Source organism: Lemur catta, unplaced genomic scaffold (genome assembly GCF_020740605.2).
Source record: "Lemur catta isolate mLemCat1 unplaced genomic scaffold, mLemCat1.pri scaffold_70_ctg1, whole genome shotgun sequence".
NCBI lineage: Eukaryota > Metazoa > Chordata > Mammalia > Primates > Lemuridae > Lemur > Lemur catta.
In genome coordinates, this window is record NW_025423869.1 from 154,434 (window position 1) to 226,522 (window position 72,089).

Consider the following 72,089-nt stretch of genomic DNA (forward strand, 5'->3'; position numbering starts at 1 on the left):
ACTGAATATTTATGAATTTCATAATTTAAAAGTAAATTCAGATATAAGTAAATAAATATCTTCCAAACACTTTAATGTGTTATGCTACCCAATACTCACAAAACATCTGTAAGTCAGCTATAATTTGTTCCATTTTTATATTTGAAAAAAAAAAACCCTGATGTTCAGAGAGGTTTTGTCCCACAGCAAATAATTGTCAGAGTCTAGAATTAAATACAAGTCTGTCTGGCTAAATAATGCATGCTCTGTCTAATATGGCATGTTGCCCAAATCTCTCAGGACTCACTGAAAATACATAACTAAAAATATAAATATGCACAATGCCATTGGTTTTACTATGGGCATATCTTTTTTGAGAAGACAGGGTATATTGATATTTGCAAATTGTGATGTTCAAAACACAGGTATTTTCTGGAACTTTCATAAGAATATCCTTCACAGGGTCTGCAGAACTTTTTGACAGATTCATGTCTGTCATTATTTGGCTGGATGTATTAATGACAAGTCACTTTAACGTCATTAGGACTCAGTTTCTTCCTAATGGCAATTTTACACCTACAACATAGACTACAATTGCTTGGGTCAAGATCACAGAGACGTTTTGTGAAGAGGCGCAATCGCTTTTCAGTCTGGTTGTCTTCATGTGTCTTCCACAGTTTGCCCCGGTCATCAGTGTTGTCTTCCCTTGGCTCCATCAACCCTGCTCCTTCCTCTGTGGTCTTCACCTTTTTCTTTTGCAGGGTCCTCTTCCTCTACCCATGCCTAAAACATCAGTGTTCTGCCACATTCCATCCTAAGTCTTCTCTTCCCGCCTGCCCTCCTCCTCTCCCTGGCTCTGCAAAACCCCTGCCTGCTGATGACTGCTGTGTATCCCTGCGGCTTGGACCTTCTCTCCTGGGAACTCCGCTTCTGGCTGTCCGCACGGAGCTGCACTCCGATGTCACATAGGCACCCCTTCCACAAGTCTGAAGTAGAACTCGTTCGTTCCTCCTGAAACCGCTCCCTCCGTGTGCTGTCTGTCTTGGCTAACGGGCACCACCAGCTGCCCTGTCGCCCCAGCCAGAACACTGGGAGTGAGTCTCGACTGCGCCTCCTCGCCATTAGCCTCTCTATCCAGTCCATCACTGAGGCCTGTCTATTCTGTTTGCTAGATCTCTCTCGAGCCGTCCCGACCTCCCACATGGCGTTTCTGCTGTCCTGGTTCAGACCTAATATTTTCCTCTGGAAATAACCTTCTCCCTGTGCTCTCTCTCCTGTTCGTCTGGCACCATGATGCCGGAGGAAACGTTCTAAAACACATTATGTGATGACACGTAAGAACCTTAAGATCTGTCCTTGCTTAAGACCTTCAGTAGTTGTCCAGCCACTCACCACCTTCAGGAAAGTTCTGGCTCTTCAGGCCAGCAGAACCCGGCGGACCCTGGCCCTGCTCACGTCACCCGCCACCCAGCCACACCTGACTTCTTCCTTCCTGGGACACACTGAGCACTCTGACACTTTCCTAATCCCTTCTCTTGCTTCTCTCTGGTTCTGGAATGCCCGTCCCCTCCGCCATCCCCGTTTGCTGCCCCGTCATCAGAAGCTGCCCGAGGATCCCTGCCGAGAACAGCTGGGAAGGACCAGGCACGAACATTTATATAGTGCTGATCACATTTTCATCTGTGCCTCTGTCCCCTCACCAGGCTGTGAGTTCCTCAAAGGTGGCACCGTGTCTTACCCCTAAACCTCCGCAGCTCGGACACCCCCGGCCCACTGGGAACTTAGTGTGTGTTCCCGAAGGCCCGAAGCCCGGGCGGACGTCGCCAGGGCAAGCAGCGCCTTCTCCAGAGAGGAGACTTGTCTCCTGAGCTGAGATGCAGGGGTCCCTTTTCCCACCTCACTGTCGTCTCCTCTGCAGAAGTCAAGCTTGCCCAGTGACCTGGAATGTTCCTTGTAAAGGTTAAGCATCCTGTGGCGTCCACGAAACGATTTCCTGCCATGTAAGCGGTTTATAAATCTCACCCGGGAGCCGCACCGGGCGGCCCGTTACAGGGTCGTTCCTAGCGTCCTCTCGGCAAGGCCGGTTTTCATCTTCTTTGTCCTCATTGCACCGTGGCGTGAGAAGGGGCCAGCGCTTTCAATGCCGACGCCGTATTTCAAATGTCACGTATGCTTAGAACTTCCAGCTCTACACACTAGAGTCTGGAAACCAGGTTTGCGGGAAACTAGGTTCGCGGTTGGGAGAATGAGATCACTGACCCGCTGGGCACCCCGCGCCCATCCTCCTGCCCAGGCCAGGTTGCTAATCAGGTAACTTCTTATCTTCTTATCCTAATTGCCTACTCAGCCCCAATGGCCGCGCGCACTCCGCTGGGTCTCAATTGCTCAAAGGGCTGCCGAGTTTGCGGCGGGGAGGCTGGGCCGGCGGGCGGCGCGGAAAGCGCTCCCACCCCGACCTCCGGCCGCCTGGATGGGACGCGGCTCGCCACTCCGCCCCCAGACCACCCCGGTCGCCCTGACACTGCCATGGCCCTGCGCTGTCTCCCGGGCTTTGCAGCTTCGCTGCCGCGGCGCCTCCCTCATCCTCCCCGCGTGGCGGCAGGGAGCAGGGACGGCGTGTGTCCCCGCCAAGCTGCCCGCGGGGGTCGCGTGTGGGGAGCGCTGGTCGCTGGGCGGGGTGTGGGACTGTGTGTGTGTGAGAGAGAGAGAGGTGTGTGTGTGAGGTGTGTGTCACAGAAGTGTATGTGTGAGAGGTGTGTATGTGACAGAGGTATGTGTGAGAGAAATGTGTGAGAGGTGTGTGTGTGTGAGAATGTGTGTGAGAGACTGTGTGTGAGGTTGTGTGTGAGAAGTGTGTGTGCGGTGTGTGTGAGGTGTGTGTGAGTTGTGTGCCTGAGAGATGTGTGTCACAGAGAAGTTGCATGTGTGAGAGAGAGGAGTGTGTGAGAGGAATGTGTGTGTGAGAGGAGTATGTGCGCGTGTGTGTGTGAGAGGAGTGTGTGTGAGAGAGGAGTGTGAGAGAGAGGAGTGTGTGAGAGGAGTATGTGCGCGTGTGTGTGTGTGAGAGAGGACTGTGAGAGAGAGGAGTGTGTGTGTGAGAAGAGTATGTGCGCTGTGTGTGTGAGAGGAGTGTGTGTGAGGAGTGTGTGTGAGAGAGGAGTGTGCGCGCGCATGTGTGTGTGGAGTGTGAGACAGAGAGGAATGTGCGAGCGCGCTGGCGCGCAGCGGGAGAGGGAAGGAGGGATGGGGGGAGGCGGCGGGCAGCGGAGGGAGGGGCGGGCGGTGGCGGCGGGGCGGGAGCGGCTGTGGCTGGGAGGGGACAGCTCCGGGCTCAGCGGTGACACTCGGAGCGAACACACACTCCCCGCTCGGAGCCGCCAGACAGCGGAGCGAACCGAGCCGCGCGCCAGCATCGTCCCGCCGCCCGGCGCCCGCACGCCCCCCGCCTTTTCAAAGGCCCTCCCGCCGCTCCCAGCTCCGCCCGGGACTCCCCGGCCCGCGCGGCTCCCGGCTTCGCTTCGCGGCCACTTCGGCGGCCGCCCGCCGCGCGCCCTCGCCCGCCTTTGAAGTTTGCTGTGCCGGTGGCAAAGTTGGGACGCTTCCGCCGACGGAATTTTTCGCTTCTCCCCGCTCCGCCCCCTCCCTCTGGTCACCCGGTTCCCGGACGCCGGCGCCGGGCTGCTCGCGCCGCACCTCGGGGCGGCCGCTCTCCGCCTCCCCCGGGAGGCCGGACGGATCTCTGAGGTGAGCGGCGAGAGCAGGCAGAGCCCGACGCCCGAGCGGCAGCGCCGGCGCAGGGGCGCTCGCTCGCGGGCTCCCGCGGGCCCGATTCGGAAGCGCCGGCGGGGCTCCCGGGAGCTGCGGGCAGCGGGGTGCGGGGCGGGTTTCCCTCGGGTTCCAGGCTGCCCCCGTGGCGGGGCGGCCCCGAGAAACGCTAGGCGGCGGACGGACGTCGCGCTGGCGGGGAAGGCGCGGGGACCGGGACCCGGGGTGCGGCGGGGTCCGGGAAGCCGCGGAGCCTTCACCCCGCGCAGGCCCGCCCGCCGGGAGCGCCGTGCCCCTCTCCAGGCCCGCGCCCTCCGGCCCGCGGGAAGGTCTGCGGGGCCGGGGTGTGCGGGGCGGCTGCGGGGGGCGAAGGGCGCGAGGTCGGGGCGGCGTCGTCAAAGAAACTTCCCCGGGCGGAGCGGGGGGCCTGGGGCCGGCTCGTACTTCGCTCCGAGGGCAAAGCCGCCCCCGGTGGGACCCTCCCGCCGCAGCCGGGCGCCTCGGCGTCGCGGCCTCGGCCGTCCGTGCGCGGGTCGGGGCGCGCCGCCGCGCCACCTTCCCTCCCGGATGCGACACGCGGGGCCGCGCCCGCGACTCCGGGTCCCAGCTGTTTCCTTGGGGCCAGTCGCGAGCTGCCCGAGGTGGGGGGCGATGTCGTCTGCTCGTGCGCCCTTCCTGCCCGCACCCGGCCCCAGCAGGGGCGAGCGTCCCGCAGCGTCCCGCACCGCCCCGCACCGGCCCGCCCGCTGGCGCCGAGCTGCCCCTGCGGGGTGCTGCCCACCCTGGCTGCGGGCACGAGTGCCTCCCGGAAGCCGAGACCTGGAGCGGGAAATGAACCCGAGCAAACGTCTGTCTGTGTGTGTCTTTTGCAGAGTTTTTAGCAACTTCGTGGGGTTGATGGATTTGTTCGCTGCTTGTCTGACGGTCCCGCTGGATGGCAGGGACAATCTGCGTTTGCATTTAGTTGATCTCGGCAGACACGCGGCTCTCTCCTCCCCCCCCCCCCCCGCACCCTCCTCCTCCTCCTCCTCCCCCTCCTCCTCCCCTCCCCCTCCTCCTCCCCTCCCCCTCCTCCCTCTCCCCTCCCCTCCCCCTCCTCCCTCTCCCCCTCCTCCCTCTCCCCCCTCCTCCACCTCCTCCCTCTCCCCCCTCCTCCCCCTTTCCCTCCCCCCCCCCCCGCCCCGTCCCGTCCCCTGAGCGCCCAGGACGGGGGAGCCGTCAGTGCAAATAAATGGGGCCTGCTCCGCTCTCCACCCCTGCAGACAAGCAGAGCCCTCCCTGGGGTCCCAGAAGGGGAGAGAAAACCTCCTTCCCAAGGGGGCGGTTGCTGAGGGTTTGGTGGGATCCAACTGCTCTGTTATCCCGGAAGAAGTGATGGATGGACGCTATGTGTATGGAGCAGAGGGTAGCGAGGGCGATCGGCATTTATTATCATTCATTACTGTTTATTGAAAGTGATAATAAGGCCCTAACCCTCGCTGAGGACTCGTGTTTATACTTGATTGCATGTCAGTCTCTTATTACAGTGGTTTCAGAAAGTGAAAACGCCAAAACGGCATTAATTCCTCACAGTCCTTCTGCATATGGGATTAATCAAATGTCAGAAAGATACTGTCATTTTATCAGACTTTTAATCCGTGAACTTTTAGAAGGTTGTACTCTTTATGAAATGTCATTTGCCTCAGTCTGTCTGCTTAAAGTTTAAAAATCTTGGCAACATAATTAATTATGGTCCCAATACCCATTTTCAATCTAAACCTGTATTCAGGATTATATTAAAATACCCCTTATTCTTCAAAAGTGACTCTTACGAGTTTAAATTCCTGGAGGGGGTAAGGGGACAACTGGGAACAAGGGGCCAAGAAGTTAGAGAAATTAGGACTATTTCAGATTTCTCTTAAAAATCCTTTACTTCTTCCTTTAAGGAAAGAAATTTCGAGTCCCTTCTCTGCACAGTTCTTAACTTCGGTGAATGTCCTTAATCTTTACCACACGCTTGAAACATAACAGCTTGCAGCCTTGCCTGCATCATTGTTTTCATTTGTGTGTCAGGACATTTTATTCATTAAACCTGTATGTCAAAGACTCAGGCTCAGCATGGCAGTAACACTCTGTTTTAATTAGTAAGTATCATAAAAAAGAAGCTAGAACTCTGTAATAGGACTAAATTGCTATGAATTATGTGTGGTTTAAATTACGCATTCATTTTAGCAGAAATCAAGCCACGAATATAAAACATCTTTTAATCACTTGCAGATACAGCTTTTATCTCTTAAGATGTTAACAAAATATATAATTGGAAAGTACTCTTCTAAGAGTAAGGGAAGCCCCTACCCTCAGTTTATTTGTCCTGGGTCTGTTTGACGTTCATGTGATAAAGTATGAATGTTAAAGACTCAAAACTGATGTCACAGCCTTTGCACTGTCGTGCAGAGGCTATGGTGCGTTGGAAGCAGCCACAGTGGGTTGGTACTCAGATAACTTAATGCAAAGACTTTTTAACAGCTCAGAGTGCTAACCACTATACGATCCCGGCAAGAGGCTTTTTCAATTGGCTTTATGAACCTTGGCGATTCAGATTTCAGTTTTCTCACTTGGACTCACCAAAGAGACTCTCTGGTAGGGGGAAAAATATGTTCTAAAACTCTAACAAACTATTTGAAATGAACGGGGGTGTAGAAATAAAGTGTATCTGTTGTTATCTTCGTGTATTTATTTCTATAGCAGTTCTATTCAGACTGTCCAGAGGTCAGAATTTTTATTTTAAAACTGAGTGTTTTTCTTGCTGTTGTTAGAACATATTACTTTGATATGATGGATGAGCAGATACTGGAAATGGAATGATTGCACCTGAATTATCAGAAAGCCTGGGAGCAGTGTGTGAATTGCACATAATACGTGCTGATTAAAACGATTTTAATCTCCCTTCCTGAGTTTCTTTGTGATGAGGAGGTTGATACCTGTGACCAACCAGTGCTCGCTCCCACTTTTTCTGCTCGGTCTTCTTGTCAGCCCTAGCCTGGGGGAGCCAGGGGCCCACAGCAGCAGCTCACAGATTGAACCCTGCCAGAGTCAGTCGCCACGAGCTACTGATTAGGAAGAAAGTATATCCCATAGTCATCTGTGGGTCAAAGGCAAGCATAACCAACAAAAATAATCCAGCTAATTCATTTGACCTTGAAATAATAGCTAGACCTTATAAATGTTTATTTGGAAGGATTATTCTGAAGAACATAATTTATTCTTCCCCTGTTGGTTCACAGCCATTTAGTAGAAGCCACAGCATAACTGAATAATAAATAGTAAACCACACCAAATGTTTGCTTTGAAAGCTGATTTTATTTTAAATTTTTATTTTTTTAAAATTAGTTTGTGTTTTATTTTTAATTTGTGTACAGTAAAATTCATTCTTCATGGTGTAGGTTCTGTGAATTTTGACAAATGGGAAGAATGACGTGTCCACCATCATAGTTATGCTATGGAATAATTCTGTCACTCCAAAAATTCTCTCACACTATGCCTCTTTGATGTCATCCTCTTCCCTTAACCTAATTCCTGGTAACTACTGATCTATGTTCCTTTCTAATAGTTTTGCCTTGAAAACTGGTTTTAAAATCAAAGTCCTTCGGTATCTACTAAATACTCCTTTTAAAAATACTTTGCATTTCGTGCCTTGAAGTTAGGATAAATTCTGCTTTATTTTTCCGTTATATTACAAGAGCAAAATTAAATGACATCTAGGATGCATGCCGTCACGCTTCCATGTTTATTTCCACCTAGGAAGAACAGTACATACTTCATTGTCATTAAAAACAATAACAGAGTATGACATGGAAAAATAAAAATGCTAATATTTTATTGTATCATATAGTGGTATGTTGACTATAAATTCAGTTATATATTTGGGAAAAACCACAGCATTTCAGTTTGAGTCTGCGTTTGCTTGGATGCATGTATTCCCTGTATTTCTTGAAACTTCTGAGATGACACCCGGCATTTGCTGTTCCATAGCCTATGAGTGCCCCAGCCAGTGCTAAAAGCAGGATTCTTGGCTGCCTACTTCCTAAACACATAACCCAAAGATTTAATATCCACACCTTTTTTTCCTTTTGGTATTTTACTAAAAACTGCACACCAACAAATACATGAATTTTAGTCCTTTAAAATATTTGGAAAACATGAAGTATATCTTATTAATCCCCTCCCAAAAAAAAAATGAGTTGCTTGTTTTACATTTTAAAAATTAAGGATAGAGAATTTGATCAATGTGGAGTAAAAAGCCAGCTAGCAATATGTTTCTGTAGATTTTTCCTCTTGGAATGAAGAGACAGATTTGACCACAGAACAGCTGGGTATTGGGTCCTATTACAATGTCAATTTTTTTCGAGGAACTTATTGAGTTAAATTTGATTTAAATTTCACTTTGAAGTCCAGAGACCTCATGTTTATAAGAAAAGTATAGAAACTTCCAAGATTACATGTCATTATTCCTTCAATAATTTCCGGATGCTTTGGAAGCTGATTTATTTTAGTAAATTAGTGAATGAGTCTTGGTTTTCATTTGTTAATTTTTTCCTGTAGCAAATTTGAACATGACACATACTTAATGTTTCCTATAGTTCTCTGAAGTATTTTTAGTTTCACTTATGAAAACTGAAATGAATCTAAAAAAATATGGATGGAGGTAGTAGTATAAATATATAGTTAATTTACCAAATGTCTCTTTTAATTCTTCTTTTGAAATAACTTGTTCCCTTTTCATAGTTGTGAGAAAATAACATTTTTAGAAATAATGGGGTTATATAAAGTTTGGAAGGAACTTGATAAAAACATGATTATGGATGATTAGAAGTCAGCTCATTTGAGCAGAACTCTTAGACACTCTCTTGGCAGGATGGAGACGTTTAAACGTAACAACCAAATTACAAAAATGGAGTTAACAACATCCATGCATTTCTAATGGGAATGATTTCAGCCGATACCACAAATAGTGGTGACCAGCTGAAATAAATGGAGACTGTACAAGTTTCTGTCGATGTTTCTTCCCTCTAAGAGAATATCAAGGTAAACACCCTCTTCTTCCAGCTGTGTGCTCAGAGAACATATATTCCAAATTGGACTATACTCAAATGTGTGTTTTATCAACAACTAAAAATCACCATAACTATATTTTCTTTTCTGAAACAATGTCCTTATATATACAGATGTACATAAAATATGAGATTGAAATTTAATGTTTTTGAAAATAAGCAGTAAAATCTGAACTCAGAAATACCTGTAAGGTGTGATATCTTGTTTTTGAAATCACCATGACTATTTTTACAAATTATAATATAGGAACTATGAACAAGTTAGTATATGCAACACAGACAATACTGTATCCAGACAGTTGGTAAACAAAATGAGGGGGTGGCATTGTGGTACTTTCTTGAAAATATTGATATTGTGTTTAAGAGAGAAAAGCTAGTGTAAAAGGGCCTGAGTTGTTTTGGATTGCTTTCTTCAATTTAGATGCTATGGTGTTAGGTGCCTACTGGAATGTAGATGGTTACAATTTACAGCACATTGTAGTGAAAAGTAAACCATAGTAATCCATATACAACTTGGAGACGGCTTTGATGACTGAGTTTAATTCATATATATGCTAAGCTTGTAGGCATTGCCAAGTGAAACATTATGCATTTTATCCAGTGATGAAATACATTTCTTGTTAAATTATCTGTCATATAAAAAAAACCCACACAAACATAAACATACTTGATCCATTTGAGTAATTTTGTTAAAAATACATTAGAAAACATATAAGTACCTTTTTATGCATAACACTAGCATATATATATCATGATGTAGATCTAAATATCATGTGTATGTTGATAGTCCTCAAGGTTATAATTTCATATTAAATTACAGCATTCACTAAAATTCATTGATACGGTCAAAAGCTTCAAATTTGGACTGATTCACAAGTAATTGGATCCTGTAATTGAAGAGGCATTTGTTGCCAACAGGGTAACAGAGTTTGCTAGCTAGAACACCTGGCAAACTGGAAAAGGACAGCAATTGTTTATCTCTTTGCTTCCCTGAGTCTCTGATATTGTTAGTTCTATTGGGTGATCTGTCGAAGTTTGTGAAAATGTGCTATGAAAATACATTACTTTTTTATGGAAAAATAAATCTACCTCCAAATGGAGACAAAACTGTGCCCCTCTAATTAATGATCGCAGTAGCAAGATTCACCATACTAGCAGATGAAGTAACAGGTGGGTCACAGGAGAGATGGCCTGGGAGATACCAGGGAAGCCACCCTGCCCCCAGATGTTACCTGGGCCTCTCAGGGTACTAAAAGACTACCTGAAAAATAATTTTTCCTTTACTTTTAAAGTAATTTTTTTATTGTCCCCTATAAATATGAAAATAGCCCTGCCATGGGAAATGGATAAACTGATATCAGCTAATGTATTACCAAGATATGTTAATAGCTAGATAAAGCCAGATAGGAATGAGGCCAGCTTAGACAAAATTTTAGAGAGGGGTGATATATCTATATATGTGTGTATGTATGTCTGTGTATACATATATTTATATCCTCTAGGCTCTACTGTTTTGGACAGTCTACCTTTAGTATATACCTGCTCTTTATTCTCTTCCCCTGATAATTCTCAGTTTGTTATAAAAGTATTAAGTTACGTCCTGGGTCAGCTTCATGGGCCACTCTTAGAGGGACCTGGGGCTTGGCTGAATGCTCCAGTGTCACCATCTTGAAATTCCTAATTTTTGAACAAGAGGTCTTGCCCTGGGCCCCACAAATTATGTAACCCATGCTCATTATGCCGTGGTGTGAATCAAAGATTTAAAATTCTGATGTCCGGGAAATAGAAAGTGCATTTGAGATTAACTTTGCAAGGTTAGGCCCAGTGAATATTTGCATTTAAAAACTTGTCTTTTAAGGACGATACAATGAAAGATACGAGATACTCTTTTAATTTTGTGGTGGAAGTTTCCCATTGCCTCTGAAGTCACACGGAGTAGGTATCCAGCTTCTGAGAGCACCGGCCTGGTAAAGCAAAGGCCTCTGAAAGGGAGTGTCCTCTTTGTTTCATTGCGGTGGACAAGATGCCCCATTATAGTGTAAGAAGGAAATAGCAGATCTATTAATATTTATATTCACTTTTATGTATAAATAATGAAATTAAGTTTTATGACTATTAATAATAAACAAATTAACAAAGGCACAGTCTTACTCAGCATATCAGATGGTCGTGGAACAACAAAAAATGGAAATGGTGACAGCTTCTCTGAAGTAAAAATGATGACATTCTGCTGGGCGTGATGGCACGTGCCTATAGACCCCATCACTTGGGAGGCTGGAGCAGGAGAATTGCTTGAGCCCAGCAGTTCGAGGCTGTGTTGCTTTATGATCGCAACTGTGAATAGCCACTGTACTGCAGCCTGGGGAACATGGCAAGGTCCCATCTCGAAAAAATAAAGTAGTAATAATAATAATAATAGTGACATTCTTATTAGCCCTGTTCACAAAACACCACTGATATTAACTTGAAAAAAATTTGAAATGTACAATGTCATCCACTATAGTTATGATACTCATCCCAGTATAGATTGCCTTTAAGTATTTTATACATTACACATTAATATATATATATATTTAAATCACAGTTCTAAGAGGTTTGAAGACCACGGTGTAGACAATACATTATAGAATGAGAGGTCTTGAAAGGAGTTGAGCAGGAAGCTGAAAAATTTCCCACATAAACTAGTCACTGTTGTCGGGAGTATTCTTAGTTATTTGTATAAGCATTTCATAATTCCTCTGTTATCAATAGATATTATATGCCGTTATGTTCTGAAAATTTCAGTATTCTGATAGTTTAAAAAATACTTCCCAACACTTTTCATGAATATCATCGTATTAGTCCATTTTGCGTTGACATAAAGGAATACCTGAGGCTGGGTAATTTATAAAGAGAAGAGATTTATTGGGCTCATGCTTCTGTGGGCTGTACAAGAAGCATTGCATCAGCAGCTGCTTCTGGTGGGGGCTTCAGGGAGCTTCCCGTCAAGGTGGAAGGTGAGGGGGAGCAGGTGTGTCACATGGCAAGAGATGAGCAAGAGAGGGAGGAGGAGGTGCCAGGCTCCACACAACCTGCTCTCTCGGGAATTAATAAAGGGAGACCTTACTCATTATTGCAGGAGGGCACCGGGCCACTCCTGAGGGGATCGGCACAGGACCCAGGCACCCCCCATCGGGCCCCACATCCAACGCAGGGATCACATTTCATCGTGAGATTTGGAGGAGCCAAACATCCAAACCATATCAGTTGTGTTACATTTTAAAGTTTTTCTTTAAAATTTTATTGCTTTTCAGTTAAGTTAGTTATTAACCGATGTTACAGTTGTTTCTGTGCTTTGAATTTTACAACAGAAATGGAAATGACTATTTATTAATAATAGTATAACTTTATATAACCCTTGGTTGTTATAGGCCTTCCACATCCATCATTTTCCTTAATCCTCAGAGCAACCCAGTGAGGAAGATACTGTATCCTCTTACGCCTGAGAAACCTGACACTCCATTTTAGTGAAGAGACTTATCTAAACTTGCAGAAACTTTTTAAATAAAGTCATAAGTTTTTGGTTTCAGAAGCAAAACTGATGAAAATTTCTAAAAATTTTAAGTTGAGATTAATTGCCAAATTCATTCGCATGGACCCAATTTGCTTAGAATGTTTTTGCAATTTAATGATTCGGAGTATCATTTATTAAGCCTGCATCCACGAGACCATAATTCTAGGCTTCCTGTGCACTGTTTGTTTTTGGTAATAGTTAGCTAATAGAGAATTTTTAGGGGAAACCATTAAACTTTTCCACTTTCAAATCATTATTTAAGGTGCAGCAGAAACAACTTCTCTTTGAGAGTAAAAACACTCTAGTTCTAAATGGCGCTAAGGGCTACCAGTGATAAACAGATAAATAACGCCTAACATCTGTCCTTCCAGAAGGTTAGTCTTTTTTAATAGGGAAATCATGGAAAGTATAATAGAGTTTCCATCTCAGAATGTGTGTAGGTTCTGACGTAAACCTCCCCTGGCCTTCCCACACCCCCAGCCACCATTCGCACAAATTCTGCTCCAATCGTAAAAGGCAAGCTCGATTATCAGTTTGCTTTCTTAAGCCTACTTATAGCTGTGAGACTATCTCTTGAAATCAAATCCCTTTTCCTTTCTTTAGCCTTCTTGATTAGTCCGACTGACCAGCCATTCAAATCTGGGTGTTAAAATGTTCTAGGATATGCTATGTGTTGAGTTTGAGCTCTCTCTCTTTCTGCATACACATGTAATAGAGCCTTTGCCATACCTTGGAGACAAGTTATCTGATAAAAGAAAAAATAAAAACATTTTCTTCAGTAAGTAGAGCCTAATAAGAAAATTGGTGATTAAAAAAGTAAGTTATAAGTTTATTAGAGACCCATAACCCATGATATTTAAACATACTCCAATTACGTATGGCAGCTGTATCACTGAAAAATCAATAAGTTACAGAATCCCTTTTGAAAATTAGTAATAATTAGTGGTAATTCACCTATACAGTTATTACATTATTCCATTAATTATGTGGCATTCTTGAGAGGTAAGAGGTGAAATTAGATCAGCCTAAGATTTTTAAAATGGATTATTTCAAAATATTGAATGAAACTGTATGTTTCAGTGAAATAATGAGAACTATCATAGACATATATATGAGGATATATTCTATTCTAAAAGCTTAAAGCCCTTTGAAATATAAGAAAAAATAAGTTCAGACCGTAAAAGTATTTATACACCCATATTAATACTCCAGCCACCAAATTCAATCTGTAATTTAAAAAGAAAATCTGTACATTTAAAGTTCATTCACACATTTACAAAGCAGTGACAACAACCAGGCAGTTTTGAAACCTCTTTTTCTCTTGGCAGCAGCCTCTATTTTGTGTAATGACCACGGAACATTGTGGACCCCAAGCTGCAGCTTTTTCCTTAGCGCTTCCTTTAAAAACAAAACAAAACAAACCACACCTAACTGTATATCTTACTTCCTTGCGGGGAGAAGGATGACATAATTGTGGGTCTGAATTCCCACACCAGGTCAGTATTTGTGGTTTGTCATCTCTGTAATTGCTGTAGGTTTATATGCTTGTATCATTTCATCATAATTTGCTATAAACGCATTATTAGAAATGACTGTGGGGTCTGTCTTCAGCGTCTGCCTTTTGAAAGTGTCCTTTTCTTTAATCATCTCTTAATCCAGAGATAATAATGCAGAACAACCCAGGAACTGATGTTGATCCTCCGTGCGTTAATCTCAACACGTGCCTCTGAAATCCTTGGCTAGATCTAGTGCCTGAGGAGCCTGAGCAGGCTCACCTTTGAACCAGTTCTAATCTAGTTTTGTTTATTAAACAACATTGATGTCCTCAGATACAGTGTAGCAAAGCTAAAAAATATTAAGAGTTTACTGTTGTTGATGTGATTGTTTTTAAAAATCCAACACTGTGGCCTTTCCTTTGTTCTTCTTTCTAGTCAGTCTCTACTTGAATAGGGTCCTAACCTCTTACCTTAGAGGTTAGGTGAATAAAGATAGAATAATCTGATGCTGGAACTCCTTCTATCTCCATTTGAAGAGCAAGTCGAAACATGTCTTTTGCTGTTGAATAAAATTTTGCAACCAGTTTGAGAAACTGGCCTACACCATTTAAAGATAAATAGAACCTTTTTAGTTTTAAAAGAGTACTCACATCATTATTTCATTTAATCTTATAACAATCCTGGGAATAATTGTCTCCATTTTGTAGATGAGGTAATTGAGATTGAAAGAGATTAAAAGACTCACTCAAAGTACAAAAGCAGATAATGTGATAATGGTTTGGTTAGGACTTCTTCAACTCAGATCTTTTTACTCTAAGTGATCTTTTTTTGTTTTGCTTTGGCAGCCTTTTAACTGTACCAAAATTTGAATGAATGATTGAATGAATGAATGAATGAAAAAATAAAAATTGCATGATAGTGGAGGATGGAAGAGTGAAGAGCAGACCAAAAATTAAATTCAGGTGTTGGCAAGAACGTTCGGTCGTGAATTGACAGGAAACTAAGATGTGGGAAGAGCTCACCTGAGACCCTGAAACACATGAGCTAGGAGAGAATGAGAGGGAATAAAAAGGGAAGTGATGTGTTAACTATGCTTTCTGCTGGGTTCTCCAAATTACTAGATTGTTAGGAACCAGTGTCCTTGGAGAATATTATCTAATCTTTCCAAAGATGTGTCTTGGTTTGTTTTTTTTTGGGGGTGGTGGTGGTGCTTAGATAAGAGGGCTGGTAGAATAAATACATATTTGAATTTTAAATTATTTCTTTTTGCTAAAACATAACAACTACATACTTGTGTACCTTCTTTTTTCTTCTTTTTTTTTTCTAGAAATAAGAATATTTCTAGGGCATGGAAAGGGTTTAACTATTTTAACTATTTAAGATCCCTGGTATATCTACTCACTCATCTATCTGTGGATCATATTACCTTCATTATAGTTATTTTTAAATTACTACTTTGGTTACGTCATGTGCTTTGGCACTGGAGGCCACCACAAATTCTCTGTGGTGATAGACAGGCTTTAGTGCTGACACATCAAAAAAACTGCTTGGAGAAGGTGAAGCTTGAGAACCATCAGCTATTTGGGAAAATATGGGATTAGGCCCATGGAATGAAGCATCACTTTTTTAATCTGTGGTATTTGTTATTCTGTGGTAGTAATGAATGGTTTCTTCTTGATAATATTTTATTTATTAGTAATGAATGGTTTCTTCTTGATAACGTTTTATTCATTAGTGTTTTTCCAAACTCCGCTAAGTACACGAGTGGTCCACTGGTCCGTTACTGGGCTTTAAGAGAAACACGAACTACTCAGAGAGAATGGACTTCTCTTTTATGTAAATAAGGTAGAGAAAAGAGATCACTGTGAAATAACGTGGCCATAATAATAGTTCTCTTAAAAAAAGGAAGAAAGGATATGGACAGTCTCTATTTCATCCACTCCTCTCCCTAAATAGATGTCTAAAATATTAAATATTAAACCTTGGTAATGAATGAAAATTAGAGATCAGAATGTTTGAACAACCAAAGTGCTGGAGGTGAATATCATAGTGCTGCCACTATCAGGTGATAGGTCTTAGTATTTGGGGAGTTTGAAAATAAAAATACATGAGAATACTAGGGTTGGAAGCGACAAAGCCGTATAACCCGGCTACTCAAAGTGCAGTCCATGAACTGTCGGGTCCGCATCTCCCAGGCGCTTGTCAGAAAGGGACCATTTTCAAGACCCCGCCCCCCAGACCCATTGAACAAGAACCTGCATTTTGATGGGAAAACTGGGTGATTCGTGTGCACATTAAGGGTTGAGAAGCACTATTCTATACCATGCCTGCTCTCAGATCAGAATGTATCCCAGCCAGGTCAAAATTTACACGTTTTCAGAGGAAAGAGGCCCTCCTGAGTAATGCACTGTATTTATCCTTACCAGGACATTTTTGTATTCTTAAGGACGGAAAAGAGGCTTCCTTATACCGTATGTCAGACTGCTTTGCTCTCTGCTAGTAGCTTCTTGAAAGCAGTATAATTCAGCAACTATTTATCTGGCGCCTACTTTATGCTAGGAGACTAAAAACAGCTGCGCAGGTGATCTAAAGATAGGTGAAGGGTAATTTCTGCTCCTAAACTTATGTCATGTAAGCCTCATGGAGATCTTTTCTGTAGGGACGAGAAAAAATATATTTTAAAAAAATATAATTCAAATAAGATAAAGTACCATAAGAAACAAAGTCTCAAGTTTCACCATAGGACTCTGATTCCACGTTATCGGCCTCCGGGGCTTCCAGGGGACTGGCAATAGGCACTTGATAAACACCAGTTGACTTCCTGACAGTGTACAGGGAGAGCTCAGATAACATATCGTCTAAGTAAACACCCCCCTGCCACAATCCTGTTAAGACTCTCCCCGGAGATTTTATAGCACTCTTTTTTTTTGTTTGTCACTCTGGACAGTCAGGAAGCATCCTTCCTCTGCCGGGACACCTCCTGCTTTTCAAACTCCTTCCTTCGGGGTCTGTGCCTTGCTGAGCTCAGTCTCCTTCCCTCGAAAGCCATGCTGGGCCAGATCTCTGATACGTCTCTCATCTGACAATGGGCCTCCAAGCCTCTGCCGTCCTCCCTGAGCTTAGCACTGGCCGGTTGTCCCTCACGGAATGCCACTGGCAGGCCACAGTGAGCCAGTGCCTGTGTCCTCATCCCTGCGGCTTGGCAGTGTGTCCCTCTTGACGGCTGATGGTGGCAGTTAACCCACAGGTGAGGCAGCTTCCCGGGTGTGAAGCCTGGGTGGACCTTGCCCTTCCCCTCTCTCTTTCCTCAGTGTCCTCAACTGTGAAACATCCCCACTGGCTCTGGGTGGCTCACTTTTCATCTGAGTCTCTGCTGAAATGTTGCTTCCTCGGAGAGGCCGTCTTTGACCACTCGGCCCAGAAGGGCTCCTTCTCCCCCCACCCACCCTGTCTCCGTAATTCCCTTCCGGCCTCTCAGCCAGTGTTGTTTTCCTTACAGTGCTCACTGCTCTCTGGAATCAGCATATTAATTGCATTTCCTTGTTTGCTTGTGCATCATGTCTCTAACCCACGAGCACAGGCTCTGCAAGCTCACGATCGGCACACGTGTTGTTTGCTGGCCTGTCCGCAGCGGCTCGGGCAGTGCTGGCAGCAGTTGCCGTGTCAGCTGGGAGCTCTCCCATCCCGCCATGCTGACTCTTTGAAAAGTTTCTGTTGTCACTGCCTCCTTGGTGGTATCGCTGCTTATTACGTCACTAGAAACTAGGTTATAAAACATTTCTTTGATCCAGACTTTAGGGAGGGTGCAGCCCAGATGTTTAGCAGACAGAGCTGGCAGAACCACCAAAGCCGTTTTTAAAACCAGATTTGTCTTGAGAACAGGAATATCTTTGAGCTTGAATCATTTAAGTACCTTGTTTTGTTAATGTGGTAACTAGACCTAGAAAGACCTTTTGAATTTTTAAGATCCTTTGAGAAGGCAGTACGTATGATTCGAGATAGATAGATAGATGGAAAGTGTGTAAAAATTCAAGGTTGTTGCTGATGGACGAGTGAAAAGTTGGGTAGTGTTTTAGAAAATTTTTTTCCTGCTATAGTATTCTGTTTTTGGTTTTCAGTTTCATCCTTGCTGTCACTAACACACAAAATTAGTAATGATCTCAGGTCAGAAGATAGAGTGATTATTCAGTTTGGTCCATTAGTTCATCCGTATTTAACGAGCGCTTAACGTGTGTACTATAAAATGTATGAAGAGATTGTTGATTTTTCTCCTCTAGGGTGTGATACTTCCCAGCGTGGCTTCCATCCTAAGGATGCTGCCCGTCACTTCTTTTCTCCTCCAGCCCGCGTTTCTCGCCGGTCTGGTCCACTCTGTGAACTCACCGTCTGCATCTTCGTGGCCCAGGCCTGGGCAGCCCCCTGCAGTCCCGATTATTCCGTTGACTTTAGGATTGCTCCGCTGATGCTGTTGCTTCCCAAAAACGTGCCTGGAAGCCTAAGTTATATGACTTTGGCAGGTGTGTGTTTGTCGGAAGGCTCATGGGTTTTAATCATCTTATTTGAACACAGCTTATGAATATGTCCAGTCACGTATGCCAAATAGTAATACTTTCTTGTCAAATTTTCTTCATAACTTCTGTATGTCTCTCTTATGCTGTTTCCTTCTTACTTGCTATAAACTACCACTTTCCAGAACTAAAATAGGGCTTTGAACTTATTCCTCCTCCAGGTACTCTTGACAAATTAGTTGGCCTCTAATACTGTGCATTCTTGCATTTGAAATGTAAGTTTGAGGAAGCAGGTTTGGGGGGCAGGGATGCACTTACTGCCTTTTTCCAGTGTGTCCCACCAGCCCTCCCTGCGTCTGGCAAACCCCATGTCCCACCGTGACAATGGGAATCAGTACTTTTATTTTTCTAACCGACACATCTTACTACTTTCCACCTTGGCCTTCCTCCTCTGTGTTTCTCATCACATGGAGAGACCACCTTCCTCTTTGCTCCTCTGCTCCAACACCTTGTTAAGTATAATAACTAGTTTTTAAAAAGGCATCTAAAATGTCCCACTATTCGTAATTTATTTGATGCCACCTGGAAATTCTGCTTGACAAATTTTATTTCTCTCTGATTTCTTCCATTATGTTTTATCACTTTATTGTATGTGTGTTCCTGTAGTCAGTGTGTTATTTTTGATTCCTCTCTTTTCCTCGCTTTCTGCCGACAGCTCACCTACATACTCTGGGCCGCCATCTGTAAAACACATCCCAGGGCTCTCCGTTGTCTTCCATCTTCTCTGCAAACTCCAAGCCACCACCATCTCTACCTTGCACAACTGCAGTAGCCATCATCTGATCTTTTTGCTTTTACAGAGATGAGGTTGTTTTTTATTTCTGCAGTTTCCCTGAAATCCATTTTCTACACCATGGACAACATGAATCGTATCGTGGCCCTGCTGGGATTCGAGGGCTTTCCATCACACTCAGAATATAATCCAGCCGCCTTAATATGGTTGCAAGGCTCTGTGTGGTCTGCACTTTACCTTTCCCTCTCTCCCACTCTGTTCTCTGATGCCCTTTCCTTTTGTTAATACCCCAAGCTTAGTGCCACCCCAGGGCCTTTGCACCCGCCATTTCTCTCCCCAGAATGCTCTTTGCCGTACGTTTGCTTCACTGGCTTCCTGTTGTCACTCAGATCTCAGCATAAATGTCATTTCCTCCAAGAAATCACACACGGTCTTTCACACAAGCCTATTTTAATTTTTGCATAGCTACCAGTCTACCAGTGTTTTCGTATTTGCGTATCTGTTTATGTGTTGTCTCTCACTCCCACTAGAATGTCCCCCTCATGAGGTCATCGCTCTCCCCAGAAGAGTGCCTGGTGTGTAGCAGGGACTCATTACACAGACGTTGAAGGAAAAAATAATGAATGAGTGAATATACTGACATTATTGGATTCTGCTACCTGGATATATGTTTTGTCTTTATAAGCAGATTATAAATTGCTAAGATATTTATTCTGAGCCCTCATATCACCCACTTCAGTTTAAAGTATGGAGTCATTTCTCGGCAAACTGTTATTCTCTTGATTTTAGCTCTTTGGGCCATATTTAGCTCTTGGTATCCTAAGGAATCTGTGAAGTCGTTCAATTCTTGGCTACCATGACTATAAAAATCTAATTTATAGGTGTTACATACAGCGAGGACTCAGTATTTGTTTGTTGGCCATGGAAATTCATGTCTCGCCTTCCTGGGTGGCGTGTGCTGTTGCTAAATGCTGTGGCATCTGCTATGCTCCATCGTAGCTAGATTTCGGTAGAGAATGAGGTGTGCAGTTTGTAAACCGCTTTGGGGAACATTACACAGGAAGTCATTTTCATTTTGTGGCAGGTCAACAGGAAATAAGGCTTAGTTGCCAAACTAAGAAAGCAACCAGGCATATTACTGTTCCCTGAGGAGCTTTCATTATTCCAGCAGTCATCAGTTTCTCCCAAGACAGTGGAAGTTATCCCAGCTACGTCACTTGTCACATGACATTTTGGTAGGAAGAAGGTATGCAGTATTTTGTGCCCATTTTTCTTTGCGTTATTTTCTACATTGTTTTTGATATCTTCTAATCACCTATCAGGTCCATTTTGGGAGATGTACTCCTTGCTTTAATATAGTGGGTCTAGCTTTCTGGATTAAAGACTGTTCCTATCTGTGGTGCATTTGTTTGGCCATTGCTATTATTCATTGTTCTTTTGGCAGGAGTGGTGGTGGGAGTCCAAGGTACTTACTTGAAAGTCTGATCCTCTTTCAAGCCATCTCCTTCTGTAGGCTTGGCCAGCCTTTGAAACAGGATGACCCCTGACCTCAGCCCTGTCGTGAACTATGCACCGGGAGGGTCAGGGGGAGTGGATGACAGAATGGAAAGTTTAACTCCTTGGCATGTTTTAATTTCACATTTTTTATATTAATTTAATTTCCTTCCAGAATGAAAGTTGGCAGCCATTTAGGGAAGTGCTGGAGAAGGCTGGAGTCATTGCAGTTGAAATGCATGTGGAAATCCCCAATCCGCAGGTTATTGACATAATGAACTCGAAAACCCTTCCCAGTCATGCCATCACGTGCCGACAGCCTGCGTTTAGGGAGCGTTAGCACATGGGTTCTGTGCGTCAAGTGAGCTCTCCTTCGCTGGGCTGGGCGGAAGTCGGTATCTTTCCACTGCTCTCCACAGTTACCTGCAGAATGAGGGCTCACCTAGCGCGAGCCGGAAACCGCTCCTTAGGGCAGGCCAGGAGCCTTTACTCCCTACTTTATTTCTCCCTTTTCAAATATGGAAAGATCAGACTACAGATATGCTATATTTCTCTCAAATTTTTTAACTGTATCAGAGAATTTTTGGATTTTTAAAAACATCCAACTAACTTCAGTCAACATTTTCATTGTTTGCAAAAGACGACAGAATAAAACCACTTTTGAGAATCCAGCTTTTTTTATTGCTGCATTTTTGCCTAGAGGGATTCTGTTTGTCCAAGCTGGCAAATGGTGGGCATTCCAAGGCGAAAGTGCACAGAGCCCTTGCTTGCTCACTGCTCAGGGACTCTCAATTTCGGCAAACACGGGGACCCCGCCTGCTACCAAAACTACATTCTTTTTCTTTGCAGTTAGATCAAATGCTTCAGAGTTATTATCAGATGTGGCATGGAAGATCCAAACAAAAACAAAACGCCCTCGAGTTTAAAATAGAAGTTCTAAAGACTAAATATTTGCACTTAAAAAGGAAAAGAAAGTAACAGAAATCTCTGTGGCAGACCATTCCTTGAAATTATTCTCACTAAATTATACTCATGCACTTTCCACTCTCTGTAATAAAACAGTGGATTTCATTTATTCCAGATGCATTTGCTTCAAGTAAATCAGAATTCCCATCCTTCTTTTTGGTCATCGTGAATTTATTTCAGTTTTGTGGCCTACACATGATCAGGCACATTGGATAGTTTTTAAGTGAATCTGAATGATACTATGGGTTCTTTTTTTAAATTGTATACTTTGTGTTGTATTTATACAGATGAATCTGATTTTAAGTTTTGTAATATGTACTGTCTGTAAGAGCTTTGACAAATATGCTCATGTTTCTTCTGCAAGTGACTTATGGGACCTTGGTGGCTGGTGGTGGAGGGATGAGGGAATGTGCTTTGACGTGTTGTCACAGGTAGGCAGGACTGTTGGCTGCTGTCCTGAGGAGCCTCCAGTGCCGAGAAAGGGTCATAATGGCTTCATGTATGTCATACCTTCTATTCAGAGAGCCTTGCACAGCTATATGAAAACCCAAAGGAACCTTTTATTTACTAGATTTGCAAATCCCTTGCGCAGGTGAGCTAGCATAACTAAACAGCAGTCTATAAATATTAAAGACAAGCTTTCTAGTGGTTTGAAATGTTTCCTTACTCTTAAGACAGTTGTTATTCATGGTTAAATCCATTTAATATATTTTTAAGTAGTAAAAAATTAACCAGGCTTATTTACTTATTATCATTATTTATACGATTTCAAATAATAAATGTTTATGTTCTCTAAGTGAACCTGTGGTTTAACCAAGATTGGTAAATTGACTAGTTGATCGTATGTAATTGCAGATAAATTTTGCAAAATGACAGTGGGGCAACCACTGCAGGTATCCTGGGGCAAGTTTAATTGTCTTTTACATACACTGTGCTTCTTGTGGCCATCCTGGGTATTTAATTGATACAATGGCAAATTATTCAAGCTCCTTTTAATTTTTTGTTTTGCTTACCATTGGCGATTTTACGATTCACAAGCATTCCCACAGGTTTGTGGGAAAAGGCTACACCAGGTCAGTTTGACCATTTAGCTACACTAAAGGCTTCTCCATAGAATAAGAAGTTGAAACTGATGCTGAACATTATGTCTTTGAATTATTTCTACATTTTTAGTTATCCATCATTTGCTCGACTCCCTACTCCTTGCAGAACAACGCAGATGCTTTATATCTATTCACTGGCGTTTCTTTTAAAACCGAAGGATTTGAGGGGGAGAAGCAGCTCCCATCATCAAAGTCCTCAAATATTGAAAAGAAAACCGTTCTCCACATATGCATCTTAAGCTGTAGTGTTTATCTGCTTACCAGAGAAGGGGCAGCACACATTCTGTTTTTATACTGAAATGACTCTTCTTTGGGGACTACTACTCATTTACCTTTACTCCAGCATTAACTAATTAGATTCATAGTGTTTCTAAATATTTTGACCGAAAAAATATGTATGTCTATATACATATACTGTCTAAACTAATTATATTTATTTACTTTGCAGTACCCAAACCCATCTCTACCTTTGTAAGTAGAGAACACACTAATAATCTCTAATTATATTTCAGAAATAATTTTTCCATTTAATCTAGGACACATGGACATTCCAAAGAATAAAACTATCTCATGTCACCATAATCTATTTTGCAAAGATTGAGGTGTATCAAATCATTAGGTCATTTTTCTTTTCTCATTTCAGTTTTGGCAGGATCTGAGGGCATAAATATGAAGAAGGCTTTTGGCAACATGAACAATGTCCGAGTTTCAGTTTAGTGTCCATGTGCTTGATTCATCAGAACATTTCAATCGAAACAAAGTTAATCTCCTCAGTAATAGGATAACACCACCTAGTTTTTCTGGGTTGTGAATAATTGTGCAACCAAATTGATTGATCTGCATAGTAAATATATTTGGAATTACCCTAGCAACTTGCTACTAGTGTTTGAACTAGAGCCTCAATACTGCAAAGATGTAAGATTTCTTGCTGTACAGACACATTTCCTGCACTACCCACCAGATGGCCATGAAAAAAGAAGTAGTGCTGAAGGTGAAATTTGGATTAGTGTTATTTAATCTGAACATTAAATCTAAATATGCTCTGGATACCTGGAAATAGCAAAAAGAAATGAGAGGAAAAGTTATGCCATTAGAGGGCACTTTTGTAATCTTAGAGAGAAGTCTGTTCTTATAAACTGACTTAACTAAGACTTATGTTTAACAATGAATTTTCAGATGTTTATTTAAAGTGAGTAATTCTTAAACTAAATGTCTGAGAGAGAATATTTCATGGTAAGGGAAAAAAATCTATAAAATCTTAAAACTACGGTATAAACAATGTTTATGTAAAGGTTCAATTTTTGATCAGTGAATATAAGTTGTAAAAATATGCACAATGTATCTGCATAGTAGTTTTTTGATCAACTATATTCATTGCGTATTTTAAATACATCGTGTTAAAAAAATTCTGCCTGTAACCTCATCAAATTGAACAGATGATTAATGCTTCCTAATATCCAAGTTTTTCCCCAATAGTAGTTGAATGTTATTATTAATAGAGAACATCTTGAAAACCATAAAGTGACAATATAAATTCTTGCATTTGGGGGCCATGCTAATTTTAAACACTTTTCTGAAAAATACCTGTTTTGTCCATAATTGGTGTGGCAATTAAGATGGTTAAAACTGTTTCAGAAACAAAAAGTGGGACCTGACAGAATTTTAGTTGGGGAAATACGATCTTTTGATGAAACAAAAGATCAAATTGAGTCTGTTCTCTATTGGTGGTAGTTTAAATGAAAATGTCTACCTGAGCCAATAAAGTAGGCCAACCAGTAAAATATGAAAGGAAAAGCTTAGTGTCAAGAACTGTGAAGAGTTTGAGATTTTATTCCACTTGCAAGCTAGTAAATGCCTGCCATAGTTTCATGGATGCTGGAAGAACGAACGCGACTCTGAGCCTTACTACTGGGAGCTGTAGCGGTGGGCGCAGCGCCATCATTCGCTGCACTGGCTCCCTGAGCCCCCACCCCCTGCCCAGCGCCCGTAGGATGATGCAGACAGGCCAGAGGGCACCAGCCCACGCAGGGGGGTTTGCTGCAGGAGAGAAGTTCTGAATTCAGGGAACCCAGATCTGGTTTTCATGGGTAGCAGTCAGGCCTGCCCTCTGCCCTGGAGGCTCTGCCTTCCGAGGCTGTTCACTCTACAAACATCCTGGGAAAGATAACGTGGAACAGAGGCAGCCAGCACTTCTGCTCCCAAGACAGGCAAAATCAAACACAGAGACCCCTGGAGAATTATCTCCTAACACTTACTCTGCAGAGTCCTATAATTTGAGATGTTTACTAATATTAAATTGCTAAGTAGCTGATGTAGAGAAATATAGAATAATCAGATTTACCATATTTTAAGTCACCCATAGTACATAGTTTATATTTTTTACATCATACGGTATTTAAGCCTTGGTTTGATTATATTTAATATGAGAAAAATGTAGCCCCCACATCACAGGGTTGTTGCCAGCGTTAGGTCAGATTATACATACCTATATGTAACACACTTAGAAGAGTGCCTGGCTTGCAGCATGTACACAGCAAAGTTTTATTAATATTGTTGTTATATCAAAATTCATCTTTTATAATTAGCTGAGAATGCTGGAAAAATTCCGATGGACCGTGCCTAGCGATGTCTCTGACTCTGGGCTGGCCTGCGTGTCCCAGGCAGCCCGAGACACTGGCCGCCCGTCCTGCTGAGCGGCACAGGCACAGGCACAGCTGGCAGCTCTGTGGGCAAGCACGGGCCTGGGGAGGTGACCTGCCCTCGAGTGGTGGCTCCGGGCGGAGGTGCCTGGCACCACACACTCGCATACTCCCCCGGCACGTTTGCTCTGCGTTCCCAACAAGGATGCAAAGCCACATCCTACCTGTGTCTAAAGAGACTTTTTTTCATTGTCTGGCCTCTTCTGCTCTCAGGAGGCCAGTATTAGGAATGGTACTACAAAGAGAAGTGACCTGAATGTGTTTTATTTTGCTAGAATCGTAAGTATTTCTGAACACAGGCAGCCTATCGAATGCTACTCAGATTTTCCATTTCTCTTAACTCCAGGCAAAGGGGGAGCAGGAGTCGGGGCCGGGGGTAGTGATTGGAGGTCCTGTGGGTTCAGCAGATCATGTCCCTGTTTGGCCTTGATTTTGGTCCCTGCAGTCGTCTTTCGTAGACATGACCTTTGTCTCTTAGTGACTCGCCTGAGCTCCCACTCACAGCCCCAGCGCCCCGTGGGTTTCTCCTTGACAGTCATCTGGGGTTTGAGGGACAGATTATCTCAGGAAACCTCGGCAGCCTGGTCTGGTTCCTAAACTGCGGCTGGTTGGGAAGAGTCTGATACTCAGTCACAGAATCGTTTCTCGTTAGAGATCACCTATCCACACCCGTACAGACTGGGGCCTGGGGTGGGTAAGTGAACAGATCCTACATCTAGTGAGGAACTGAAACTACGCGTCAAGTTTCTTAGCTCTCAGTTGAATTTTCTTTCCGTTGTAATACAATTAAGAAATAACAGTGGCAAATAAAAACCTCTGTAAAAAATCGTTGGGCTGTCTTGAGAGATGTTAAAAAGGAGGCACGTTTTGGCTCTTCGGTCAGATCCACCTGGATTTGTGTCCTCTCTCTGCCTGCATGGCGAAGGTTTGTTCTTACACAGTGGCGGTGCCCACTTCACAGGGTCGCTGTGAGGACTAACGGGAGGAAGGCAGGGAGAGGAGCGTTGTGCTTCGCGCCCGGCAGCTAAATCACTGCAGGTATTTTGTGTAGAAAGCTGCAGGACACGGGGCAGACAAAACATTCGGAAAAAAGAAGTTAAGTACTTTCTGAGCAAGCTCATGGTGCAAGAACTACTTCTCACATCCTCATTATAAAAAAGAAACAGTTTTTTTCTTTCAAACATATTTTTAGTTGTGCCGATCTATTTTTGATAACACTCAAAGAAAGGTGAAATTAAAGTCCAATGATGTTTTAAGTAGAGATTTTTAATTATTCGTATCTGTAATGCTGTCTGTTTAAAAATAAAACAAGCATTCACCTCATCTTGAATAATCACAGATGTTTGCATTTGGCTTTCCCACTATTTAAGGTACTTAAATGTGAAAACACTATATTTCTGTAATGCTTGAAATCCCTGATGTAGGTAGAGTGAAAAAGGTAAGGGAACACAATTCCTTACATGGCTCTTCCTGTGAGGAGAACTTGTACCGAATGATCCGGAAGGCACAGCCTTTCCCTGGCACCTGCCGTGCCAAGCGCCTGTGCACCTCAGTGTTGTTAGCACTGAGACACGTGGAAGCCAGCTTCTGACGACGTCCCTACGGCCATGTGCAGTAGGGTCATCCGTAATCACTTACAAGGTTGTGATGAAAGTCAGTGGCAAATGCCAAAATGCAGCTCAGTGAAAATGCTCTGCTAGAGGTTAAGACAAAGGGTCTAAATATATGACTTTCCAAAGATCTGACTTGATCTGCAAGTGGGAGCCAAGCTCGCGTTCTCGTGTTGTAGGTGTGTGTATGTCAGTGTTGTGTTGAAGAGTCTGGGACTCTGTGACATCCGGACATCAGCAAGCAACTCACCTTGTGATTTTGGATGAATTGCTTAACCTGTGAGGGAGCTGAACTTTATAATCTCTAAAAATCTCTGATACATGAAATTTGATCTTGGAATAAGCATAATCTATACATGTATAATCCTTAGTCCAGTTTTAAGGGAGAATAAAAACGACTGTACAGGGATAATTTTGTGGCTCTCAGGGGGTCTCTGTGACTCACGCTGAAGGCAGTGGCTCAGGTGTCAGGTGACTGCTGAGCAGTGGTGCCTGCCAGCCACCGCCAGGGCTTTTATAACAGCCGAGAGAACTCGCCCTAAGTGACCATTTCAGCGTAAGCTTTGACACATCGATGTAACATTATCCATTACTGTCCGTATAGGCTTCCGCCTCAGTGAAGTGAGGGTTTTCTCTGAATACCCAGGGAAGTTAAGGCACCAAGAATCCTTTCATTTCAGCATCTCTGTAATGTCTGAAATTCTGGCGAATTCATTCTCAACTTCGTAAAACAGTTTGAAGAAAAAGAATAGGAGAGTTGCCTTCAAGATCATGTGCATGTATTCAAAATATGTGATACGTCCCTAAGTTTCCATCAAAGCTCACATAATGTGAACGCTTTAGTGAGTTTTGCTTGCAGAACTAACCCAAGCGATCGCTTCTGCTGCCCAGGATGGCGCTGCTCCGCTGCTGTCTGCTGTGGCTCCTCCTGCCCGTCGGCTGCGGGACCCAGAAGTTGCCCACGCGAGATGAGGAGCTGTTCCAGATGCAGATCCGGGACAAGGCGTTTTTCCATGATTCGTCAGTCATTCCAGACGGGGCTGAAATCAGCAGTTATCTCTTTAGAGATACGCTTAAAAGGTATTCTCCCTGCAGTGCTTTCTTTATCAAAAATCTCATAAAGGATGCCTCCAAAAAAGAAAGTAACCTTTTAGACTTAGTTTAGGGAATTTGAAAATCAACCTATGAATGGCATTACTTATTTTCTCTAAGTAAAAAAAAAAATGGCAATGCAACTTCTATTCATTAAATGGAGCTGTTTGGTTCTTGCTGATTGTGATCTCCTTTTGGGAAGAGGGGGCAATCCTTGCATTTCTTGCATTTTAGAATGATTATTTTCTTATTTTCAGGATAGTAGGAAATTTCTAAGAAGGCCCCTGTAGGACTAAGATGAAATTAATTGAATAGATGATTCTTCAAGGGTTTGCATTAAGTTTTATATGGATGATATTTCTTTGACAAATCTGATCAGATCCCGAGGGAATCAAACCAGTGATAAAAAGCTGGCATTGTTCATTTACCTTTATGCCAACATCAACAAATTGGGCTCGCATATGTTTCTGAATATTTTGAACTCTAAAAATTATATACCTCATATAAATTATTTACCTCATATAAATAAAATATGTCTTACAAACTAATTAAATAAAGTTACTTATTTTGCAGTGCTCAAACCCCTCTCTACACTTGCAGAACACATGGTTGCTCTTTGGATAATTATATTTCAAACCCAATTTCTCCTTTTAACCTGGGGCACATTGGCATTCCAAAGGACTAAACTGTCTCACACAGTCAATAAGCCATTCTCCAAAGATTGAGGTATCCCCCACCATCGGGTCATCTTTCTATTTTGATCAAGAGTAAGGGAAGGTGACGCTTGGAATCCCTTCCACTTCTGGCCCAAGGATATCACCGTCTGGTCAGTCTGGACGATGCTCGGAGGTGAGTTTTCCTATTTTGACTGAAGTGAACTACTGTTTAGGTATCACTTCAGCACTGCCCGGGTGAAATCATTTATGTGAATGAATGCAATGGACCAGGAGCTGACTTGTCATGAGTCTTTAAAGGACATTCATGAGAGGGAGGCACAAAATGAAAGGATGATCACGTAGAAGGAACTTGCTGTCCTAGTCCTTGCTAAGACTCAAGTCTGCGCAAACAGGAAAGGGTACACAAAGCAGTCCTAGCACTTCAAGTTAACCTTTACTGTTAACTGAGTTCTCACTGAGTACATTTTGCTTTTCATATTATTTTGTCCCTTGAAATTTTTGAGTATGTCAGATCAAATCAAAATTTTTCTTTGGAAGTTACTTTCATTTCCCAAATGTACATGTGTACTGCTTGTTTTGCAGTGTTCTTTAAACACAGCATTCCATATTATATAATCATATCACTCAATCAAATCGTTTATCTCCTTTAGTTTTCCACTCCCTGAAAAGTTAAGTAAGTTTCGGTTCTAAAAGTTGTCTTAAAAATTACACTTTTTTTTTTAGGAGATTACTCTAGCTGCAGTGTGAAGAATCATTTAGAGATAGTGAAAGTAGATGTGTAGGAAACAGCTGTTCATTAATTCATTCAACAGATGTGTATTGGGATTGCCCTGCTCTCTTATAGCTGTCATTCTAGTTGGGGAAGATGGAAAAAAAAAAAAGTAATATATAGCATGTCAGGTAGTGGTAAGTGGTTTGACGAAAAATGGAGTGAAAGGGAGCTTTGTGGGCTGGAAGTGTACCATACTTTACACCAGGGGTCAGGGTGGTTCTGTACAGGGTGGAGCTGGAGGAGAGAGCTGGGGAGGGGATGAGCGGGCAGGGTCCCTACCTGGAGGAGGAGGATCTCAGGTGAGAGGTGGGGGCAGGAGTCTGCGTGTTCCAAAGCGAGCAAGGCGCTGAGTGGAGGGGGGAGGAGAAGGGTTTAGATATTTGCTTGTAAGACATTGCAAGTTCTTATCCCACAGGAAACAGGAAGCTCTTGGAGGGTTTTGAGCAAGGGGGTGTGGTGTGTTTGCCTTAGGTTCACTGGGACCCCTCCGCCTGCCTGGAGGGGGGAATAAACTGAGGGGTCCAGGTGGAAGCAGGAAGCTCAGTCAGAAGGCTGCTGCAGTGCCCAGGCAAGAGGTGGTGGCTCATATCAGGTGGTACCAGGTGGAGCAGGACAAAGAGCCAGATTCTGGGTATATTTTCAAAGTGCAGCCAAAGGTGTCTGCTCGTTCATAGTGTGTTAGCAGAAGAGAAAGTTGACAGTGACCCTGTTTGTCCTACATGACTGCAAGGGTGGCATGGTCATTTGCTGAGAAGGGACAGACTGCAAGAGAAGCCAATTTGGGGGAAATAATCTGAAATTTGGGTTAGATATCTTCAGTGTGAAATTGCCTTAACATCTAAGTGAAGATGGCAAGAAGATAGTTGTAACTGGAATTTTTAGGCAAGAGTTCAGGCTGAGGTTTTAAATTTGGGGGTGATTAACGTACCAGAGGTTAAGGCCACGAGCCTGGTGAGTTCACCCAGGAAGAGAGCACAGGTGAATGAGGGATGCTCCGAGCACAGGCCCATGGTGCATGCCAGGAGTTGGAGTTTGGGAAGGTGAGAGACTGCCAGCAGGGGAGACTGCAGGCGTGGATGGCTGTGGTGGTCAGTTTGGAGAGCGTGGTGGTCTCAGATACGGAGAGAGCAGAGAGAGAAGAGGTGCCCAGGAGGTTCAATCTATAGGAGGCAAAACCTCCTTTTCTTTACCATGGAATCAGTGAGCAACTCCGGGCTTGCTAGAACTAAAATCACCATTTCCTCATTTGCAAGATTATAGGCTTTGAAATACAATTAAGTGAAATTATCTAAGTCACTTGGAGTAAGAATATACAGTCTTAATATTTTTATAGATAAGCAATATTTCATGCATTTTAAAAAGTCTTTTGAGAGATCACAAAGTCCGAGGAGAAAGCATAGAGCAGAATATTTTGAATTTTTTAAATTTTAAAAAATCATCAACTTATTAATTCAACAGAAAATCCTGGTGATAGAGAAGTGACAGACAAATGTATCTTTCCACTGACTGACACAGTGGTCTTTACTTTTTAAAAATATTTCTCAGATGGTGATTAGATATTGCTATTGAAAAAGATACGGAATAGCAAAGCTGTGAATAAAAGTCACTAATGTAAAAATGTGAATACAATGTTGTTTTGCCAGAGATCAACGTACATTTCAGAACTAGGTTGCTGTGAAGATGGTGTTTCGAAATAGTTGGGACTATGTCAGAGCAGCCTCAGTGTAACGTGCAAATTTATCACCAAAATTATGGAAAACACAGCAATAAACCTGGAAATTTCCTTGATAGTGGCTTACTTTGCAATGGCAGGGCCTATGTTAAGTAACAGCCAGACACTGGTGAGGGTTGATTTTTAAGTCAAAATGCTTTTGGTTCAGTGTTTTTTGCTTATTTCACGCTGTGTTTGCTGGTGAGAAGTCTGGCTGCGGAGCCCTGAGCTGCCAGACTTGCACAGTTAGTGCCGTACGTATCACGTTTTGTGCCAAGCAGGAAGTTTCAGTGTCTATGAAATGGAAATAAAATGAAATTTTATGAAAATGAAAACCAAATGATTTTTCCACTAACTCTGGATTGTAAATGTTAGAAAGAATTGCCGTGGTCTGAATGGAGTTCGCTTTCCCACAGGTATTTCTTTGTGGTTGAAGAAGACAACACCCCGCTGTCGGTCACGGTGACACCCTGCGACGTGCCCTTGGAGTGGAAGCTGAGCCTGCAGGAGCTGCCCGAGGAGACGAGCGGAGAGGGCTCAGGTACACGGCAGCGCAGATCGGCCCAGACCCTGAAGGGATGGTTAAAAGGCTTGTGAAACATACACCTTCTGGTAATAAGAAAAACCAGCACAGGTGCCCAGGTGAAGCCGGAGATTTTTTTTTTTTTTTTTTTGAGACAGAGTCTCACTTTGTTGCCTGGGCTAGAGTGAGTGCCGTGGCGTCAGCTTCGCTCACAGCAACCTCAGACTCCTGGGCTCAAGCAATCCTCCTGCCTCAGCCTCCTGAGTAGCTGGGACTACAGGCATGTGCCACCATGCCCGGATAATTTTTTTTCTATATATATTTTAGTTGGCCAGATAATTTCTTTCTATTTTTAGTAGAGACGGGGTCTCACTCTTGCTGGTCTCAAACTCCTGACCTCAAGCGATCCTCCTGCTTCGGCCTCCCAGAGTGCTAGGATTACAGGCGTGAGCCACCACGCCCGGCCTGGGATTAAATCTTGTTTGTGTATCATTTTGTCCGGTTAGCCATCACCCTTGACACTGGGCCGTGATTTTTTAACCTTGAACCATTGATACTCAAATTTTTTCCAGTTGTTTTTATAATTGGCTCTCCTGTTTTTCAAAACTCTGTTTATATTGAACTTTATACTTTAAAATATAGACATTTTAACATTTTATCTCTGAGTACTTCAGTATGCATCTCTTAAAAATAAGAACACCGCCCTACATAACCAAATCATTATCATAATTAATATGACTGGTAATCATTCTTAACATTGTCTGATATTCTGTCATATTCAAATTTTAACAGCTGCCCCCGCAATGTCCTTGGAAGATGGTTTGTCTGAAGCAGAGTTTGGTCCAGGACATGCAGTGTGTCTGGGTGCTGTGTCCTGAGTCTCTTTGGCTCCAGGGCGCCCTCTTTCTCTTTTCTCCATGGCCCTGACTTGTTGGAGAGACCAGGCCGGTTGTTCAGAGAATGTTCTCTCTTTGGAATTCTCATCATTTCTTCTTCCTAGTGCATTCAGTTTATTCCTCTGGTTCTTGCAATTCTTGAAATAGAGTTTAGGTCCAAAGGCTTGAAGATCAAAGCAAACACTTGGCTAGAAATCATCACAGGTGACATGTTCTCATCTTGCATCTCCTCAGTGGTCATGGAATAGCTGGTTTTCCCTACACCTGAGGCCAATATTGAGCACCAGGTTCTGATTCTTCACTGTAAAGTTACATTTTTCCCTCTGTAACTGAGTCTAGGGTCTAACTACTAATTTGTAGTTCATACATGGGGCAGGAAGAAGCATGATAAATCCTCTGCCAACAGGTGTGACCATAATTACTGGCATTGTTTACTGGTGTGATCATTTTCTTTGGACTAGTCGGGAGTAGGGCCACTCGGTTCCTTTTCAGGAAACTAATTAATCATTAAATTCCCGAGACTAGATTTTTTTTAAGTGTTCTGACTGGGTATCAATTTCAAGACCAATTTTCTTAAACTTCCTAGGTGTTGGTGTTGGAGTTAGCATAGCATAAGATTGTGAGAACAGCCTGAGATTGCGTCCTACTTTTGGAGTTAAGCAACAGAACCTCTTAGTCCCAGTTTTCTCATCTATAACATACTTCCTAATTTATGGAGTTTTGTGTCTACAGGGCAGTTAGCTCACGTAGTCAGTCTACCATATACATTGGTTATCAAGGGCAGTCCAATTAGGTACTGTTATATTTACAAATGTTATTATATGTTCAAAGTAAACTGAGCATTTGATGGTGAGATCATCAAACACTATCTATCTAGAACTTTTACTTAGTTAGCTGTATCTATGAATTTTATCTTCTAAAAAACACTCCAAGTGTATATATGTGTAGTTACTGAGTTATTAATTATGCATGGAGTGTGCTAATTGATTTTCATATGAGTTACTAGGAAACCTATGTCTTTGCTAAAAGTATTAAGACCTTTAAGAGTATAGTAATAACATTTAATATTACCAGTGGCAATATGGATTATTCTAAGTTTAAGCTGTAAGGCATTTTTATTATTAATATGTTTCTGTGGCGAAAAGCCAAACTTTTGGCTGGGCACGGTGGCTCATGCCTGTAATCCTAGCACTCTGGGCAGCCCAGGTGGGTGGATTGTTTGAGCTCAGGAGTTCGAGACCAGCCTGAGCAAGAGCGAGACTCTGTCTCTACTAAAAATAGAAAGACATTACCTGGACAACTTAAAATATATGGAAAAAATTAGCCGGGCATGGTGGTGCATGCCTGTAGTCTCAGCTACTCGGGAGGCTGAGGCAGGAGGATCACTTGAGCCCAGGAGTTTGAGGTTGCTGTGAGCTAGGCTGACGCCACGGCACTCACTCTAGCCTGGGCAACAGAGTGAGACTCTGTCTAAAAAAAAAAAAAAGAAAAGCCAAGCTTTTGTTGCTTAGAAAGATGCATAGAAACTTTAAATGACACTGAATATTAGTTGCATTTATAGTTATTGAAGTCATCCTAAAAATGCATGTTGTAATGCAGAGTTCTTTCTTTAGTGACAGAGACTTTTTTTCACTTATCTAAGTAGTTCTCGAACCAAAGCCATGTTGACAACAACAGTCAGTTACACAGAACATAGAGATGGAGTCACAAGGAGGCCATATGTTCGTGTTGAGCACACGCATGAGTTAAGCAAAGTGCTAACATCTTTTTCAAGCACTAGCTCACTGCTCTTTTTGTATGAGGGGATTCATGTTTGGAAAAGTAGCTAAAAGGAAAAATATCTCTGCATATACAAGGCAGCAAAGATCCTCCACAAAGCCCTCATAACAACTAGCAACCCAGCTTTGTAGAGATTTGTTTTTAGCACAAGTTCTCTGATGCCCTGAGCTGACACTGTTGGTTTGCCTTTCTTGCACTGGATTTTATAGCTCTCTCGTAAGTTTGCATTAAAGAGTAATCTGCAACTCTTCCTCCTCTCTAATCTGTCTTGCTCATTGATTTAAAGGCTAAGTACTTTCAGATGAGATAGTTTTTTAATGACACATGGTTGACATCAGAGTGTAATTGTGGCTTGTCTCAATGTATGCTTTGTTCTTAAGCAAATTTCATCTCTGTCTTATTTGCTCTGTTGAATTCCCAGGGGGCAGCTACGTCATGCCTCCCTGGAATAGTGCTTGCAATTTCCCTGTGCGATGCTGTCTGTGTTGACCCTCATCTTTTAATGTTGTCTGTGTATTTTGCTAGCTGGCAAGCTTCCTAGATACAAAACGAATTATTATACTTAAGATACTTAAATTGGATTAACTCAGAACTTGGAGAAAGGTAAGGTGCAGGAAAGGAGGCAGCCAGATGTTAGAAAATTAGATAACTTGAGACTACATATATACCCAGTGAAGTTTCAGGTGCACACATTTTAATTAGAATTCCTTTCTGTTTGCTTAACATTAAAAGCATTTCCCCGTGTCTTTCAAAACACTTAAAAGCATGGCTGAGTCCTGTGACATCATATTTTATTGTGTGGACGTGCCATAATTTACACAGGAATTTTAAAATTTTGGACATTTCTTTCCCCTGAGGTTTTTTTTTTTTTGGCCATAAAATGATCATGTACAACCATATTATTGAGTAGTTAGAATAAATTTTTTTCTGGTATAAATTGCTCTTTAAAAAAATTTTTTTTGCTCATGTATTTTACTGTTCATGAAAATTAAAAAAGTATTTTATAAACTTTACAATAAAGATAGCGTGGTATATGGAATTCTTGAGCAGGAAAGAGACCTTGTTTGATAGGTAAGGAAGTTCGGCCCCCTGAGGTCACCCAGTGGCCCCGAAGTCACAGTTAGTGGGAGGCAGAGTGACACTGTTAATAGGAAAATGAATAATTTCTTTGCACAAAAAGTTTTGTTTTGGCCACTACAACCTTGTGGTTTTGTTTTTTTTTTTTTTGGTAAAATACTTTGCAGGCATTAAAATACTTGCAAAGGTTTGCCTCTGATTATGTATGTGTTCACTGAGAATCTGAAGTTGAGTAATGCAAGTCTCAGCTTAACTTTTGGGCCATCACCTTATAATCTGTAATAAAAATAACGTGTATGTTCGTCCAGTGTTTTATAGGCTACAAATTACCTCCATAAATATTCTTCCTAAAATTACGTTAAAATGAATAAATAAATAAAACAGATTTGCAGCACTAAAACCAGAAAAGGTTAAGATGCTGACTGATTCTTCCTCCCTCCCCACTCCCCAGCTCTGCCTTTTGGGGAGCAGGGAAGGTAAAAACTCTGGTGTCTGTTTAAACTAAATACCAGGCAGTATTTAGGTAAATTGCATCCTGTGAAGGATGTGTTGTTCATCAGCTGTTGGGGGCCAGGGCAGAGGGGGAGCTGCTTGGCGGTGCCGGGAGAGGAACAGGAACCGGTGTTCACTGAGCTCGTGCATCATGTCAGCTTAGTTCCTACCGCCCTGCAGGTCAGCCCTGATCATCCCTGTGTCCAGCTGTGGCGTCCACGCCTGGGAGGTTTCAGTCAGTTCCCCAGAGTAGCCCAGATTTAAACCTCAGAGTCTGGCCGGGCGCCGTGGCTCACGCTGTAATCCCAGCACTCTGGGAGGCCGAGGCAGGAGGATCACTTGAGGTCAGGAGTTCGAGACCAGCCTGAGCAAGAGCAAGACCCCGTCTCTACCAAAAATAGAAAGAAATGGTCTGGACAACTAAAAATATATAGAAAAAAATCAGCCGGGCATGGTGTCACATGCCTGTAGTCCCAGCTACTCGGGAGGCTGAGGCAGGAGGATCGCTTGAGGTCAGGAGTTCGAGACCAGCCTGAGCAACAGACACTATCTCTGCTAAAAATAGAAAATAATTAGCTGTGGGTGTGGTGGTGCTGGCCTGTAGTCCCAGCTACTGGGGTGGTGCCGAGGCAGGAGGATCGCTTGAGCCCAGGAGTTTGAGGTAAAATATATGTAACACAAAATTTACCGTTGTGACAATTTTTAAGTTTATAGTACATTAGGTATATTCACATTGCTGTACAACTATTACCACTGTCCCTCTCCAGAATTTTTCATCATCCCCAAATCAAACTTTGCACCCATGTTAGATGACTGAGTTTGGGCCAGTGATGTTTAGGTAGGAGTGTCACGTATCACTGTAGGAAGTGTCCTGTCCTTGTCCCACTGCCGCCTCCTCGCTGACTGCAGGGCAGAGGGGGTGGCTGGAGCTTGAGGAGCTACATTGGGCCAGAAGGTGCCACCCTAAGGATGACAGTAGAGCAAGCGAGAACGAGCTTGGGGCCCTAATTACTGGCCTCGAGCCGGCAGCTACCTCTGGTCTAAACTTGTTTAAGTCGCTGTGATTTTCAGTTCTGTTGCAGCCACCTCTATTTCTAACAAAAACGTCTCTTCACTCAAGTTTATCCGTATTAAATTTACTTCTTCCACAGTTGGAAGTGACACCACTAGAACCTCAGATTCCAGTGATGGTAACCGCCTGTCAAAATGATGAATGACTGCAGAAATTGCATTTTCAGCCCTTGTCAGCCTTGTCATTTTTAGACTACAGCATCTATATTTTTAGTTTGTTTTTTCACTGATCCTATATCTCTTCCCCTTATTTTAGCTGCCCTTTTCCCATAACATTACAACTATCTTGACAATTTACAACAAAAAATACATTGAAGAAAAAAAAGAAGGAGGGGAGGGAGGCTGGGAGAAATGGTCTTTATTCCAGATAGCCATTGTCCTCCTGAAAATCTGAGGTTCCTTTTTTTTTTTTTTGAGACAGAGTCTCGCTTTGTTGCCCGGGCTAGAGTGAGTGCCGTGGCATCAGCCTAGCTCACAGCAACCTCAAACTCCTGGGCTCAAGCAATCCTCCTGCCTCAGCCTCCTGAGTAGCTGGGACTACAGGCATGTGCCACCATGCCCAGCTAATTTTTTCTATATATATTTTTAGCTGTCCATATAATTTCTTTCTATTTTTAGTAGAGACGGGGTCTCGCTCTTGCTCAGGCTGATCTCAAACTCCCGACCTCGAGCGATCCTCCCGCCTCGGCCTCCCAGAGTGCTAGGCATGAGCCACCGTGCCCGGCCAAGGTTCCATTATTAATGGAGAAAAGGAGGGTACACATTGGGGCATCCCTAATGATCTCTGAAACGTGTGTAAGGGCTGAAAATGAGAAGAAGAACACCAAACAAACAAAAAAGAGACACAGAAAGTCGTGCATGAGCTTTGAAGTGAGTTGGCAAGTAGGATTAATAACTGTGCTTTTACCAGGGGCCACAGAAATGCGCCAGACCAACTTCCGATGTCTAATCCGGAATCCTGTGTTCCCACAGTGGCATCGCCAAAGCGTGGAGTGGGGTGTATTTTGGCGAAGGTTCCGGCCCCGTGGTGCTGGACGAAGTGCGCTGCACGGGGAACGAGCTCTCCGTCGAGCAGTGTGCGAGGAGCTCCTGGGGGCAGCACGACTGTGCCCACGGAGAGGACGCGGGAGTATCCTGCACCCCCGTCACAGGCAAGGACTTGGCCCCATTCGTGCGCGGACCCCTGCCCCGGCACCGCTGGGGCTTGCCCCGGCGCCCCTCACCCTCAGTTTAGATGGTATCACCACGTGGGCACACACATCAATCCCCCAAATCAAACTAAAAAAAAAAAAAATGAACACAAATCGTATATCAAAATACTATCTCCTTATTCACAGATATTTCTGAATTGTGCAATTTAAGGCTCTACAGTCCTGTAAAACTTGATCAGGACACGAGACTTTGTTGCAATGTAGGGTTCAGTAATGAAATCAGTGTGCAGTGATAAATTTCAGGCAGTAGATGTAAAGATTACGTCTTTAGTCCATTCGGCTGTTACCTTGGCTTGACTCTCAGAAGGTGTTTAAAGCTGGTAAAACCGTAGTGATGCGATTGCTGATGAAAGCACACTATTAAAGAAACCAATTAGCTTTGCTCAGTTTTTAGACTATTCCAGATTGTAGCACAACTGTGGAAACATGTCAGGGGGTAGGAGAAGGGCGTGTCTGAGTGCAGACTGGTGTGTGTGTGTGTGTGTGTGTGTGTGTGTGATTACATGTTGGGGGTGAGAAGAAGGAAATGAACAGTCGAGAGAAGTTGAGTTATCACAAATCCATTGTTTTTATGGCAAAAAGAACTTGAATAAAATTTTTTTGTTTAAATCTTTCTTTAATAAAAATTAAAAAAATAACTTCTTGGAGCCTACAAAATACTAAATTTATATTTTTATTGACAATTCTCTACATGCCTTTGTTTTTATTAGCAGATTAACACATTGGTAGTCAATAAAAATAGATAATTTATGCCAGATTTTAAACCAGAGCACATGATCTTCTTGAGTCACAATTTCCCCCTCTTTCAAATGAAGATAGCCTTGTAGCGTTGCTGTGATGGTCCGATGAGGTAATACTCGTCGCGTGCCTTGCAGACAGTGCAGTGTTATGTTCGTAAATGGTTCTGTTGCTAAGAGACCTTTATTTGCTTTAAATGATCCCAGAGATTCATGAGAAGTCTGACTTTTACCCAAGATTATATATATGTTTGATAGGAGGACTATTTGGATTATTTGGGATGGAAAATCGCTTTTAAATCTACATTTTTAAAATTTAAATTTATTGTCCTGTGTATCTGCTTCGAAGTTCTTTTAATTATTCAGTTAATAAGATTCCAATTCAGATCTGTGTCATCAATAAAAGAACAAAGGCAAGATGTGCGTTCCAGTGTTTATGACTCATGGACGCCTAAGGAATAATAAATGCATTGACCCGACAGACTGTCCTTTATCCAGAATAGTTTCTTCTGTCGTCTTATTTTAATATTTTTTATTTGCAGTTGAAATTTTGAACCATCTCCAAGTTAATATGTGTTCTTACTTTTTACATTTAAATGGCCCATGCTGCTTAGATTTCAAAGACTAATGTTATAGGAAACGTCACAAATATTACTTAGTCCAGAAAAATTTAAATAGATACTTCGGAATTATATCAGGATATATTTTTCTACTCAGAGGACAGGAGTACACATAGAAAGGGACACTGTCACACTTCAGCATCGATACAGTAACCCCAGGTCACCGAGCACAGATGTGATACAAGTTTAACAAGAGGCCTGGAGCTGCTGATAGTTCTCATGAAATGACAGCATTGTTTTGCCTGTTTTTGAGCATTGATTTGCTTAGTCTCTGTGTCTCCTTCTCATCACAGATGGGGCCATCAGACTCGCAGGGGGCAAAGGCAGCCACGAGGGCCGCTTGGAGGTGTATCACCAGGGACAGTGGGGCTCTGTCTCTGACGACGGCTGGACGGTGCTGAACACATATGTGGTTTGTCGGCAGCTGGGATTTAAGTAAGGCTCACTGGGATGAGGCAGCTGAATGCCAGATTCTGTCTTTAAAAATATTATTGTGTAATCTCTATTGGAATTTCTTTCTTTTTTTTATTTTATTTATTTATTTATTTATATTTTTTTGAGACAGAGTCTCACTCTGTCACCCTGGCTAGAGTGAGTGCCATGGCGTCAGACTCGCTCACAGCAACCTCAAACTCCTGGGCTCAGTCGATCCTCCTGCCTCAGCCTCCAGAGTAGCTGGGACTACAGGCATGCGCCACCATGCCCGGCTAATTTTTTCTATATATATTTTTAGCTGTCCAGATAATTTCTTTCTATTTTTAGTAGAGACGGGGTCTCACTCTTGCTCAGGCTGGTATCAAAGTCCTGACCTCGAGCGATCCTCCCGCCTGGGCCTCCCAGAGTGCTAGGATTGCAGGCGTGAGCCACCGCGCCCGGCCTGGAATTTCTATAATACTACAAATGCATATTCACTATCATCTCTCTGCCTATCTAGGGAAGCACAACAATAAAAGCCATGACAGTTTGTAAGGTGATGGGTGATCATGTCTTGCTGTTTGTCTCATTCACCTTTCCCGCCACCACCCCTCGTCTTGAACAATTGGTTGAAGCCAGGGTGACTTCTAGGTCTCTCTGTGTCTCTTCCAGCAAGACTTTGCTCGATTTTATTCTCACGCTCCAATACTGTTGCATGTCATTAGTTTCGACATCGTCGTGTCTAACGTTGCAGAGACGTCCGGTGTCAAATGCTTTCGTGTTTCATTATTCCCTTTCTCAGAATGTGATGGTGATTCTCACTTTTATTTGAGAAAAACAGCCCTCTTGTTATGAGACGCCCTCTAGAACTCGCCTTTGCCCTCACTCACGTAAAAGCCAAGTGTCACCCTGGGGACGTTCATCCCCTGCCACACACAGTGCATTCCAGAGCAGACCCAAGTTTGTCCCCGTAACCGCAAATGATGCCTTTCCGTTAAATATTGAATGAACGCCCATTCTTTCTTGTTTTTCGTGTCTCTGTGTCATGCTTGAAGGAATTGTTTGAAGCTTGAAGAAAATTGGCAACATTGTTTCATTGCAGCTTCAGATAGAGCTATTTGCAAATATTCATTCCATCTTAAAAATATGCCTTCATTCAAGCTAGGTAAAGCTGTGTTTAAATGTATATTTTAAAATTTATAAAAGTAACATAAAACAGAGAAAGTTTGGAAAAGAAAGAAAATTTTAAAAAATCCATAATGTTTTATTCTTACACCATCATTATTATAATTTGTGTGTATGACTTTATATCAGTGCTAGTAGTGGACGTGTAATTTTTATATCCATATTTTTTACCATTATATTGCTATGTAGTCATAATTTTTAATAACAATATCCATAGAAGGTTCATACCATAACTTATTGAATATTTAGTTTAGTTTAATTTTGCCTGTTACAATAATGCTATCAGGAAGATATAAATGCATGTAATTGTGCCATGTCTTGAATATTCTTGGGCAGAGCGCTTATTGGGTAAAGGGCTATGACGTAACAGCCAAATAAATACAGTGTATTGACATTTAATTAATGAGAATTACTTAATACGTGTCATTTTAAGTAAATCTCTATTAGACTGTTAACTATACTCCAATTTCATAGATTTAGAGAGTCATAAATCCTATTGTTTACTATTTATATCCACATTTTTTCCTTATTAATGAAAACGAATGACATTGATTTTTTTTCTCCATATTTTATTTAGTTTCATAAATCCATTCGGTTTTTCTTGCATACACAGTAGTATACAAACTTACTGATTCTAAAAATGTTCTCAATAATGTGTGTTAGAAGTTTTAAGTGATTGTTTTGGATGGTAGTAAAAGCATGTGCTACATTTACTTGTAGTTTAGGGAGGAATTTTTGAAAAATAATTTTTGGGGGCATGAGAAAAGGATAAACTTTTTAGGTTTCTTTGTACAAATGCAATCCCAAAGTAAAATGACTTCCTGTTGTATGTTATATGGTTGATAAGGACAGATGATAATCAGATTGGGGCATTTCATGTAAGAATGGTGAAAAATGATAGCAATGGGACATTTAGGTGAATTACTTTTCTAGTTAAGGCCTAATTAGCAAATAGGAAAAAAAGCCTTAGAACGGTCTATTAAATGTTTCATTGTTTTAATTTAGTAAAATGTTCTTTAATAAATGCTTGTATAGAAAGAAATTAAGAAAACTCATGCCAGGGAGAAAGATCTCTTTGTATTCTTAGCACAGAAATAATAAGAACATGAATTGAGGGAGATGATGGACATAAAACTTATGAGTAAGAGTTGGATTTCATAGACTGTTCAAACTGAAAGATACCTAAAATATCCTTAAACTCAGTGATTTCTGGAGGTTTGGATTTTATGGGACAAAAGAAAACAAAATTGGGGGAGAATGAAAGGATTGTAGACTAAATTACCATTTTTATTTTGTAGATCTTTCCTATTCTGCAACGTATATATTTGTTATAACATATTTAGTTTTTTGGTAGTGCAATGTTACAAATAAAGTCAGCTGGAATGCAAATATAATTTATAAAAAGTTGGGTTTCTATAATCTTATGAAAAGCCAAGAACATTGTCATTCTGATATTAATGGGCCGAAATCCAAATTTCATCACGGATTAGGAACAGTGCCTGAGTCATCCCTGAACTAATCCGCACTTTTCCTAGCGGAGAAGAGGTCAGTTAGCAGAGAAGTCTGGAGAAGCAGATGGAATCAGTGAGCTCAGGTGGCCAACACGAGCTCCGTGTTCTCACCGTCTGGTCCACACTGTGACTTCTATGGTCAGGAATTTGAGGGTTTTCCTCTTTGTCTGCATTCTCTTTGATGGGCGGGTTACATTGCAGACAAAACACAAGAATGAATGGGGAAAGAGGTTTAGTTATTCATTAGTTACCCAGTGAAATAATAGAAAATTTTTAAGATGACCAACATGTGTGATGGAGCAAACATAGCTCTTAGAACTTTGTCCCCAAGGTAGGAAAGGAACAAATACTTACCCTCTGAAGTCATGACACTTCATGAGGTTGTTTTATGTGTGGTGGTTCCTTGAAGCCAGCAGTCTACCAGCCATGTTTGTTTTATTGTCACAGATACGGCAAACAAACCTCCGCAAACCACTTCCCAGAAAGCATGGGTCCCATATGGCTGGACGATGTCACCTGCTCCGGAAAGGAAACCAGTTTCCTCGACTGTTCCAGGAAGCCCTGGGGGCGGCATGACTGTGGCCATCGCAAGGACGTTGGAGTCGCCTGCTACCCTGGCAGCGAGGGACACAGACTTTCTCTGGGTGAGGACTGGCCTGGCTCTCGGTATCCCTAATTCAGTGGCTGCTGCACCTCCACCTGCTGCTCCAGAATGTGCAATGGTGCTTTTGGGGGGGTCTATTTCCCACAACTGTCTAATTGTCAGTCAATTTTATGCAGAGAAAAAACAATCTTTTGAGTCTCTCCACCAACTATGAAATGTCTACCCCTAAATTGGGTTTCTTTACTTAGAAGCTGAAGTTTCTAAAATGTTTAGGATCACATGTATCCGAGGTATGGACTAAAGAAGCTGCAATATCCATCCCCCTACTCCTTGGTCCCCTGCTCTGGTTTTTATTTACTTTGAATTCTAATGAACTATGTGAGACAGGATTAAAAAAAAAGAAATTCCATCTCCTCACCGCCACCCCAGCTCTGCCCTGCATCTAAGGATTCAGTTGTTGTCCCTGGCCAGCCATTGCTCTCTCGAGATTGTCAGGGGGCTTCTAAGTGGATTCCTTGCAGTTAATAGCCCACCCATCTTTCTAGGATGCTCTTGTATTCCAGAAACCCATCAGGGACCTTTGCTACTCCCAAATTATAATTTTTTTTTAGCTTTGTAGTTGGATCAAAGGCCACTAACTCCTCTAACAGTCTTGCAATAATTCTGGATACAGAACCTTTTATGGGCAAAGAACAGTTAAACATTCTTGACAGATTCTCAATGTCTGACAAGTAGGGGAGAATAAATACCCCTGAAAAATACAGAAGGAGGCATTTGGAAGACTTTCCAGAAATGCTCTTGTAGCTCTGTTATGTACCTACACATGCATCCATGTGTGTGTGTGTGTGTGTGTGTGAGTGTGTGAGTGTGAGTGTGTGTGTGTGAGTGTGTGTGAGTGGATGTTAAAATGTCATAGGTAGCCTTTTAGCCTCAGAATTGAACCAGCCCCTTCTTGTATCCATTTGTTTTGGGACCGTGAAGCTGAAATCTTCACATTATAAAGTAACAAAACTTGTTGATTCCCACAGCATTAAGCATATTGCATACTTTAAGTTCGTCAAAGTGGATGGTTATTCCTCGTTGTACTCTGAACGGTGAGATTGTGGTGACTCACTGCACTAATCTAGCATTATATCAAGTAGAAATACACGTTTTTATTCTATCCCTTGCGGGTTAGAGTTCCAATTTTCTTTCTTTGTATTTGTTCTCCTTGTCCCTTGCTCTATTCTTCTTTTGATCCCCCCAGGATTATGTGATAAATGATTGCGTGTGGCTGGGGAGAAGGAAGCTGTTTGCTAGAAATGGACCCTCTCGACCCCAGAGAGGAAGTATTAGGGTCTTGGGGTGACAGCTCAGATGTGCTCTGTCACCACATCTGGTGACAGAATACCGTGTAATCTGAGTTCTCTGCAGGCCTGTGTTGTTAACTACATCGGAGGGTTAGGACAACTGACCTTTCCAGTTCACCTGAAACTCTTTTTAATTCTAGAACTCTAAAAGTATTTTTTAAAAATTTAAAAAGCGGAAGGTGATAATGATTAATAAAATATGTGATCACTATTATGAATCTCTTTGGTTCTATTCTAATCTCAGTAATGTGTCTATTAACTCAAGTCATTTGTCCAAAGAACATTATGTCTTTGGACATATCCTTTGAGGAAATATCCTTTGAGGAAATGATCATATGACCATTTATTCAGTCAAATAGATCGTTACTTTCCCACTTACTAAAAAATACTTTATATTGAAAAGATAAGCCTAGAGAAGGAGATCGTGGTTTACTGATACAAATAACAGCATTTAAGAAACAGTAGAGGCTGGGCGCGGTGGCTCACGCCTGTAATCCTAGCACTCTGGGCAGCCCAGGTGGGTGGATCGTTTGAGCTCAGGAGTTCGAGACCAGCCTGAGCAAGAGCGAGACTCCGTCTCTACTAAAACATAGAAAGAAATTATACAGACAGTCAAAACTATATATAGAAAAATTATCCGGGCATGGTGGTGCATGCCTGTAGTCCCAGCTACTCAGGAGGCTGAGGCAGGAGAATCGCTTGAGCCCAGGAGTCTGAGGTTGCTGTGAGTGAGGCTGACGCCACGGCACTCACTCTAGCCTGGGCAACAGAGTGAGACTCTGTCTCAAAAAAAAAAAAAGAAAAAAGAAAAAAGAAACAGTAGAGGTTTTTACTACTTACTTTTACTTCTGCACTTGAACTTTAAATGTGAATGCAACTCTTCTCAAAATTAGCTTTAGCCCATTTAGCACACTCTTTTCCGTCTGCAGTAGGTGGAATACTCAAAAGTAAAATTCTAAGCCAGTAAAAGTAGTTCTGGTAAGAATACAGTTAGCGCCTGTGTGAGTGAGAGGCAATTTCTGGGGGGTAAATACGTGGACTTCTCACTTTATTTATTTTTTATTTTTATTTATTTATTTATTTTTAAGACAGAGTCTCACTCTGTTGCCTGGGCTAGAGTGAGTGCTGTGGCGTCAGCCTAGCTTACAGCAGCCTCAAACTCCTGGGCTCAAGCGATCCTCCTGCCTCAGCCTCCCGAGTAGCTGGGACTACAGGCATGTGTCACCATGCCTGGCTAATTTTTTCTATATATATTTTTAGTTGTCCAGATAATTTATTTCTATTGTTTTAGTAGAGACGGGGTCTCGCTCTTGCTCAGGCTGGTCTTGAACTCCTGACCTTGAGCGATCCACCCGCCTCGGCCTCCCAGAGTGCTAGGATTACAGGTGTGAGCCACTGCGCCCGGCCGGACTTCTCACTTTAACGTGACACAGATTCTAAACTTCAGAGTGTTAAGCCCTAGCAAAGATTTCTTTCCCAGTGAGGTTGCCTCTCACTCAGTTTTACAGTATAAAATTAGACTTTTAATTTGTAGTTATGCTATATTTTGTCTTTTTTCTAAGAGATAGTATTATTTTCCAAAAATAGTGTATTATATCAATGTTACAGGAAAAATTAAAGAAAACTGCTAGAAATCAATTTGAGATATATAATTAAAGATACTGTATACCCAGAGATTGTTTAGCTTTCCCAAATATTTTATATTAAGATTTTGTAAAGGCCAGGCACAGTGGCTCACACCTGTAATCCTAGCACTCTGGGAGGCCGAGGTGGGAGGATCGCTTGAGCTCAGGAGTTCGAGACCAGCCTGAGCAAGAGCGAGACCCCATCTCTACTAAAAATAGAAAGAAATGATCTGGACAGCTAAAAATATATATGGAAAAAAATTAGCCGGGCATGGTGGCGCATGCCGGTAGTCCCAGCTACTCGGGAGGCTGAGGCAGGAGGATCGCTTGAGCCCAGGAGTTTGAGTCTCTCATGCTTCATGCTTGTTTCAGCAGTTCTAATGCTCTCGAATGGCGGCCTAGGTTTTCCTCTCCGACTGGTGTATGGAGAAAACAAGAAGGAGGGATGCATGGAGGTTTTTATCCATGGCCAGTGGGGAACCATCTGCGACGATGGATGGAGTGACAAGGACGCAGCTGTGGTCTGTCGGCAGCTTGGCTTTAAGTAAGGAAAGCTTCGTTGTTTGTGGTGGTTACTGGTGCCCATTTCTGACTTTTTTGTGCTTGTTCTAATGAGTTACTTCTTATCTAAAATTCGTTTATATTATTCAGCTGAAAATACTGGCAGCATGTTGATTTGATTCAGAATTATAACAAAGTAACAGGTAGAGTCTATGCAAATTTTTCTATCATGAGAAACCTTATGTCACGTAAGATACAATATTTGATACAATGCAAATGCAAATTTGATCCAATGACCATTTATTATTATTTAATATCATTAAATGAGTTTTACACAAAAAAGATTTAATTCTAAGAGAAACTTTAGAAGCATCTTTTTGGGCACAGGAATCTTCCATCACTAAACATTTCTATTTTTTTCTTTTTTTAAAGTTAAATTATTTACTTATTTTTAGTTAAAAATTTTTTTTTTCAGACAGTCTCACTTTCTCACCCTGGGTACAGTGCCGTGGCATCAGCCTAGCTCACAGCAACCTCAGATTCCTGGGCTCAAGTGATCCTCCTGCCTCAGCCTCCCGAGTAGCTGGGACGACAGGCATATGCCACCATGCCCGGCTAATTTTTTCTGCATATTTTTAGCTGTCCAGATCATTTCTTTCTATTTTTTTAGTAGAGACGGGGTCTTGGTCTCACTCTTGCTCAGGTTGGTCTTGAACTCCTGACCTTGAGCAATCCTCCTGCCTCGGCCTCCCAGAGTGCTAGGATTACAGGCTAGGGTTTTTTTTTTTTTTTTGACAGTCATGAAATAAATGGTTTTTAGCACATGCAGAGGCTAATTTTAATATGCAAAAATTAGAGAACGTGGAACGGGGGCACAGGCTGTGATTTGCTCAGACGCGTGATGGACTGACTCTCCGTGTGCCTAAGAAGGCTCTGTTTGCAGGGGCCCCGCCAGAGCACGAGGCGTGGCTTACTTTGGGGAAGGAGCAGGACCCATCCACGTGGACAACGTGAAGTGCACAGGACATGAGAGGTCCTTGGCTGACTGCATCAAGCAGGACATCGGAAGACACAACTGCCGCCACAGCGAGGATGCGGGCATTATTTGCGATTATTCTGGCAAGAAAGCGTCAGGTAACAGTAAGAAAGGTGAGCCGCCTTCTGGGGCCCTAAGCAAGCCACGGGATGATGACCCCCACCTCGTTACTCCAAGGAGGGCTTTGGTGACGTAAGTCCCGTGCAGCAAGAACGTATGCAGTCAGTGCCTGCTCCTGGTGGTAGTATTTAGAGCAGTGGTTCTTGGCAAACTTGCCCAGGTGGGGCTTGCAGAGAGAGCATGCTCAGGGCTAGGAGCGGATTTCCAGAAACTGTGATCCCTGGGATCACCCCCTTTGTACATTCTTAACGGTTCCTATATTCCCTTCTTTGGATGAAATAAAGCTGTCCTTGAAGAGCCAGAATTGATATTTCCGTCTTAAAAAGGAAAGCAATGGAAATAGAGAGATGAATCCAACAAAGGCACTTCTTCACTCTTATTTTATTCTGTTATATTTTTTTTTTATTTTATTTTTTGAGACAGGGTCTCTCTCTCTGTCACCCAAGCCGGAGTGCAGTGCTGTGATCACAGCTCACTGCAACCTCCAAGTTCTGGGCTTACACGATCCTTCCATGTGAATCTCTCAAAGTCACTGGGACTACAGGTGTGCACCACCACGCCCTACTAATTTTTTTAAAATAATTTTTTGTAAGGATAAGGTCTTGCTACATTTGCTGAAAAGAACAGTCATCTCTTTGTCTGCATTGAAAGTTCATATTTTTGTGCCATTGGCTTTTGTTAAGATCAGGTACATCTAAGTATTTGAGTATTATTCTTTTCTAAAACCTTTTAATAACTGCCAAAGACAGTGCAATAAATGAATGCAATAAATGAATTGGATGTTGGGTTTTTTTTTACGTTTAAAAACATTTTTTTCTTTTAAGCATTTTAGAGCATTCTGGATGTTGTTAATATGATTCTTCACTATCTGAGGAGCTTTTGAGTGTAGAAAGAACATTGACAACTCCTTGTGCTTTATTTTTTTACATATACATATACATACACATAGGAATTGGTAAGACAGTTTTCTCTACATTCTGATTATTAAGTTCCCTTCAATAATTTAAACTACACTTACAAATTGAATATAACTGATTCTTTGGATTATGTCAAATCCCTGAAGTAGTTATAAAATATAAAAATTCAATAACTGTGAAATATTTTACTACACTTCTATGTAAACCTATTCTAAAAGATGAGCTACCGTAGGTTTGTTTCTTCATTGTTTATGTGTTTGTTTTTATGCCTTTCTGGAGTTGTGGCAATACTTATTTTGACTCCTTTCCATGGTTATAACAATGTTGCCAGACCTCAAGTAAAAAGATTTCTTGCTACACTAGCTAGATTACAGAAACTGGCTCAGGAACCGATTGATTTGATATTCACACTCTTGACTGGTGACTTCTATAAGGTGATTCAAACTCAAGTCATTGGTCATTGGTCATCTGATGGGGTCCTTTTATAAATGAACTTCATTTTGCTTTTTATTTATTTTTTATAACAGTTTGTGGGTTTAAATACATTTTATTCTCTTGCAATCTGGTGCTTTGTCTCAGAGTGATGTCAACTTCAGGTTTTGCTTGCTCACTGTTACATCATTCCTTTTCTTGGCATCATATACATTTAGCCAACTTGGAGCACTATTGGAAACTTATGTTTTTTTTCTAATATCCTATAATATGCAGTGTCATCTAGAGGACTCATATTCTAAGAGCTGAAGTTACAATTTGACAGCATGCCTCTGAGATCATTTGGCAAATTAGTCATCTTGGCACACATTGTCGGACCTCTTTCTCCATCAAGAAATAACGACTGCTAATTCCCCACTGGGCTCTCCTCTACCTGAGTATCATGGGGGACCATTAGTCCCCATGAGGTCTCGTGTTCTTGGCAAGATGCCCACCCTTCTGTCCTTACGCAAATGGAAAGACAGTGCGTATCTGTGCCTGATCCACACGTACTTAACCAAAGAAGCAAAGTACCTCTATATACATTCTCTTGCTTTCTAAAATTATTTTAAAAATTGGTCATATCTGTTAGATTTGCCCTTCTTTTTTACACCACCTTGCATGTCATTTTCATTGAACTCTTTTTTGTATGTTCCTGACAGAAGTCTGTTACCTGGGGAAGTTTGACTGTATTACCCATCAATACAGTTGACCACTTAAATTGGCTTAGCAAACCCTTTTCATACGTTAATACCCCGAGTAAACGTAAATTCAGATCGGAATTCTAGCCTGGGAATGTTTGCTCCTTTGAGTTACATATTCATCTGTGGCTTGGAACAGTGGTGTATTTGGAAAGTGAGTCATTTAGACCCTTACTGCCTTTGCCATTCTCTTATTTTGTTTGACATTCCTGAACTCCGGGACAGCTTCTATAGTTGGCAGCAGGACACGACCAGGACAAGGCACTAGACGGGGTCACACGACTCAGAAGCCCTAAAACCCCTTGGAGCTAAAACCTCATAAAATTTCCCATGTGTTTGCAACTTGCTACCATTTGGTCGAATGAGGACACTTTTTATCTTCATTATAGGAAAAGTTATCCTACAATTTGCAGAGAAAGGGATTTTGACATAGAGGAGGAAGCATCAGGGGAGTACAACACTTATTGTGCCTTTACCCCTCCATCAGCAGCGAGGGTCTAACTCCTGACCTTCCTCCTTCAGGGCCCCTGGCGTCTGTCTGTGGGCTGAGGTTACTGCACCATCGGCAGAAGCGGATCATTGGTGGGAAAAATTCCTTAAGGTAAAAGGTTCTTTGAAGCAGATTTTCCATATTAAAGAATTATTTATATACATACAGCGTTACAAACTAGGCATGTTCTATTATTATAGAAGGGATTTGTTTCATTCATTTTATTTTCTAAACTAAATACAGACTGCGCTGATAATCACACTGTCTTTTGACCTGTGTTTAATTTATATAGACCCTGTTCTTCTTTTTTTTTTCTTTTTTTTTTTTTTTGAGACAGAGTCTTGCTCTGTCAGCCGGGCTAGAGTGCCGTGGCGTCAGCCTCGCTCACAGCAACCTCAAACTCCTGGGCTCAAGCGATCCTACTGCCTCAGTCTCCCGAGTAGCTGGGACTACAGGCATGTGCCACCATTCCTGGCTAATTTTTTTCAATATATATTTTTAGCTGTCCAGATCATTTCTTTCTATTTTTAGTAGAGACGGGGTCTCTCTCTTGCTCAGGCTGCTCTCGAACTCCTGACCTTGAGCGATCCTCCCACCTCGGCCTCCCAGAGTGCTAGGATTACAGGCGTGAGCCACCGTGCCCGGCCATCTCTTTTTTTTTTCTTAAGAATACTTTTGACTTACGGAGAAGTTTCAAGAACAGTACATAGAGTTCCCACACACCCCTTTCCCAGTCCCTCTGCGGTCACATCTTACATTACCAGGCTACCTTTGTCATACTTAAGGGACCGACCTTACTTAGCATCACTATTAACTAAATTCCACACGTTATCTGAATGATTTCACTAGTTTTCACCTTATGTCCATTTTCTCTCCAGGATTCCACAGAGCCCCTTGCATATCACATTTGGCTGTCATCTCTTCTTAGCCTCCTCTGTTCCATGACAGTTTCTCAGGCTTTCCTTGTTTTGGTGACCTAGGCAGCTTTGAGGCGTCCCGGGCAAGCGCGTTGTAGAATGTGCTCAGTCTGATGTCCCCGTGAGTAGACGAAGGCTGCGGGTCTGTGGGGGAGACCACAGAGGTCAGATGCCTTCTTGTCACGGCCTAACGGGTCACACTCCCAACATAGCTGATCACTGACACCTTCGCCTTGATCACTGGGTCAGTGTAGCATGTGCCAGGGTTCTCTGCTGCGGAGGGCTTCCATGCTCCTGGGGAGGAACATGGGAAGGGCATAGCAACTGTGAGGGCTGGGAGGTCAAGGCCGCCTCCTCACATGCACCGTCTGGACTGCGTCCACACAGGCAGGTGCCTCTTTCCCCTTGGGCCTCCCTGGGATGGAAGTTTCAAGTGCCCTGGAGGCTTTGCCAAGCTTTCTCTTCCCTGTGCCATGATGACTGTGAACAGTGGCTCCATGGCCAGGACCCAGAGGAAGGACAATGATGACATGGACATGTCATGTGAACAAGAAATGAAGCATCGTTGTTTTGAGCCATTGAGATTTGGGGGTGTTTGTTACTGCACATTACAGAGCCTATTCTTTCTCAGGGAAAGGATCGTTGTAAGAAGAGATGACAGCCAAATGTGATATGTGGGAACTCAAGGGCAGAAGTCAGCAGGGTTGGGGCCACAGAAGGCACAGTGTGTCCATTAGTGGTTTACAACTCAGCCTGGGACACAGCCAGACATGGGAGGTCTGCTCTGATGTGATGTGGCCTCCGTGGCTTGATGGGGGGCCAGATACCATTAAATCCCCCTGTCACAGGGTGAAGCTCTCCCTTCTAGATCTCTCCTAATTACTGCAACACACATTGATTTTGTCATACATCTCATCTCAAATCAAATCATCACCTCCCATCAACCATAGCCAAGACCTGCTCCCGACTTTGTATTTCTGACCCTGGTATAGTCCTCTTCTCTTTACCAACTCAGAATCTTAGTATTATTTTTGGACACAGCTTCTGCTGTGGTCAATCACTTGTAGAGGTTCTACCCACAATGTTACACTGACTCTCAACTTTTCAATTCTATGGCTCCCTGTCCACTTCAGAACCTCCTACCCTTCTGTCTGCACCATTATGACAGACGCTATTTAACTTCCTGCTCTCTCTTCACCCTTCCCTTCCTCCCTTCCTGGTGTCTGTCTCTAATCTAAAGACCTGATCAATTCTTTCTACTATGCGAACTCCCTTCGTGGTCGACCATTGGTCTTCCATAGTCCGATTTCAATCTACTTGCCCAACTCATCTCCCGTTACCCCTGCACCTCAAACTCACAGCCCAGACAGCCTGCTGGGCCCATTTTCCAAGTGTGTGTGGTTCTTTGTGAAAAGGTCCCTCTTCCTCTTATGCTTTAACCTCTTTTCTCCTTCTCCAAGTGACAGATTCTGGCAACCCCTCAATGCTTGGCTCAAATGTCATCTCTTCTGTGAAATCTTGATTCTTTTCCTATTCTGGACAGAATTAATCATTCCTTTTTCCTTTTCCAGTTTGGAAAAATCATATTTGCTCTTTGGTGTTTGACTCAAGAATCACCTCTTATTTTCCTTCTTTCTGTATTAGTTTACTAGAGCTGCCATAACCAATATCATGGACCAAATGGATTAAACAACAAGAATTTATTGTATCACAGTACTGGAGGCTAGAAGTTTGAGATCAAGATGTTAGCAGGCTTGGTTTCTTCTGAGGTCTGTCTGTCTCCTTGGCCTGTAAATGTCCATCTTCCCTGTGTCTTCACATGGTCATCCCTCTGTGTGTGTCTGTGTCCATCTGTGTTCTGATTGCCTTTTCCTATTAGGACATCAGTCATATTGGATTAGGGCCCACCTTTGTGACCTCTTTCATATTAATTACCTCTTTAAGGATTCTATTCCCAAATAGAGTCACATTCTGAGATACCTGGGGTTAGGAGATACCTGGGGTTAGGACTTCAACATATGAATTTTGGGAATACACAATTTAGCAAATAACATCCTTCCTTCCTTCCTTTCTACTTCTCTCTCTCTCTCTCTTTCTCCGTCTCTTTCTTTCTTTTCTATGAAAAAGATAAGTTGAGCCCTGTACTTTCAGTAGGAATAAAGAGCAATGAATCCATGGTCCTTGTCCTCAAGCAGAGTCTAGTCTCTTAAAGGGGACAGGCATGTAACCAAATAAGACCAAGCTCCCTTCAGAAGGAATCATCAGGCTCCTTTGGGGCTCTGTCAGAACTCTGTATAACAGGCTTCAGCTAAAGAACTCCCCACGTTGTTCTAGAATGCCTTGTCTAGCTTCCCATTTCAGGAAGAAATAGTGAACTTCTTAAGGACAGGGCCACTTCAGTCATCTCTGAATTTACAGAGCCCAGAATTGTGCCTAATACATAATAAATGATCAACAAGTACTGGTTGAATTGAACCTAAATAAAGTGATGTTGTATTTTTATTCTTGAAGGATTTCTTGCTATGGATGAACTTTTTCAAGACTTAAAAAAGGGACAAGCTTCCTGGTTAAAGTCATGTCAAAGGTGGGCAATTACATCATATTTTGCTTTCAAACTGATAAAAATATGGATTCATATCTAAAAGAAGCAATGTTTCTACAATATGGGAGGGACGACCTCAGAGTTTTCTTCTATTTAGAAATCTCGGCCGGGCGCGGTGGCTCACGCCTGTAATCCTACCACTCTGGGAGGCTGAGGCAGGTGGATCACTCAAGGTCAGGAGTTCAAGACCAGCCTGAGCAAGAGCGAGACCCCGTCTCTACTAAAAAAAATAGAAAGAAATTATCTGGCCTACTAAACAATATATATAGAAAAAAATTAGCCGGGCATGGTGGCGCATGTCTGTAGTCCCAGCTACTCAGGAGGCTGAGGCAGGAGGATCGCTCGAGCCCAGGAGTCTGAGGTTGCTGTGAGCTAGGCTGACGCCACGGCACTCTAGCCCATGCAACAGAGCGAAACTCTGTTTCAAAAAAAAAAAAAGAAAGAAAGAAAGAAATCTCTCAGGTCTTTTCCACTGCAATGAGTTATGTATCTAAAAATGATAAGTGCAATGACAAATTAATATTAGTTACCTTTTGACATGAACCAAAAATAAAAATAAGCCTTATGCTCTGTGAAAATGACCAAGAAGTTAATCAGAATCTTACAACAACTTGAAAACATTTTGAGGAAATAAAAAAGTACAAAATTAGAAATGTCTGACTTAATTATTAAATAACTAAGCTTTAACAACTAATTTATAGCTTGAACAGTCGGGTCTAGTTTAAAGTTACTGGTGACAGTGTTTGTAACCGGCGGTTGCGTGGGATCGAGGGCACACTGTGATTGCCCGACACAGAGTCGCACTCTGTTTTTATTCAGAGACTGATGGTGATTTCCCCTCAGTCTCATCTCCGTCATCTGCCCAGGAGGCAGCTTCTGTGGGAGAATCCCGTGTGGCCGTCTGGGGCTACTTGCACCCCGTCGCGGCCCAGGTGGCGGAGCTGCAGCTGGCCCCACTGCACTGGCAGCCGGGCCTGGCGGATGGGCAGAAACTCGAGAGCCGGGCAGGCCACGCTCTGAAGCTCGTGCTTGGTCACCGCCTTTTCAGCAGTGTCCTGCCCTTCCTTTTCCATCTTTTCGGGGTCTTTGTAGAAGTAGAGACCAGATGTGACTTCCCACAGGGATGGGGGTAGTGACAGCCAATACATACCACCCCTGGGAAGGGAAAGGCTGGGGGTGGCCGTGCTGTTGGCAGGTGCAGCGCAGCCACTGCTGGAGGAGTGACGCTTGACCCGCTGGAACTAGAACTGTGATGTGACAAGATGTCATCAAAGTAGAACAACGACAACAACAATAATACCAGCAGGCACTTACATAGCAGTTGCTATAAGCCAGGCAGTGTTCCGCCACTTTTATATATGTGAACACACTGTACGTTATTTTTTGTTTAATATCACAAACACGTAATATGCAAAAGACTATTAACTCCTATGCATTTCTAGTGAGATGCCGTTTCCCATTAAGTCTCTTAACAGATGACCAAAAAAAATAAAAAACAAAAAAAAGCAAGCCTTACGTTATGAGAGGCTATCAGGGACCACCCAGCAAACCTTTTTAAAAAGCTACTTATGCCATGTAATTGAGCTCATAGAATTTCCTTTTAAGTATCGAATATATTATGCGACCAAAATCCAAAGTGATTCTTATGAACAAACAGCACATAGCTAAACTGGAAAATTATTCTGGGACCTCACACTGTTACAAAGTTTTCCCTTCCACAGAAGCAGAATCTTCTTCCCCAGAACATCCTTCTTTATTCCTTATGAGATCTCTTAGTGCAGCTCAAAGCATGCTTGGTCCTCTGAGAAATGTCTGAGTAAACACAGCAGTCATTTGTCTTGGGTAGTGGCTTTCTTCCTTGCTAAACCTAATCAGTTCTTTTAGCTCTTCTTTATGTGAGATGTGGATAATGCATACGTGCATATAAAAGATACATTTACAAAAATGTGTGCACCGTGTGGTTTAGCAGGGGATGCTCTCTGCATGGCTACGCGAGTACGTGATGCGTTGATAAATCATGCACACGAGTCCTTGTGGGGCGGGCCCTGGTCAGTGCAACGGGAACACACTGCGTAGCTGACCAGTGCAACACAAGCAGCCTGAACAGTACAAGCCTGAACCGCGTGGCTCCGCTTCTACACAGATTCTTCTCGATAAAACTTACCCTGACTGCACCTGCCTCTCCTGCCTCTTCTTCCACCTCCACCTCTTCCACAGTGAATATATTTTCTCTTCCTTATGATTTTCTTAGTAACATTTTTTTTTTAGAAATGAGTTATTGCTCTGTTGCCCAGGCTGGAGTGCAGTGGCACAGTCGTAGCTCACTGTAACCTCCGAACCCCTGTGCTCAAGCGATCCTCCCGCCTCAGTCTCCTGAGTAGCTGGGACCACAGGTGCACAACACTACACCAGGCTCTGATTTTCTTAATAATATTTTCTTTTCTCTAGCTTACTTTACTGTAAGAACACAGTACATAATGCATATAGCATACAAAATATGTGCTAATTGACTGTTTATGTCATTGGTTAGGCTTCCAGGCAACAGTAGGCTATTAGTAGTTAAATTCTGGGAGAGTCAAAAGTTATACGTGGACTTTCAACTGCATGGGGTCAGTACCCCCAACCTCCATGTTGTTCATGGGTCCACTGTACTGACACTGCCGGCCTCTCTTTTCCTTGGTGCACAGTCAGCATGCATGTCAATTGCAGTTTTAGTTTCTTTCTTTCTTTCTTTTCTTTTCTTTTCTTTTTTTTTTTTTTTTTTTTGGAGACAGAGTCTCAGTCTATCACCCTGGGTAAACTGCAGTGGCATCATCACAGCTCACTGCAACCTCAAAATCCTGGGCTCAACGATCCTCCTCTCTGAGCCTCCCAAGTAGCTGGGGACTACAGGCATGTGCCACCATGCCTGGATAATTTTTTCTATTTTGGGTAAAGATGGGGTCTCGAACTCCTGACCTCAAGTGATCCTCCCATCTGGGTCTCCCAGAGTGCTAGGATTACAGGCATGAGCTACTACTCCTGGCCTGTAGTTTTACTTTCTCCTAAGCGTATTTCGTTGCTTCAGTGTTTTTGTCTTTGGATCAAATTTATTTATTGTTTTGGTCAGAATTTATGGACAATCTGCAAAGCAGTAGCCATAGGAGGGATTGCCATGCTCGCATTAGTCAGGGTCCCAGGGAAAGAGATGATGCACTCAAAGGGGTCGCCGAAAATACTTAAGTTGACAGACTATCTAGAAAAGCCAGGACAGGATTAAGGAGACCAACAACCTGTAGCAAAACCCCGGAGATAAGCGACAAGCAGAGGCCCTTATCACCTCTAAGCCTGTTGGGGACCGGGAGACGGGGACACTTACCAGAACTCAGGGCTCTGGCTGTGGAGAGGGGCTGCCGACAGAACCAGAGGCTCCAGAGGGGGAGCGAATGTCTCTGAGAGAGTGCACAGGCAGGAAAGCTCAGCCTCTCTCCACCCTGCTACGGACCAAGCCCAGCGAAAAGCAGAGATCTCAGAAGATGACAGGGGAAGAGGCTGGTTTTCTGGGCCACATAACAGGGTTGGTGGGCTCTGGAGGGACAAAGGAAAAATCCAGCTCTACACAAAAGGCAGGAAGAGAACGACAGGTTCCCAGAAAGCAGGGACTATGCACACGGCACCTTTCCATGACCACGTCCAGTGTCTCGTGCAGGGCTTGACACACACGTGCTCAACCAGGGTCTTAATGAACCCATGAATAGATTAGAAGTCAGATGCTCCTGAAATACAAGACGTTGCAACTAATAGGAGAGTACTCATGAATTCTGGCTTTTTTAGACAACCAACATGCCACATATTACTATTATTTAAAACGTCCTCTTCTAAAACAATATCTTTCTTTTATTAATCAACAAATATTAAAGGAGAATCTGATAAGTCTGGCTTTTCGGATCGTCCCTAACCTGTGCATGGAGGAATTGTCTTCAGAAGGGAGTTTCTGATGTCCTTAAGCACCTAAAATTTTTATAAGTAAATAAAAGAGCAAAGCTGTCCTGAAGAGAGAACCAAGGCTGCAAGGCGCACAGCAGGAGGCGGACTACGGTTCAAACCCTCACTCCACAGCCGGTGTTTCCAGGGGTGGGTCACCCGCTCTCCGAGTGCCTCAGTTTCTTCACCCATTCAATAGAGTATCGACTGGCTTAAAAAATATACAAAATAAAATAAAAATAGGAGTAATAACAGTACTACCTCTTAGACACTCCTTTCTAGCAACTGTCCTACCTTCATCAAATGCCATCATATTGCACAGTGCATGTTCCGATCAGTCAATAACTTCTATTGCTTCCGACAACTCAAAATCTCTTCCTTTAATCTGTCATTGTTTGTTCTCTCCAGCTGACCCCATGGCTTGGTTACTGGACTCTGCCTTACTGTCTAGCTCATACATTAATAAATGGGCACCTTAGCTCTGCTCTGCAGCTCTGGAGACCGTGCTTAGAGCAGGGCTGCCAGAGACGATGCAGACTTTCAAAATGTAAGTAAATACAGATGATGTTTAGATAAAATGCAAAGTAAAAAATTTGAATTTCAGACAGACAACCAATATTTTTTTAGTATAAGTATGTCACAAATATTGCACGACAACCCCAGATCGGAAGCCATCTTTCAAATCAACCTTGAGTTCTGAGGCGCTGAGAAGCACTGCTCAGCTCGTCCATTGCCACATTGTCCCTCTTTCCCTGGGGCCTGAGCACTGTCAGGGGCGACCCTATCTCGCTCTGGGGAGGAGCGTGCGGTGCGGCGGGATGAGCTCAGGGAGTGGACAGCTACCGGGCAGCCACGCGAGCCCAGGCAGCCCCAGCCAGTCCAGCAACCCAGCTCTTCTGGGAAGGAGGTTTAAACAAATACCCTCCACTGGGAAGAAAGAGATCACGGTGTCTGTGGGTTCTCAGTATTGGGTGTGTATGTAAAGCTGTATGAAATTGTGTGAAGAGATTAAAATTTTAATGACCACCCTTTGCACTCTAAGGATCTATCAAAATTCCGCCTTGAGCTTCCTGAGAGAGAAACTTCCTTTCCCGTCTCGTTGATAAACCGACACGGGTTCTGTTTGCTCTGTAAATGTATGAAAAAAGGGCTGGCCTTTCAGTTCCTGGTTTGGTAAGGACTGTTGAGAATCTGGAAGTCCTTGGACAGGCTAATGAAATGGAATTCTGAAGACACTACCCGGAATCTTATCAAATTCAAAGTGAACTATAAATTTTTATCACTTTTTGAAACCCAAGTGCAAGCCCAACTAACCTGGAGGTAGAATTGGGCCTGTCCACCTGGATCGGGAATGGAGGCAGAGGCTGCAACGTGTCCCACGAGTCCGGTGGGGCAGATCCTGGCTGACGTACGAAGACTCATTGTTTTCATCTTCATTATCCGTAGAAATACGCCCCAACTGACTGCAGAAAGGTAATCGAACTGATCAGCAAATTCATATTAAATAAGGCATCTGGAGAAGATATTTTTGACACTCAAAGTTGTGTTTAAAGTTTTGGGTTCTAATTCTTGTCATTTTATTTATTACTGTTAACTCTGCAGATAATAATTTTACCAGTTTTATTTCAAAATGTAGTCCATCTTTTTTCTTTTAGAGCAATTGCTCTCACTCCCTCTCAACCATATACTTTTCCTCTGTGCTTACTTTCTGAATGTTAATATGAGTGGACTGTTCAGGTCAACATTCTGGAGGCAGCGGTTATGAACTGTCCTTCTACAGCCAGACGTTGTCCTGACCTCTGTCACATATTCACGTGATTAGTCCAAAAGCCTGTCTCCCCCTTCTCCTCCTACCTGCTCCCCCCCACTGTGACCAGGGCAAAATCCCTACATTCTCTAGGTAAGCTGAATGCGTGCCCTCTATTTTTGTAAGAATATAAGACAAGTTTCTACTCTACATGGACGATTGTGTCATTGCATACCTTCAAATCCCCTGGCTCTGCTATTTCTAGCCTTCGGTTGAACTTGGAAAAAGTAACTTAACCTCTTATGTTTTCTCACCTTTCAAATGTAGAAAATAAAAATTATCTCTGAAGTTGTCTTGAGGCTTAAAGAGAATCATTTTAAACACTGCTGAGCACGTGCTAGAGGCTGTGACAGAGTCATGGTCTTCACTACGGAGCTGTGAGCACGTGGAGCTCTCAGGTCTAAGACTCACCCAGTCAGGGGCGCCCTGTCTCCCTCTGGGGAGGAGCGTGCGGGGCGGCGGGACGGGCTCAGGGAGCGGACAGCTGCCGGGCAGCCACGCGAGCCGAGGCCACGCTCGTCCAGGCAGCCCCAGCCAGTCACCGAGCAGGGCAGGGTACTCAGGCCTGGCTACTCCTGCCCACCGTAGGGCTGCCTTGAAGGGCAGCTGGCTCTGGAGCTTTCCCTTGGATTGATAGAGTGTCCCGTATGTGTCACCACCTGCGGTCACCCTATCCAGACTACTGTCTCCCCTTTATCTTCCCCACACGTTACTCCCACCACGAGCCTTCCATTCTCTTTACCCCATCTCGCTGTGTACTTCCTGGAGAACTGACACAGCGAGGACAAGTCCCCCATACACACCACGCTCAAATACAAGTTCACACAGTGATGGCGCCTGGTACACCTGGAAGGGAATAAAGATGGTAGGATTGGATCGGATTATAGTTGACCCGTGAACAACACAGGTCTGAACTGCAAGGAACCACTCACATGCAGATTTCCTTCCACCTCTGCCACCGCTGAGACAGCAAGATTCACCTTCCTCTTCTTCCTCCTCAGCCTGCTCAGTGTGAAGCCATGAGGATGCAGACCTTAGGATGATCCACTCCCACTGAATGAATACTAAACATATTTTCCCCTCCTTATGATTTTATTAATAACATTTTCTTTTCTCTAGCTTACTTAATTGTAAGAATACAGTATATAATACATATAACATGCAAAATAGTTAATCACCTATGTTATCAGTAAGGCTTCTAGTTAACAGTAGGCTATCAGTTGTTTTGGGGGCATCAAAAGTTACACATGAATTTCTGACTGTGTGTGGGGAGTGCTGGTGCCCCTACCCCTAGCATTGTTCAAGGGTCAACTGTACTGTTAACAAGCAAAGACCTATATGTATGTGGGGGGAGAGAGAGAGAGAGAGAGAGAGGGAAGGAGACAGAGAGAAAGAGAGAGAGAGACCCGAGAAGGAAGCAATGTGGAGAAAAGGAGGTACCCCTGCTCCAGAATTCACCCCTTGAGCTCCTTACTGAAGAGCTCAGAGTCTCAGCCGAAGCAGTAGAACTTCACCTGTTGACTGTATCCCATGCCCGGCTAGAACTCTAAAACTATGTTGAGCTGAACTCCTGATCCCATACCTTAGCCAGCCCTGGGCCTCTGAATTCCCAGTATCTGGCGGGTTTTCAGAAGTCTGGTAACCATAGCAACTATTAGCATGAGAGATTTTCTTATCTAGAACTCCTGCCTGGTTCCTTACTTTGTCTTATTCTCACAGTTGTCCTTTAAGGAAGGATTTTTTTTTTTCATTGAGGAAACTATAGCCTAGAGAAGTTGAGTAACCTGTCCTAGTTCTACCGCAATTAAGTAGCAGAGCCATGAGTTTGAGATTTTTCTGTCTGACCTCTGACCACTCTTACACTGTGTCCCTTTAGGGAGACTGTACTAGCAAAGGTATTTAGACCCGAACTAAATCTCTGATGCACAAAAGAGCAGGAACAAGGTTTATCCTTTACAGTTAAACCCAAACCAGTCTGAAAGTGAGCAATTTCAATGCAAAACTGTTTTATAGTTTCAATCTTGTTGACAAAGTCACAGGCTGTAGGTGGCCTATCATTCGGTGACTCTGCACCTGCTCCCCCCTTTGTCAGCTCTGCCCATCGTCGGCTGCGTCCTGCGTGCCCCGTCTATGGATCACACGGGCAGAGAGTCTTCTGCTCTTGTAAACTTTTGGAGTCACAGATCTCCCAGCTCCCACATCCCTCTCGAAAGTATCTGCAGATGCAAGTCCAGCCAGAATCATCTCATGATTAACAGGCCAGTGGAGACTCTCTTTGTGTTGCTCATGTAGCCTGTTCAGCAGATTGTGCTAAAGGGTCACGAGCCACCTCCTGTGAGCTGCCCACTCTGCTGCCAGCCCCCAACCGTCACAAAATATTCTGCTTCTTACGGTCCATTTCTCCACGACCACAGGAAGCTCGAACTGAGCTGTGCCGCAGTTGCATAATTAGTTCAGCTCTTGGAAAACTGTGCTTCCTGAATGTTTTGCCAGCTCTATATGGAACTGAAACTGTGTTTTATTCTCAGCACAACCACAGCCTAATAGGTTACAAACCTTTAGGGATTGCAAATGTATGGGAGGGATTGCTCCCTCCGTCCCAGTAACTGCATTCTCCCCTGCTCAGGGCCTCTGTGAAGCAGGGTCCAGTGAAAGCTTAGCCTCGTGAGATGGAGCCTGACAAAATCCACCTGCCTAAAGTTCATCCTGTCTATCCAGAAACTAGCCTTGACTTCAATTTTCTTATACTACTGGAAATAAGGAAATGGGGTCTGATAAAATGTCCTATGTTTGTCAATTGTTTGTACAATATGATTGACACTTACCAGGGATAGACAGGCCATGGGGGACCTTGGTCCTGTGAGCCCTGGGGGCATTGGAGATGGGGAGGAGGGCTGGCAAGAGTTGCTTGTGACAAAGTCACTTCATGGAACATGGAAAGGAAGTCATTTCTCCTCCAGGGATCCTGGCAAAATGTGGAGTGAAGAGGAGAGGCCAGAAAGCTGTGTAAAGGTCTTCCAGGAACAACCTCCAAGACCCAAGTGCAGATGCTGGAGCCTCCCCTTGGCCTGATGGCGTCTCCTGTGGCCACGGCCCACCGGCGCTAGGGCTCAGCGGGGTCCGGCTGTCTAGGGCCTCACCAACCCTGACTCTTCCCGGCTTCCCAAGACCTTGCACCAGACTTCAAGCCCGGGACATAGCCTTTTTGCTATAAAAGAAGGATCTTAATTTCCAAAGAAAGCACTTGAGGAACAGAAGAGCAGGTTTCTCCCCTATATAAGCAGAATAACTTTAAAACGGCACAAAAAGGAAGAATTTGAGAGAAATCATGGCAGACAGTCAGCAGGTTTTGCCTCTGGAATAAATACAAATGCCCTCATCTGTTTACACGAGTACCTGGGACCGGCCGGTGGTGGGTGGGGCTGACTGGCTGGCTACATCCTTCCGGAGGGTCTTCCCATACAGGAGAGTCTGGAAGACTAAAAACTGCATTGCCTGGAGTCCCCTGCAGCTAGCACTCTCTAAGTTCCTGGGATTTTAGAGGCAGTCGAAGCGGAAGCAGCTTTAAGACTGTGTGTTCCAGTGTTAATTCTCCCACTTTGAGGAGTTGAGAGGCAGTTTGGGAGGTGGCAGCAAACTCCTGATTTGGGGATTAAAGTTCTGGCTCCAATGGCTGCCTAAAAGTGAGTCCATTCTGCGAAGTGCTGAGAGACATTCCTGAAACCTTGGGCTGATACTCACCCCTCCAAACCTCCTAACGATTGTGTGAGCGTGTAATTCCCTGTATTCAATCCCTTTCCCAGTAACAGACATAAAGGTGGCTTCTGTTCCCTACTGATACAAATCCTTAGTCAGAGACCCATCTGGTCCAAGCTTCATCTTTCCTTACTTATTCTATTCTTACTTCTCAAATTGTTTTTGAGGTTCTCTTCTTATCCAGCTTCACATTTTATTTACCCCTGGAAAAAGCATACATTTGAGAGTTCAGTAGATCTTATTTTAGAATCTCACTCTCCCACTGATAATCCGCGTCACCGTGGGTAAAGTTTTTAGTCTCCAGCCTCTGTTTTCTGGTCTCTAAAACATGCCCAGGGGCACCTTTCCTGTCAGTCGGGGTGCAGCTCAGGAGAGAAGTCCTGGAGGCCCCTAGCAGGACAGAGGGTAGCACTAAACCAGTCCTTCCCACAGTGAGCTCCACGGTCATCAGTTATCATTTCCAGTGTTGGAGACGGTCACTCCCCCACCAGGGATACACAGCCCAAGCCCCTCTTCAGTAGTTGGGGTGAAAGAGAAGCTCGGTGTAGGGTCTTTCCTGTCCCCGTGTCCATGGGCTGGATGGCACACATCTCAGCACCCGCGTGATGTCCCCAGAGCTTCATGGTGACACAGCCTCTGCTCAGTGCCCTGCAAAGATGTGGACTCCTCACCCCTGGGGATCTGCTCTCTCAGGCCTCGTCTGAGTCTTGCTGGAGTCCACGTGTACGTTGTCCAGTTCGTTTCTTTTTCTTTTTCTCTCCTTATATGTCTCTCTCTCCTTCGCTCCCTCTTTCTCCATTTCTGCGTTTTCCCACTCCCCGCGTCTGCTCATCGTTCTCTTTCTCCTACGGGGTGTCCGGCCCCTGCTCTGTTGCAGTGTCTGTCCCACTTCCTGTCATTCCTTCTTCCCAAGTTTGAATTGTCCGCTAACTCCGTGTGTTTCTGCCTCTCTCTTCCCTGTCTCTGTCCCCCTGCGCTTTCCCTGTCCCGGTCCCTCTTCCCCTGCTCTGCCGTCCCCTGAACTCGGCCTCCCTCAGCCTGCTGAGCTCCTTGCCTGCTCTGGGTCCCCCTCTGCTCCTGTCACTCCTTAACCCCCACTCTCAGTCTGCAGCATCTCCCCGCGCGGACGACTTCTGCTTCTGGCGGCCGCAGCCTCCCCGTCCCCGCCCTTCCTCTCTGCTCAGCTCCCTCTTCTCCCTTTGCTTTTCTCCTGCTTCTGGCACCGGGTCTCCCCTTCACCCCGTTGTTTCTCCAAGTCCACAGGCTCTGTCCCCTGCTGTGTGTCGCATTCTTCTCCCTCACAGGCGTTCTAGTTATCCCTCCCTTACTCTCTGTTTCTGTCCCCCACCCAGTCCAGCGCACATTCACGGGTGCGGATAAAAAAGATATTCGTTGCCTGGAAGAGTAGCTCAAGCACGCAAACACGCCACAGCGAGCACAGCCGGTGGGATGTGATTTGTGCAGAAGAAACACAGAGGGTCGCCAGACAGGCGCAGGTCACTTCCGCCAGCACGAGAGCCGAGGGCCTGCCACGGTGGCGAGTGCCCTGGGGACAGCCAGGGGGCGAAGGGTTGGCCCCAGGGGTCACAGGAGGGGGAAGCGGAGAGAGGGGTGGGGTCTGCAGAATTCCAGGGTCAGGGAGGAGCCACACAAAACACTTGAACCCACCGACCTACCCACATGGTTGTGTGGGGTGAGGGGGAGGAAGGGCGTCACCGAAGGGCGTTAAGCAGGAAAGTGACAACACAGCGGATGTCTACCTGGACCTACTGCAGACAAGCAGGGGTGGGGCGTCGGGGGTGGCCCTGACTCATCTCAGAATGATTTTAACCCGGGATAAACGTGGATCTTAAGCAGAGCAAACAGGACTCAGAAAAACCCCACGTGACACCAGGGCCGAAGGGGTTTTAACACACGGGGCGGCTGCTGACCCTGGTTGTGACTGACCGGGGTCCTGGGTGACCCGGAGATCACACACCTGACGGCTCAGCTCCGCCCTTGCTCTGCCAGGTGCCTGCTGCTCACCTCAGCCATGAACCTCTCCAGAGCAGGGGCGATAGGAAATCTGCAATCTTTGTCCCCAAGCTTCCCGTGGTATCTGGAATATAGTAAGGCCGCAACATGAAATAAAGCCATCTCCCCCAGCTCCTTTCCCTGTGGACAGACAGCCACTCGGAGCTTGTGGCCCCTGGGGACTCCGAGCCACACGCGCCTACAGGCTCACCGCTCCCTCCACGTCTTGTCTCCAGGACTGTGGCCCGACAGGGCTTTTCCACATGCAGCTTCTCCATGTCCGGATCCTGCCCCGGAACACCCCCAGCATCTCCTCTCCACACCTTCGTCAGCGGGCGCTTTGAAGCAAAAATCGCTTGAAATCATCAACTGACTTCCATCTTAGGAAATAACCAAAAATGAGGACAGAAATGACTACAGAACAGTGTTAGATCCAATATTCAATGTCAAATTTTGTGCTTTATGGTTCTGAGATATAAACCCCCAGCTCGAGAAAATTTCTAGTACCTAGCTAACTTGTGTGAATATTGTTGGGTGTAGGGACAGAAAAGGAAAGATTACATAAGAGTTAATATGCTTTGGCAGCAAGTAACAGAAAGTTTGTCTCAAAAGGGCTTAAGCGATAAAGGACTTTGTTGGCTCACGGAAGTGGAGATGCAGAAGTTTGGGCTTTGCGATTCTCGCACTCTGTCCTCCTCCTTTGGAGACCTTTATTCTTACAGATGCAGGGAGCTGCCAACTGAGACAATAGTCATGACAAGTGGGAGAGAAAGTCTCTTATCTAACTGTGAAATTAAACTCCCCTCTTCATTCTGATTGGAATCATTTAGTATATGCACTTGTCCCTGAACTAGGAACTGTCACCAGGGAAATGCCACACACTGATTGGCTTAAACCTGGGTTCCTAAAATAATTCCTAGCAGAAGAATGGAATTATCTGACTGGCTTAGGCTGGATCTGGAGTCAATTCCCAAAACCACATTGTTCCTGCTCTAAAGAGCAATGAGGAGACAGATGTTCACACACAAAGAGAACTGTGGAGACGCGTCTAGTCCCTCACTTGGATCAAAGTAGTGTGAAAGATTAAAAAATATTCACAAGACAAAAAGTTGAAACTGACATTTCAGTAGAAGTGAGAAGTCCAAGCCAGAAATCCTGAGGAGGTCCCTGAACTTCCCATAGGATGTAGGAAGAGAAGTTTGGAGTTGGTTTTATCAAAGTCACAAAGAGCAGGACAGAACGACCCAGCTTTATCTGGGTAACACACATAGAATAAGTAACAATGCCTAACAATAAGTAGGCGAGGGGGGGGACAGTGAGGAGGGGGTATAATTGCACAAAAGCAAATGCTGGGGTGAAAATGCTGAAATATAATAGTCTCTGCCATTGGATAAGGGAACTGTGATTATTTTTCTCCTTTCTAGTTTTCCCAATATTCTTCTAATGAGAATATATTAATTTTACGATTAGAAAGTATAAAAATAAATGGCTGTTAATGGTGGTTTCCAGATGTAACTTACTCTGAGACGTGCCATTCCCATGACCCATTCTTTACTCGCCATACACAAAACCCAAATGCACAGTAATAAATTTTCTGATACTTGTTATGCACTGAATTGTTAAGCTCTTGGGAGGCCTGGCAAGATAAAAGTCCCTAGTCAACAAGTACTCAAGGGCTGACACATCACGTGTTGAAACTGTGGCATATTTGTGGTTGAAGGCTATGCTTATGTTAAAAAGTTAATTGTTACTGAGTCAATAAGAGATAACTCTGGCTCCAGCAGAGAAACTGATTAAACTGGGAAGCCTCAGCAGAGCGCCCGCTGCAAGGAGAAGCACATTCTTGTCTCTAGGCGACTTTCCAGGAGCAGCAGGGTGAGTCCCTGGGAGACAAGAATTCTGTGCAGTGACCATCACATGCACACACAGCGGCATAATAAAATCTTTTCTTGATACAGATAAAAACCAACAAACTCTCGTGGCACAAACTCACTTTAATCAGCTTCATTATTTTCTCTGTTTTGTACTATTTAAATCATCTTCATTTCTCTTCTCTCCTTTCTTTTTTAATTTCTTTTCCACATTAACAGGGTTTGGATTAGCAAGGATTTCACTCACTGAACTGCCCTTGTGTCAGGAAGTGAGAGGTTTTGTATCCTCCTGGAAACCCTTTATTTGCGATGGACTTGGCCTGCCACGCTCTTAGGCACCAGAGCTGCCTCTTCTTTCCTCGTCTCTGCGCGGACGCTGCTGACGGGCCGCTGGCCAGGAGGACATGGGCTCGCCCAGGTCGGGCCTCCAGACTCACGCCCAGCCCAGTGGTCTCAAGACATAACTTTCTTTATTGGAGTTTGGTGAGAACTATGAATTTCTTAACCTCGTATTGAATTTGGTTAAAATAAAAAATCCTAAGCCGGTAAAGGTCAACCAACAGTGAAGAGAATTTTGATTATCTTAAAATTATAGAGAAGAGACAGTAGAGATTTCTTGGTTTCAGCTCCCGGTGAGGTTGAAAAAATTCAAAGCCAGAGAAATTAAACTCATCCTCTAAATGTGCACAGCGGGTCCTGGCAAAGGCAGGGTGAGGATTCAGGGTTCCTGGGACCCTGGTGATACCGGGCAGTCCTCTCGACTCTGCGCCATGCAGCCCCTCCTGGTGGCATTGCCAACACACGCTGCCCTAGAGCAACCACCCTTGCTGAAACCCCAGATGTGGGCATATCACAAATTGTATGCAAGAGAAAAGGAAATGTCTCAAAAGTATGGACAGACAGTGCATGTCAGAAGAACAATGGAAGTCAAAATCAGAGAGTGTCTTATGGGATCCTGGGGCACAACTGCCCAGGAAAATGCCTTTGGGGAGGGAGAGGGACAGAGTGGGAATGAAATCACATTCTGGGAACCCATTCTGGTGCTTTGGGAAGTGGCTCAGAGGAGCTGCAGTTCTGCTGGAACACCGCTGCTGAGGGCCACGCTGATAATCGTAATAAATTTAACACAAGCTTTTAAAAATGGCCTCCTGTACCCTGTGCTCTACATTGTTCCCATTGTCCAAATGCAGCCTGAATTCTGTTAATTTTGCTAGAAAAGGGAGCAGGGGAAAACAACATAAGTCTGCCATCAAAGGGACATCCAGCCTCTAGCTCAGCCGGCTGCCTCTGTGCATGAGCAGGCACCATTCCCCTCAGTGTAAGCGCCCTCCCTCCCCAGCGCAGCAGGACCCAGCGGAGAGTCTAGGCAACATCTTGCCTCACCCTGTGCATAGTCAGACACTGGCAAAAATAGTGTAGGTTACTGCCACTACTGTACGTTTTACCACCAGCATCCCTGGCTGCTAAACCGGTTGTGTTCTCCACCTACACAATAGCGTACGTGCTCCACCTCTCTTTACCCAAAATAGACACGAGCAATGGACTGTGTCAGCCCTAACAGCCCCCACCTCCCGGTCTCACATTAATCTAGTCGGCAGGCCCCAAGCAAACCACCTCCCCGTGCTCATGCACCCGTGCAACGCCTTCCCCCACCCGCAAACATTGTCTCTGGGCTTGCTTTGCCCCACGGACATTACCAAGTGGGATGCAAACAGAGGCTTGGGAAGCCCTCGCACACCGGAGCTGTCTCTCTTGGCACACTCCCCGGTGAGGTCTGGCTAGTCTCCACGCTGCAAGGAAAGTCAGCCTAGACTGCTGAAGATGGGGGTGCACAGGCACGGAGCCCCAGACAGGGAGATCTAAAGGTGGAAGCCTACAAAGGGTCCCCCAGAGTCAGACTCCCCGCTGCACATCCCTCAACCACACACGTACACATGGGGCAAAAGAACTGCCTGGCAGAGCCTGGTCTACCCACAGGAGCACAAGAAGGAATAAATAGCTGCTGCTCGAAGCCACTACACGTTGGGGTGGCTTGTTATTCAGAAATAGGCAACTGAACCAGCACTAACCCCCTACTGGGGGTTGTAAGGGGCTCTTCTGTATCCTCTCCGTACAGGAGCAGAAAGGGAGAGGGGAAATTAAGGCTGAAAAAATATCCTCAAGGAGTAATGGTTCTGCCACCTCCTCAGGCAAAGTCCCTTAGCAAATTAGTCTCTTTGTTTCTCTCTCCACTATATAAGGATAATAGCAACCGATCCTATACATGCCCAGCATGTGTCATGTGGGGTTAGAAGGGATGATGCATTCATTCATTCATTTATATCACAGCTTGGTTGAAAGAAGATTTAGGCAGGTTAGGGCAATGGATGAAATGTTTTTCATGCCCCATAAGCAAAGGTGGTTCATAAATTTCAGATAGTACAGTGTTTACCAAAATATTTTCTCCACCTATCAACTCGCTCTTTTCCCTAGTCTTCTCTACCAACATTTTCATAAGGAACATTTGTATTGTTTTACCTAAATAATTATTAGCCTAATTAATGATTGATCACCTTCAACTTTTTCCACTTTGAAATAGAAACACTTGGCTTTCAGCAGGACCTGATCAGTTTTGGGGGTGAAGGTCAGGCGATTTAGACAAGGGGCAAGGGTAAAGAAAGGGGGGCTGAATCGGAGATTTGGGCCAATTAACCATGTGGCCAGGCCGCAGTGGACTGTCTAACTTTGGGTAGGCACTTGGGCACACGGGCCCCACCATAAAAATTATTCAGGGTTGTCACAAAAGTAAGAACTACTCACATAATGACCCTGCTCTCATTCCCACCCCTTAGACTGAAATAAAGTGACAAAGAAGGTAGGTTTTTTATTTGTTCAAAGTTATGGGGTACATGAGAAATTTTGTGTCATGTACATAACATGTAATAGTCCAGTCAGGGTATTCAGGGTGTGTGTCATCCAAGGACAGTACACTTTTGTTGAGTACAGTCATCCTAATCTGCCATCAAACACTGAATTTATGCCTTCTATCTTACTTTACGTTAGTACCCTTTAACTCACTTCTCTTCATCCTTCCCCATCCCCCTCCAATGCTTGGAGTTTGTTATCTATTTTTCTACTCACTACCTCCAGGTATTCAAAATTTTTATCTCCCGCCTATAAGTGAGAACACATAATATTTGTCTTTTTGTGCCTGGCTTATTTCACTTAACATAATGACTTCCAGTTCCATCCATGTTGCTGCAAATGACATGATTTCCTTCTCTTTATGACTGAGTAGTATTGTGTTGTGTACACACACACCACATTTTCTCCATCCACTCATTCACTGATGGACACTGAGGTTGGTTCCATGTCCTTGCTGCTGTGAACAGCGCTGCAATAAGCGTGCGCGAGCAGATGTCCCTATGACACATTGATTCCTTTTCCTGTGGGGAGGTACCCAGTAGTGACATTGCTGGATCAAATGATAATTCCATTTTTAGTTTTTTGAGAAATCTCCGTTGTGCTTTCCATAGTGGCTGTACTACTTTACATTCCCTCCACCAGTGTATACGGGTTTCCTTTACAAGGAGGTAAATTGTGTAGGTAAATTAAGCGCATTGAAAATCCACTTATCAGTGACTGTGTGTGGGTGTGTCTGGTTTTAGATCATTAATGTGCAATAATAACCCGTGTGCGGGCCTCCTGACTTTGTGCTCTGGCCTGACATTTCATTTCCGAATGACCATTGGGAGCCCAAGAGGATCCAAGAGAGGGGAGCGCACAGGAGAGGAGGATCAGAGTGGGAGGAAGAAGTTTGGAGACTCTGGATGACTTTGGGGGGGAGGCGGTTCTGTTTGGTTTTTGGGGTTTTTTTTTACCAATAACTTTTGATGAATAAATGAGTCAAGCCAATCTAACTATTGCAGTTGTTATTGCTGTGGTTGATGACATCACAGACATCACAGAGTTCTAAGCTCCTACCGAGCACCTCTCCAGACACGTGAGCAGATGCAAAATGGAGCCCTGGACTGGCCAGCTGGGTTTTGTATAGTCTAAGTCCATGACAAATTGGAGAGCAAATGACAGTCAGCCTTTCTGATCTTCATGGTAAGATGTCAGTTTTTCTATTTGCTCCTGAAGCACGTGACTCTTTTCCACCAGCTCCATAACAATTTGGTTCTTGTCTTGAAGCACAAACTATTATCCCGCATCTGTCAGAGAGATTGATGCACGGGATATCTCCAAACGTTTGTGTACTGAGGGATACACTAGAGTGTCCAGGTTCTATCTGTGCTTTAAGCTGGGACTGTAAGAACACACACCCTCAGGGGAAACTCTTCACAGTGACAACCAGCGCACGCCGAATGGCTATTACACCTCCAGCTGACTGACAGGAAATGATTTTTTAAAAAAGCCATACGGAAAATGTTTCTCCATCTTGTGCAAAGGCAGGCATTTTTGGTACCCAAATTCAAGGCGAGAAAACAGAATCCCCCTGCAGAGATTCCAGAAAGCAACACAGCCCTGCTGACACTTTGAT

At 43.7% G+C, this 72,089-nt stretch overlaps 1 protein-coding gene and 1 long non-coding RNA gene across 2 annotated transcripts; both read left to right on the top strand.

Annotated features, from left to right (window-relative positions):
- Positions 1-3,310: 3,310 nt before the first annotated feature.
- LOC123630034 lies at positions 3,311-20,441 on the top strand. Its single transcript, XR_006732563.1, has 3 exons — positions 3,311-3,723; positions 18,161-18,400; positions 20,269-20,441. It is a non-coding gene; the product is annotated as an uncharacterized LOC123630034 (long non-coding RNA).
- Positions 20,442-27,948: 7,507 nt separating this feature from the next.
- On the top strand, positions 27,949-60,220 carry LOC123630026 (neurotrypsin-like). The gene is made up of 11 exons (XM_045539353.1): positions 27,949-28,136; positions 29,825-29,896; positions 31,725-31,889; positions 38,119-38,297; positions 40,008-40,149; positions 43,272-43,468; positions 46,805-46,946; positions 47,847-48,052; positions 50,671-50,749; positions 54,067-54,139; positions 58,057-60,220. Exons 1-10 carry the CDS (start codon positions 27,949-27,951, stop codon positions 54,083-54,085), a joined length of 1,389 nt encoding a protein of 462 aa, XP_045395309.1. The 3' UTR covers positions 54,086-54,139; positions 58,057-60,220.
- Positions 60,221-72,089: the final 11,869 nt, after the last annotated feature.

Bases quoted from the DNA above. Each gene is read 5' to 3' on its own strand.
- LOC123630026 (XM_045539353.1), top strand. From the start codon at position 27,949: ATGGCGCTGCTCCGCTGCTGTCTGCTGTGGCTCCTCCTGCCCGTCGGC. The intron at 28,137-29,824 runs GTATTCTCCCTG...GGTTCTGTACAG, and splicing joins TTTAGAGATACGCTTAAAAG to GGTGGAGCTGGAGGAGAGAG. The intron at 40,150-43,271 runs GTAAGGCTCACT...TTATTGTCACAG, and splicing joins TGTCGGCAGCTGGGATTTAA to ATACGGCAAACAAACCTCCG.